This window comes from Nicotiana tabacum, chromosome 20 (assembly GCF_000715075.1).
Source record: "Nicotiana tabacum cultivar K326 chromosome 20, ASM71507v2, whole genome shotgun sequence".
NCBI classification, from domain to species: Eukaryota; Viridiplantae; Streptophyta; class Magnoliopsida; order Solanales; family Solanaceae; genus Nicotiana; species Nicotiana tabacum.
This window is the reverse complement of record NC_134099.1, coordinates 97,802,213-97,873,712: the sequence shown is the minus strand read 5'-3', so window position 1 is coordinate 97,873,712 and position 71,500 is coordinate 97,802,213. Positions and strand designations below refer to the sequence as shown.

General features: G+C 38.4%; 5 protein-coding genes, 1 long non-coding RNA gene and 1 other non-coding gene across 10 annotated transcripts; 3 read left to right on the top strand and 4 right to left on the bottom strand.

The window, feature by feature from the left end:
- The first annotated feature begins 14,736 nt into the window (after window positions 1-14,736).
- Window positions 14,737-15,135, top strand: LOC142174473 (uncharacterized). The gene has a single exon (XM_075240273.1). The coding sequence runs from the start codon at window positions 14,737-14,739 to the stop codon at window positions 15,133-15,135; it is 399 nt and encodes a 132-aa protein (XP_075096374.1).
- A 4,896-nt stretch (window positions 15,136-20,031) lies between these two features.
- LOC107822522 (uncharacterized) lies at window positions 20,032-31,982 on the top strand. Its single transcript, XM_075240777.1, has 12 exons — window positions 20,032-20,623; window positions 20,718-20,892; window positions 26,877-26,960; window positions 27,534-27,775; window positions 28,297-28,516; window positions 28,666-28,830; window positions 29,265-29,396; window positions 29,655-29,768; window positions 30,214-30,261; window positions 30,507-30,585; window positions 30,975-31,031; window positions 31,715-31,982. Exons 1-12 carry the CDS (start codon window positions 20,460-20,462, stop codon window positions 31,768-31,770), a joined length of 1,536 nt encoding a protein of 511 aa, XP_075096878.1. The 5' UTR covers window positions 20,032-20,459; the 3' UTR covers window positions 31,771-31,982.
- Window positions 31,983-32,358: 376 nt separating this feature from the next.
- LOC107822527 (protein WEAK CHLOROPLAST MOVEMENT UNDER BLUE LIGHT 1) lies at window positions 32,359-37,777 on the bottom strand. 4 transcript variants are annotated; one of them, XR_012703621.1, is made up of 5 exons: window positions 37,500-37,777; window positions 37,316-37,397; window positions 35,551-36,380; window positions 32,844-34,771; window positions 32,359-32,760 (listed from the first exon to the last, which is right to left on the bottom strand). XR_012703621.1 is itself a non-coding variant. In XM_016649086.2 (5 exons), the coding sequence occupies exons 3-5, from the start codon at window positions 36,343-36,345 to the stop codon at window positions 32,665-32,667; spliced, it is 2,739 nt and encodes a 912-aa protein (XP_016504572.2). In that variant the 5' UTR covers window positions 36,346-36,380; window positions 37,316-37,397; window positions 37,500-37,693; the 3' UTR covers window positions 32,359-32,664. The 4 variants fall into 4 exon arrangements, 2 of the variants coding, with proteins under 2 accessions (XP_016504572.2, XP_016504571.2); XM_016649086.2 differs by having other exon boundaries at window positions 32,924-34,771; window positions 37,500-37,693; XR_001656346.2 differs by lacking the exon at window positions 37,500-37,777 and having other exon boundaries at window positions 36,496-37,333.
- Window positions 37,778-43,100: 5,323 nt separating this feature from the next.
- On the bottom strand, window positions 43,101-43,880 carry LOC107822524 (uncharacterized). Its single transcript, XM_016649083.2, has 2 exons — window positions 43,488-43,880; window positions 43,101-43,367 (listed from the first exon to the last, which is right to left on the bottom strand). The coding sequence occupies exons 1-2, from the start codon at window positions 43,878-43,880 to the stop codon at window positions 43,101-43,103; spliced, it is 660 nt and encodes a 219-aa protein (XP_016504569.2).
- Window positions 43,881-50,802: 6,922 nt separating this feature from the next.
- On the bottom strand, window positions 50,803-54,037 carry LOC107822525 (UDP-glucuronate:xylan alpha-glucuronosyltransferase 2-like). Its single transcript, XM_016649084.2, has 4 exons — window positions 53,870-54,037; window positions 52,458-53,097; window positions 51,461-51,868; window positions 50,803-51,383 (listed from the first exon to the last, which is right to left on the bottom strand). The coding sequence occupies exons 1-4, from the start codon at window positions 54,035-54,037 to the stop codon at window positions 50,860-50,862; spliced, it is 1,740 nt and encodes a 579-aa protein (XP_016504570.2). The 3' UTR covers window positions 50,803-50,859.
- Window positions 52,204-52,276, top strand: TRNAR-CCU (transfer RNA arginine (anticodon CCU)). Its single transcript has one exon. It is a non-coding gene; the product is annotated as a tRNA-Arg (tRNA).
- Window positions 54,038-63,364: 9,327 nt separating the features above from the next.
- On the bottom strand, window positions 63,365-64,051 carry LOC142174938 (uncharacterized). Its single transcript, XR_012704082.1, has 3 exons — window positions 63,703-64,051; window positions 63,506-63,625; window positions 63,365-63,422 (listed from the first exon to the last, which is right to left on the bottom strand). It is a non-coding gene; the product is annotated as an uncharacterized LOC142174938 (long non-coding RNA).
- Between the last annotated feature and the right edge of the window lie 7,449 nt (window positions 64,052-71,500).

Below are 71,500 nucleotides of genomic sequence, written 5' to 3'. Positions count from 1 at the left end.
GAAACAATCAACAAAATACTGCAACTCATGCTTGGCGCAGTTGTCGATAAGAATGTGTATGTTAGGCAAGGGAAAGTCGTCTTTAGGACTGACCCGGTTAAGATCCCGGTAGTCAACACAAACTCTAACTTTCCCATCCTTTTTTGGCACTGGCACAATGTTGGCTAACCATGTCGGATACTCTACTACCCCGAGAACCTTAGCTTTGACTTGCTTGGTAACCTCTTCTTTGATTTTCAAACTTATGTCGAGTTTGAATTTCCTGAGCTTCTGCTTTACCGGCGGACATGTTGGATCTGTTGGCAGTTTGTGAGCTACAATGGATGTACTGAAACCAGTCATATCATCATACGACCAGGCGAATATGTCTTCATATTCCTTTAGGAATTTCGTGTACTCTTTCTTTTCTGATGGTGACATGTGAACACTGATGCGCGTTTCTTTGACATTCTCTGTATCTCCCAGATTAACGACCTCAGTTTCGTCCAAGTTAGACATAGACCTATTCTCAAAATTCTCAACCTCTCTGACGACCTTTTCTGGTATATCATCCTCTTCTGAATCCATATCCGTTTGTTGCGTTGTCTCGTTGCAAGTCACAATCGTTGGTTCATCGTCAAGGCAAGTAATAGTAATGATGTGTAAAATAAAGTGAATGATAGAAAAAATAATAAGAGAGAAATATATAATAAACTGAAATGCTTCGATTGAATTCATAATTGTTTTGAATATCAGAGCTCTTTTCAAAATTAAAAGACAATGCGGAAATAAAATCAACTAGTAAAAGGTAAAAGCATGATGCATGGTGCTTTTGTTTAGCCTTGCTACCCCGAAGCTTTCCGGGCCCTGGTGGTTCTGATTGACCAATTGCTGAGGCGTTCTCCTCAGTTCACAACTTGTATAGAAGGACCTTCCTCCCCTTCCTCCTTGAAAATAACACAACAGTCCATATCATCATCCTCCAGGAACAGATTCTTCACAGTTGCCAATGTTTCATCTTCCTCCGACCCATATATAGTATCTGCCGTCTAGAAAGTCTGCTCCAGGTGAGGTATCGGATGCTCCAGTGGGTAGTAGGGATCGCTCCATAGTGGCAACCAGTGATTGAACTCCTTCCAAGTGTACTCATACCCCAAACCAAATATAGTACCATGTTTTTTCAGCTTGATGGGTTTGGCGATTCCCTGGAGGTTTTTGCCTAGTCCCTTTCCAGGTTCGTATCCACACCAATTCAGGATACTTTCAATCTTGTTATCCCACCATTTACCTTTGTCTACAGCATTGACTCTTTCAATGTGGTGGTATGTTCCTCCGCCTATTCTCCTTCTGCCTCCAATGATCGTGATGGTCTGGCGACTATATATGGGGTTGCTACCATCGCCATGAATAATCACCTCTTGGTGATTCCACTCGAACTTCACTGCCTGATGTAGGGTCGATGCTACAGCTCCAGCGGCGTGGATCCATAGTCTTCCCAACAGCAAATTGTAGGATGTTGGGACATCTATCACCTAAAAGTCAACGTCGAACCAGGTTGGCCCTATTTGCAAGCATATGATGATCTCTCCGATAGTGGACCTTTGGGACCCATCGAATGCTTTGACATTGATGGCTCCATCTTTGATCTCGTGCAGGCTCTTTCCCAATGTTCTGAGAGTGATCAGCGGACATATGTTGAGGCTGGATCCTTCGTCGATCAGGACTCTAGTGATGAAGTAATCCTCACATTGCACGGTGATGTGCAGGGCCTTGTTGTGACTCAGTCCTTCCGGTAGCAGCTCATTTTCGTGGAAGGTGATTTTGTGGCTTTCCAGTATTTGTCCTACCATATTTGCCATTTCGCCTCCATTTATGTTGCTGGGCACATAATCTTTGCTCAATATCTTTATCAAGGCATTTTTGTGTGCGTCAGAGCTCTATAGAAGAGCTAGGATGGAGATCTGCGTTGGTGTTTTGTTCAACTACTCAACGACCGAATACTCCTTAGCTTGTATTTTCCTCCAAAGATCATCGGGACCAGTTTCAATAGTCCATCCAGAGGCTTGCTTACTGGACTCGTCTAGGTGCTCTGGAGTGTAAACCCTGCCTATTCTGGTCATACCCTGCGCAACAATTGCTTCTCCCGTCTTGGTCTTCCCTTTCCTCCTAGCTTCAACTATGTAATCCCATGGTAAGGCATTTGAGTGGAACGGTGTTATGTCTGACATTGCTACAGGAATGGGTACCCTCGGTGGTAACACGACAACTTCAAAGGGTACAGGTGCTTTTGGAGCCCCAAACTCAACCTCAATTGGCCCGGACACCTTCGCAGAAGAAGGTACTTCAAATTCGAGAGGTATAGACATGTTTACTTCATCACCCCTGGAGGGCTGATTCTGCACAACAATCGGGTTAAATGTGACTGCCGGTTTCTTTGGCTCATCATCCTCAGCAATCAATCCTATCGACCCCTTGGGGTCCCAGTCATCTTCGATATCGATCATGTGAATGTCTCCACCGTTGTGGTCAGGCAGAGGGTTGTTGCGGACATTAGGAGCAGGCTCCTTTGCTACGATAACCTTATTGTCGATCAGAATTTGAATCTTGTCCTTCAACGAGTGGCACTCATCAATGGTATATCCCTTCATGCCAGAGTGGTACGCACAGGTCTTATTAGGGTTGACCCACTAGGAAGGATTTTCTAAAGTTATGTCAGGGATAGGGGAGACGTAACCAGCAACTTTAAGTTTCTCATACAGCTGGTCAATTAGCTCAGCAATGGCTGTATATTGTCTGGGAGGTCTGCGGTCAAAATTTGGTCTGGGTCTAGGGAAATTTTGGCGAGTGGGAGGTGATTGGTAGTGAGAGGGTTGGGCATTATAAGCTTGGTAAACAGGTGCAGGTTGAGAGTATCTGGGTGAAGTGGGTTGATATGCGGGAAGTGGAGATGATTGGTAAACGGGTGGTGGATTTTGGTAAGAGGGTGCGGGTGTTTGGTAATTTGGGATGGGCTGATATGTAAGTGGAGGTGATGGGTAAGTGTGGTATTTTAGTGGTGATTTGGCTCCCTATGCGACCATCACGACACTCACATCCTTCTTCTTGGACGTGCCACAAGACTGTAAAGCCTTGTTGGTGGCCTACAATGCTTCAAGATTAGTAACCATACCATTCTTGATGCCTTCCTCAATTCTTTCTCCCAGCTTGATGATATCGGGGAATTTCTGGCCCTCGATCAGCATCAACCTCTCATAATATTGTGGATCCTGAGCCCGGACGAAGAATTTGTTCATTTGTTCCTCTTCTAAGGCCGGTCTGACCTTAGCAGCCTCTGATCTCCAACGAGTAGCATACTCGCAGAATGTCTCGATAGGCTTCTTCTTCAAATTCTGGATGTAGAATACATCCGGTGCATTCTCTGTATTGAATCAGAACCTATCCATGAAATCTGATGTCATACCTACCTAGCTTGTCCATTTCTTGGGGTCCTGACTGATGTACCAGGATAAAGCATCCCCCTTCAGACTTCTCATGAAGAGTTTCACACGGATTTTCTCATTCCTTCCGACTCCGACCAGCTTATCACAATACATCCTCAAATGAACTCTAGGATCTCCCATGCCATTGAACATTTCGAACTTGGGAGGTTTGTACCCCTCTGGAAGTTCAACATCTGGCTGAATGCAGAGGTCCTCATAATTCAGCCCCTCTATACCTTTGTTTCCTTCCATGCCCTGGACTCGGCTGGTCAACTTCTTGAGTTCTGCTGCCAAGTTTCTGATAAGAGAGTCCTTGTCATCAGACTCAGGTGCACTTGAGATTGGTTTAGTGTAGTGGGGTACGGTATCTACGTAGATGAGAGTGTTGTGGAGGTGGTCGTGTGTGGTGTTCAGTGGTTCAGGAATGAGTAGTGGAGTGTTGTTTGGAGTATGGCATGTGTTGCAGTGTTGAGCATGAGTGGGTTGCATCTGTGGTTGTGGGGTGTTCTGTGGAGGTGCGGGATTTTGAGCATTTGGAAAGTTGACATCAGGAGCGGTGAGAGAGAATGATAAACTTGCCAAGTTCCGAACTTGATCCAGTTCTTCTCGGAACTTCAATAATTTCTGCTCAAGTTGGGAAGCAATTTCCTTAGTAACCGGGATATCCTGAGGAATGTCAATTCTTTCAATTTCCTTTCTGGTGCTTAAATCTCCCATCCTGCCTTTGTTCTTGTTCTGGATAGGACCCAGAGGAGGAGGAGGTGGAGGGCCCTTGGATCTTGTACTATGTGATGATGGTGCCAGAATGCACGAACTAACCTTTGGGGAGGGGAAAAAAATAAAAGAAAAACAAAAAACAAGGTAACAAGTTAGTGCGGGTTATGAGAAGAAAATGTTGCAATATTTAAACACATTGTGCAAGAATATAAATCGCGTCCTAATTTGGGTGCCTCATTGTGCCCGAGGTAGGTCTAGCGACAAATTAATTTGGAGAACTTATAATGCTAAATGCCTCATTTTATTGATAAAAATAAGACGAATCCAAACTACACTAAAATAGCGGAAAGTAAAAATATCACTAATGGCCATTAGCCTTATTACATTAAAAGCGAAAAGAAAGACTCCTAACTACTTGGTCCCAGAAGGGCCTTCTTCAGGTTGAATGTTCTCGTTGATCAAGTCCTCCAGCTCGCGCAGATTTTCCAGTAAAAATGCTATCGCCAGACGTTCTCCTTTGCCTTCCTCAGCATTTTGACAGTCGATGACTCTTTTCCTCACTTTCCCTTTCAATTCCAGCAAGCTGTACTCCAGGTATTCTAGTTTCTCACTAGCCTTGGTGACTCTCTCTTTCCATTCGTTGATTTGGTTGCTCGATGGGAGGTTTCTCCACCAAGTCTGCAAGAGTGAAGGTATGTTTACCATACCGAAATCAGGAACTTTGTCATTCATTTTCTGCAAAACAAAAGGGTTAAGACCTCACCCCCATCGGACTCGACTATTTAATACCAATAATCAGCATAAAAAGCATTTAGTTATCCAAATAAATGTACAAAATATGGTGGCGTCTGTTTGGGTTTCAAGGAAACCCAGTGGACTTCGGACAGGGCTATCTTAATGAGTCATTATGTGGACAACATAATTGACTCGGCTAGGTTTGACCATGATGCATGCACAGTTAAATAGAGTGAGGTTTCTATCGGGGTATTAGACAGGTACCCTTGAGAGGACAACTCAAGAGGGAAAGGCACGGAAATGTCAACTGCACCATTGATCGACTGGTTTTACCGCAAATACGCCTTTGCCAAATTTAAAAGGTGATAATATTGGAAGAGCGCAACCACTCATTATAAGCGTTGCTATGGTATTTGTTTGGCACGAGTGGAATATGATGTTGAAGATGCAGTTTACAAGAATGAAACAAATTGATATGTATTTCCACGTTCATAAGATAAATGATTACAATAATTGCAGTAATTACAATAGTATTGAAATAAAGCAGTAAAGGAAAGCAGTTAAAGGAAAAAAAAGACATGAAGAGCCAAGTCAGTTTCGTAGTGAAAGAATAAAAGACGGTAAATAAAGCAATTAATGAGATGGTAAAGTCACAAGCAACATGCAACGGTAAAAGCCTAAAGAAGTTCCCTAGCAGAGTCGCCATGCTGTCGACGCCCCCTTTTTCTACGGGTCGAAATCGGGTATACGACATTGGGAGGACAACTCTATTCCCTTTCGAGAATTGGTTTAGAAGTTGAAGAGTCGCCACCTAATGATTATAGTGCATTAGGACACTTTTTAGAAGAGTTTGAGTTGGAAAACCAGAGATTAGGGTAAGGGCTAGAAATTATCCCGAGGGGAAGGTGTTAGTCACCCCTCAGGATCCACAAGTGTGGTTCCCGGCCATGCTACAATTGTAACTTTACAAGTAAACAATCAAGGCTCAAATAAGGACTCGCATATAAAATTGCAATTAGGTTGAAAACCTTTGAAGGCAAGTAGAGAGGACATAATTTATGAAAAAGGATTTGAAGAGTTTTACAAGAAGAGATGAAAGTAAATAAAGGGAAGGGGGTCCTAGGTTTATGATTAATATGGATCACTTCAATGCAATATCCAGCAATCACTCCTCAAAAGAGGGGTCGTACGTGATATTAGCGCACCGGTCATCATATCCATATTCTACCCTTCCCACCCCATTAAGGTATTAAAGCGCGGAAAGTTTTGTTACTTATTGCATGTTATTACCCGTCCCAATCCTATCAGTCCCGGAGGCATCTAGGACTACTAATCCTAAAGGGTAGGGAGTAGGCTAACCCTCAGGTTTAAAGGATAAAATGCTAAGCGACATACATAACAAATAGGACCGCACATAAGGGGAACACAAAGGCAAATAAAAAGCTCACAGATCCCTCCACAAGTAAACATGTAATCAACACGTCTCAAACACATTTTGGGTCTAAAAGATAGGATTTTTCAGAAAATAGGCATAGATAACAGCAGTTGAGTTTAGCGACAGATAAAAAAAAATTGTTAAAGCATGGTTTTTGAAAATCAAGTAGTGACAGTAGCTTAACGAGGTGCTGGACAAGTATTCAAAATAGCACGATTCTGGGCAGAGAATGGTAACCTAGTAGTTTGAAAACATAATAGAACAAGAACCAGAAAATCAGTGAGAGTAAATAGATGCACAATTTCAAGATTTTGTTTCCAGATAGAGCGGGAGTTTTTAAAAAAAACAGAGTGAACTTCAGCAAGAATGGGAGCAGCAGAGTTCAAAATTATAAGAGGCTGATTGGTCTTAAACCGGTAAAACATGATTAATCGATTCTTATTAAGCCTAAAGTTTGCCTAGGCGTCGTATGTGTTGCCTAATTACCTTAAAGGGGGTGAACATGCATATCGATTTTTTAGTTGTAAGAGGGATAAATAAACAATTAACCATACTTGTATTATTAAATTAAACATACTGGTGAGGTGTTCCAACAATTGCAACTCAGACAAGCATAAAACCCTATACAACAGGATGTCTAATGCACATAGGAGTTCCTAAACATGATTTCTAAATGCTAATGATTATGAGAATGCAGCAGTAGCCATTATAACAGTTATTTGCCTATTATTAACTGATCATAGTTACAAAATGAATATAACAACAGGCTGAAAGTAAAGAACATAGAATAAGATTTCTAATATGTGAGATGCATGTCCTATACATGATATCTATTGCGTAAGTAGGTAAATAAAGTCCTATAAGCATGTTTTCTACCCATTACTTTAACTAAGCATGCATAACCCCTCCCATATTCACTATTCGACCCCAATCATTCGTTTACAAATTATTACAAACCAAGGATAGCCGAATTACAGTAATAAAGAATAAAAAATAAGAAGTTATTCTATAGGGAGCCATCAGCCAGGCCCAATCTTCCAACCTCACTCCTTTCGAGTTTCACAGCCTTTGCTATGGTCTGGGTGCGACAAAGCTCCCTAAGGCCCCATTGGGTCCCTGGCCAATACCAACACCCAAACATTTACCAAAAAATGTTAAACAAGTGCAGTGTGGAATTACCAGCATTGTGCATCAAAGTTCAGTGAGTACTCAGAGGTACTCAAAGCAATGCTTACACGAAGGGGGTAGAACCTAATCTCTAAGAGTAGTGAGAGTGCGTGATATAGTTGTAAGGAAATTGAGTTAAGAAAAAAAACAGTTTAAAAATGATCCATATAGAATCAGTTCTTGAAAGAAAAACAATAGAAGAGTGTGACAGTTTTGTAAGAAGGTGAGTAGGACAATCTCAGAACTATAATATCACACATAGTTCAGGGAAGCAAACACAAACAGGGGAAAGGGGAAATGGGGACAAGTAGTTCACATGTAAGAGCATAGTTGCACATACGTAGACATTAGAGAAAACATTTCGGAACTTAAACAGTCACAACACATTTCATCCCAAAGTACTCATGGAAGAGGTTCAGGATTATTTAGTATCTAGGAAGGGTCGTGAATACATGCTAATAATGTACCGGGGTTAGGGGGTAAGGAAGAACTAAATTAAACAAGTAAGGGAAGCAGTAGACATGCTGAATTAAGGAAAAGGTAATCACATCAATGAACTAGCAAAGAGGCACGCTAATTGCAATGAAAATAGCAGAACCATAGGTGAAATAAGAGAAAGTGCAATATGCATAAAAATATGTTGTTTTGGAAGCTGTAAATCAAATAGCAGACATACCAGTCAAGAGTGGGATAATAGAGCAGTAGTGTGCAGGGAAGTAGAGCAGTAGTGTGCAGACCAAGAGAGAAGCAATGTATAGAGCAATAAAACAGTAGAGTAACAAGTTACTCAGTCTTGGCTTTTAGCCGACTAGGTAACCAGTAGTCAATAAGAGAAGCGAGCGAGAATGTGTAGGAAAGTAAGAGAGAATAGTGAGTATGCTTGTGTGTGTATGAGAGAGTTCAGAACAGTGTGGTTGTTCGTCTGTTATGCTAAACAAAGGGTAGAGTATTTATAGTTTTGAAAACAAATAAAGAATATGGTAACAAGTACACAATTATAGAAGCAATACCAATTGGAATAAATCACAGGACCAAACTCCTTTTAATTAGGGAGTCATTATTCGAATGGGTACAAGTTATATCAGATAAGGAAAGAATCACTTAGACTACTGAATCTACCATAATAGGAGTAGTAAAGCATGTAACATGTAATAAGGGCCAAATACATAATATTTCAAGTAAGGAAAATATATACTGAATATTTGAAAGTATGTTTATGCGCATAAATATGGTAAAAATATAAATTAACTCTGAAAATTAGTCAAAGAATCACGGATGAGACTAAAATCATAAGGAATTAGTTCTAAGTAAGGAAAGCATTTCACAAAAAAGGAAGTGATTCAAAATCAGTGAAAAACTTCTAAGGAAAACATATACAAAATCAGGGATTCGAAGAGATGCACAGAATCAGCAGAATATTTGGTAAACAATGAATAATTAGACATATTAAACATAATAGGCACGAAAATCAGAGAACCCTAAGCAAGAAATCACAGAAACAGTAGAAGGTTGGAATCCTAACAACAAAATTAAAGCATAGAACTCGGAGAATAACCCATAAGATCACACAATCAAGCAAATAATATAAACACAAATATATAGTACTCAAAATCAGAAGATAAAGTGATTTCGAAAAGGGGTTCAGAAACCCTAGTTTGAAAAAAAGGGAACAAAATGTTTAAAACTTGAGCAATCGTAAAGATCGAGTAGAGAGTAGTGTAAAACATAAAGGTGTGAGTTAAAATCGTTTAAAAAATACAGAGATTTAAGAGGTCTGGGTAGAGATTAGGGTTTCATAAGAAACCAGTAAGAAGTAGGAGAAATCTCGCTGCGAAACTCAGCAATAATGGTGTTCATAGCACCATCGGACCAAAACCCATCGGAGAAAGGCCGAAGACAAATCAGACAAAGCTTTCAGTGACCATCTCGTATGGTGGAGGCTCATGGGGTCTCCAGGATAGAGGGAATCAGCGAGATAAGGTTTCACGGCGGCTGGTGGTCGAAAGAGGTGAGGCTGGAGGTGGCCGGATAGATGGTGAAGGCCATCAGAGAAGAACCAGAAGGTTCTAGAGATAAGGAGCAGAGGAAGAGACCAAGTAGAGAGAGACCGGTCTCGATGAAATGAGGGGTCAGGGGGGTAGTTAGAATTTAATTAAGGAAACGAAATCTGGGTCGTTGATCTCATTTGATCAACGGCTCAGATTAATCGAAGCTGGTCCGAGTTATTCGGAGATTGGGCTGGGCGGATTTGGATTGGGTATTGGGTTAATTAAAAATCTGATGGGTTGGGTTACAATTGGGGCTAAAATTGCAATAATAATAGGTTAGGTATTAAATAGCCAATTTCTCCCTCTTAATTTTATAAAAATAATGGAAATGATTTTAAAAGAAAATTAAAAGTACTAAAACCATTAGCAATACAAAAATACTGGAACTAATTTTGCAATTATAAAAATACCATTAATCGAAACATGGGCTATAATTACAATTATATGCAAATTAGCTTTAAAAAATACCAAATAAATTTGTAAAAATATGCAAAAATCACCTTAATTATATTTTGGTGTAAATATGAGAAATAAATAAATTATTCACCAAAATGATAATTTTGGGAATAATTGTTGGATTTTGCAATGCTAAAATAGACAATAAATAGGTTTTGAAAATCTTTAAAAATTTGGGAAAAATACCAAAATACTTGGGCATGCTTATGTATGCACATATATGTTATTTTGAAAGTATTTTGAGTGTAAAAAATACTTAGGGAAAAATTGAGTATCAACAGTGGATGCTTCAGTTGGAGGTGCATTTTTAAGTAAAACATTCACTAAGTGCAAAATCCTTCTTGATAAGATGTCACAAAATTCGGGGTGGATGACTAGAGGTACAACACTAATACCCATAGTGCATTCAGTTCCTCTTGACCCAAATAATTCACATGCAGAGAACATGGCCACACTCATGACCCAGATGAGCATATTGACAAAGAAGATTGATGAGATGGGTACAAAACAGGTGCACATTATTGATACAACAAATGAGGGACTGTGTACACCTTGTATTAATCAGTCTTATGTGTGTTCATGGAGCGGGGAAGGTGAAAATCAAGGGGCAAGGGAAGATATGAATTATGTCAACAACTATGAGGGTCAGAGGCAAGGAGCACAACAGTGGAGACCGCAACAAAATTAGCAGTACATGCCTAATATGCAGCAGCCTGGGGGTATGCACCCTCAAAACCAATTGGTGCCAGTACCATATCAGAAACCATAGGGCTATCCAAGCAAAATCGGCAACAATTGACATACCAACCACCCCCTCAGCAGCAAGATAACAACATGGTGGAAATCATGGGTATGCTTCAGCAACTCATTGGGACAAATAATAAAGAGCAGGAAAAATTGACAGTGTATGATTTACCCATAAAGAATATTGAAACGTAGTTGGGTCAGCTGTCCATGGCTTTGAACAACCGTCCTCAGGGAACTTTGCCTGTATACACAAACATAAACCCCAAGGACTAAAACCCGAATCAGCTGGTGACAGTAAGTCTCCGAAATGAGAGAGATTTAGATAGAGAGCAGGAAATTGCACAAGCCAACAAAGATACTACACCATCCACTCCAGTTCAATTAGAGGTAGAGGAACCAACAGAACTTACTGAAGTGGTGGTTGAGCAGAGTTAGGAGAAAAAAGGCAAAGAAAATATGAATGAGCAAGTTGCAGAACAGGTGGCACCTCTTGTGCCAGAAAATTCTAACAGAGAGAAGCTAGCAAGCAATGCACAAAGGGTGATACCTGTACCCTTTCCTCAGAGACTGGTCAAACAAAAGAAGGCAGACCAATACAAGAAGTTCATGGAGATGCTGCGTCAAATTCAGTTGAATATTCCTTTGATGGATGCCTTGAGGGAGATGCCCGGTTATGCCAAGATGATGAAAGATCTAATGTCACGGAAGTTTGATTTTCAGGATCTATCCACTGTAACTCTAACACATACCTGCAGCACAGTGGTGGCAAAACCGATGGCTCAAAAGATGTCGGACCCAGGTAGCTTCACTATTCCATACACAATTGGAAGTTATGCCTTTGCAAAGGCGTTGTGTGATTTGGGAGCCAACATAAATCTGATGCCGCTAGCTGTGTACACCAAACTGGGCATTGGCATAGCTAGGCCAACTTTGATGCTGCTACAGCTAGCTGACCGCACAGTGAAGAGGCCCACTGGTATTCTTGATGATGTGTTGGTGTAAGTGGAGAAGTTCGTGTTCCCTACAGACTTTGTTATCCTGGATTGTCAGGTGGATGAGGAGATACCCCTTATTTTAGGGAGACCATTTTTAGCCACTGGGAGAGCACTGATCGACTGTGAGACTGAGGAATTAAAAATGAGATTGAATGATGAAGAAGTCATATTCAATGTTCAGCAATCTATGAGGTGACCCGGTGAATATGCTAATTGCTCTTTAGAGGAGACAGTGGATGTAATTCTGCAAGAAGATGATATGACCCTAACTGTAAAAGATCCATTGGAGGCATATCTGACGAATTTAGAAGAAATGGATGGTGAAGGGTTAGCTGAATGGGTCATGGCACTAGAAGTCCGAGGATTTTGGTCAAGGAAACCTCAGTTCGAGTCCCTTGAGCTAGAAAAAAGGGCCACTCCTCCAGCAAAGCCATCAATAGAGGAACCACCCAAGTTGGAACTGAAGCCACTCCCAGATCACCTCAGGTATGTGTTCTTAGGCCCTGATTCGACCTTGCCTGTTATTATATCATCCAGTTTGTTGGATGTGCAGGTAGAATGGCTCGTACAGGTATTGCAGGAAAACAAGACTGCCATTGGTTGGACCATGGCAGACAAAAAGGGTATCAGTCCAGCCTTCTATATGCATAAGATTCTCTTGGAGAAGGGGCACAGACCTTCCAGGGAACACCAGCGAAGGCTGAACCCAAACATGAAAGAGGTTGTAAAGAAAGAAGTGATCAAATGGTTAGATGCGGGAATCATCTTCCCCATCTCTGATAGTAATTGGGTCAGCCCTGTCCAATGTCTGCCGAAAAAGGGGGGAATGACTGTTGTAAAAAATGAGAACAATGAGTTGATCTCAACTCGTACAGTCACAGGGTGGCGTATTTGCATGGATTACAGGAAATTGAACACAACCACCCGGAAGGACCATTTCCCCTTACCTTTCATTGACCAAACGTTGGACAGGCTGGCTGGGCGATCGCACTTCTGTTTCTTGGATGGATATTCGGGGTACAATCAGATATCAATAGCCCCCGAAGATAGAGAGAAAACATCCTTCACCTGTCCGTATGACATCTTTTCCTTTCGGAGAATGCCTTTTGGGCTTTTCAATGCACCCGCAACTTTTCAACGGTGCATGTTAGCCATCTTCACAGACATGGTGAAGGATATTATGGAGGTCTTTATGGATGATTTCTCCGTGGTGGGAGATTCATTCGAAGACTGTATTCACAACTTAAGGAGAGTGCTTAAAAGATGTGTGGAGACAAACTTAGTGCTAAACTGGGAGAAGTGCCATTTTATGGTACAAGAAGGTATAGTTCTGGGGCATCGAGTGTCCAGTAAAGGAATTGAGATCGACCATGCTAAGGTTGACGTGATTGAAAAGCTACCACCGCCCACGTCAGTCAAGGCGGTGAGAAGCTTTCTTGGACACGCTGGGTTCTACCAGCATTTCATAAAAGATTTTTCCAAAATTGCTAACCCATTATGCAAACTCCTTGAAAAGGATCAGCCCTTTGTGTTTTCTAATGATTGCAGGTTGGAATTTGAGGAACTGAAGAAGAGGTTAATAACTGCACCCATCATTGTTGCACCCAATTGGGAGCAACCATTTGAGCTTATGTGTGATGCCAGCGACTATGCTATATGAGCGGTCTTGGGGCAGCGAAAAGATAAGCTGATGCACCCGATTTACTAGACAAGCAGAACGCTAAGCGGTGCACAGCTCAATTACACAGTGATGGAGAAGGAGATGTTGGCGGTGGTGTTTGCTTTTGACAAGTTCTGATCATATCTTATTGGTTCCAAGGTGATTGTATATACTGACCATGCAGCTCTCAGGTACCTAATTGAGAAAAAGGAGTCTAAGCCACGCCTGATTCGTTGGGTGCTACTGTTGCAAGAATTCGACCTCGAAATTCGTGACCATAAGGGCACAGAAAATCAAGTCGCTGATCACCTATCGCGACTTGAAGGAGTTGAAAAATCAGTCGAGGTCGAAGAGATCCTGGAAACCTTTCCAGACGAGCAGCTGCTTGTAGCCAATCTTGAGGATACGCCATGGTATGCAGATTTTGCAAACTACCTGGCCTGCGGTATTGTTCCTTATGACCTTTCATCTGTCCAAAAGAAAAAAGTTTTATCGTGATTTCCGCATGTATTATTGGGACGAGCCTTATTTATTTAGAATCTATATTGATAATATGATTTGGAGGTGTGTCCCCGAGATATAACAATCTTCTATTTTGCAGGCTTGTCACGCATCAGCATATGGAGGACATTTTGGAGGAGCCAGGACAACTGCGAAAGTGCTAGAGGCCGAGTTCTTTTGGCCAACAATGTTTAGAGATGCACACCTATAGGTGAAGGGCTGCGATGAATGTCAGTGAACCGGGAACATTTCCTGTCGCCATGAGATGCCCATGAACCCTATTCAAGAGGTAGAGGTGTTTGATGTTTGGGGGATTGACTTCATGGGCCCCTTCGTTAGCTCATTTGGCAATAAGTACATACTTGTTGTTGTAGATTACGTGTCTAAATGGTTGGAAGCTGCAGCGTTGACCACTAATGATGCAAGAGTGGTGATAGGTTTTGTGAAAAAGAACATATTCACCCGATTTAGGATACCAAGAGCGATCATCAGTGATGGAGGTACTCACTTCTGTAACAGAGCCTTCGAGAAATTGCTTACAAAGTATGATGTACACCACAAGGTGGCTACCCCTTACCATCCGCAAACCAGTGGGCAGGTTGAAGTGTCCAATAGGGAGATAAAAAGTCTACTAACCAAGACAGTGAATGCCACACGAATTGATTGGGCAAAGAAGCTTGATGACGCACTCTGGGCCTATAGAACTGCGTTCAAAACACCAATAGGTATGTCACCATACAAGTTGGTATTTGGGAAGGCCTGTCACCTGCCTGTGGAGCTAGAACATCGAGCTTGGTGGGCACTGAAATAATTGAACATGGATCCCGAAGCAGCTGGACAAAATCGACTGACAGAGTTGCATGAGCTGGAAGAATTTAGATATCAAGCCTTTGAAAGCATGAGGCTCTACAAGGAAAGAATGAAGAAGATGCATGACAAGCACATTGTGGACAGAAATTTCAAACCCGGTGACAAGGTATTATTGTATAATTCAAGGCTGAGATTGTTTTCAGGTAAGTTAAAGTCCCGATGGTCAGGGCCATTTAGAGCGGTGCAAATGTTTACAAGTGGAGCTGTTGAGATTGAGTCAGAAGATGGGACAAACAAGTTCTCAGTAAATGGGCAAAGGTTGAAACATTACCTTGGAATAACTGAAGAAAAATGGGATACAGTGATGATCAATTTGAAAGAACCCCATTACACGAATGAGGAGTGAAGGCTCAACTACTTGCGTCATGCCGCGACGTTAAATTAGGCGCTGCATGGGAGGCAACCCACGAATGTATTTTAAGTGTAGTATGTAACTTCGTGTTTAGAAGACAAAAAAAAATTGCCAGCCGCTACCAGGACTGCGGGAGACACTGCTGGTCGACAAAATTCACCGCGGCCGCGGTGCGGTCCGCGGCGAGGACCGCGGAAATCACTGAAGGTTTAATATTTCACCGCGGCCGCGGCTCGAACCACGGTGACGATTGCGGGAGACACTGTCTCAGACCGCGACGTCGATCGCGGAAGGCGTACCATGTTTGCTGGTTTTTTTATTTTATTTTTATTTTTTTTCGTTTTGTTCTTTTTCTCCACTCTTCTTTTAATTTTAAAACACAACATAACCCTTCCCTAAATCAAAATAAATGATCCCCTCCCCCCTAAAATCCCTAATTCCCTCTCTCTCTCTAAACCCTAACCCTCCCCTCCATACTCTCTTCTTCTTCTTCCTCCTTCACAACACCCCTCATCTTCTTCCCCCCAAGGTATGATTCCGACCCCCCCTTCTCTTTTCCTTCTATTTTTTGTTGTATTATGCTAGTTAGTGTTGTTCTAATGTAGTGTTAGTGATAGGATTTTGTTTTGTTTAGTTTTTCTTCTTCTTTTTAGTGTAATTTCGTTTTTAGCATATGTTTGGTGAAGGGGCTGTATTTTGACTGTGTGGAATGGTGTTGTTGGTGGGTGATGGTTTGGCAGACAGCCCAAATGGGAAGCACAACCGACGACTCTACACTCTAAGTCTCTTACTTGGGAGGCCAAATGTTGGCTCACTGTCATCACCACTCGGTTGCTACCATCCAGCAATACCATCGATATAAATGGGCCACGGGCCGCTATGGTCTACTGCTTCATGACTCACCAAGGGTTTTATGTCGCCCAAGTCCTCTCTGAAGAAATATTCATCCGATCGCCTGAACTAAGCAAAGGCCACTACTTCCCTTCGCTTGTCACCCGTCTATGCCGCCTTGCTAAGGTTCCTGAGAACTCCCGAGTTGATGGGAAATTACCTATAAAAACCCCTTTCCGGGCGAGAAAAATTGGGCAAGAGGGAAGAGAGCCGGTACGACGCAATGATGACTTGTCTGATGAGTCTGAGGATGATTTTGATGCTACTGAAGCTACTGAGATTACAGCCCCTCCTAGAAGGGACGAGGCAGGATCATCACAACCACGCCGGAGCACTCAGATGGCTACTTTGGAGCAGGAAATGACTGGACTGCGGACCTCCATCGCTGACTTGGGGACCCGTATTTATGTTGTGGCTGACGATAGGTGAAGTCGGAAAAGAAGTTCATGGGATGGTTGAGAGCACTGGGTCGCACCTGCAGCGTGAACCCAGACACAGTTTCGGATCAAGAGTGACCCTTCAGGGAAGTTTCTTTACCTCACTGCTTTTTATATTGTCAAGCCATGGGGGCATGTCTTAATTTTAAGTGTGGGGTGGGGGACTTCGTTGTATGTTGTACTTGTGAATATTATCTATTTGTTGTTCTTGGTTTTGTTTTGTGTTAGTGACTTTAGAAATAAAGTAACAGTTTTATTTTTAGGAAGTTAAAATAGAAGCGACTTGTCCCCACGATGGATCTCTTTCGGCGGGGTTCTTGAGGGACCAAGTCGAGCAAATTTTTTTTTTTTGGAAATATAAAGACTCTTCCTAATGACAGATTCTTTAGACAATTTTCTTGAGGGAAGCTAGTCTATAGAAAACACCAAAAAGATTTTTTTATTTCTTAGGTAGTGTAGTAACTTCCCCTTGTTTTTTCTTTAGGCCACGGTTCTTTTTCAAGGGTTTAGCTTGAACTGGGTATAGGTAGATTTTTTTGTTTTAGGTTAGGATTAATGGGCGAAGAGTTTAAAATTGAAGAAGAAAAACCCTTAGCGTTCTTACTCCTAAACACGATAGATGCTAGAGTGTAGCGCTTAGCTTCAAGGGTTGAATCTTGTTTAAGTGCCTTAAAAATTGTATGTTTGTACCTAACTTGAACACTCAAAAAAGAATGTTTTGATAAACTAATCCGGAGTGAGTCATGTGCCATGTGGGTGTGAGTATCATTGTATTCCATGTTGTACATTTGATGCCTAGAACTTGCCCTATGTGTTTGCAAAGCGAAATAGTAGCTTCATTCGGTTTTAGAAGTGATATAGGCATTTCTTTGTTGAGCCAGACATATAAAGTGAACCCACCTGAATGCATTACATCTTAGTTAACCCCGTTGAGTCTATAAACCTATTTCTTCGGCAACCACAATGTGAACCTTAACCACTTGCTTGAATAGCCTGCTGTTTGAACCAATTTTCCTCCCTCTCACTAAGCACTAGATTGGTATTGAGATTATGTAAAAACAAAAGTGTGGGGTGGTGGTTTGGTTTTTGAAGTGGAACCATGGAAATAGAGAAAATGTGCAGAATTTGAAGCGTAAAAAGAAAAGCACCACGAAAAAAAGTTCATATATTTTGTAGTGATTAATAAGTGGTAGCTTGTACAAATTGCACCTAATGTATGAGGATGTTTAAATAAATGTAGTGGAGTGTTGGCTTATAAAATGATGATTTTTAAGTTCAACGTAATTGTATTAAAAGTGCTTAGGGAGGTTAGTCACTATATCTAAATGTATCTTACCCGTCCCTTAGCCTACATTACAACCAAATAAAGTCCTATTGATCTTAGACTGAGTGGGGCTCGATTAGTCGAGTACTACACTAGGGGCAAGCTTATGGTGCATCTTTGTGACATGCGAATGTTCTTTTTGGAGAGTGAGTGAATTCTGTCTATTTGAGTTCCTAATTGTTATCACTATCATTATATATATGGAACTACTCTCTTGTGTGATGTGAGGGCATGTGATTCACAAAGGAAAGGTGCATCTTGACTATTGTGTAGAGTGGTTTGAGTAAGTGCAAATGTTACAGGGTACGAAAAACTTGATTCTTGAGGTAAAAGCTGCTCACTACTAGGTGTAACTCTTGTGAAATGTTCATGGCGTGAGTCGTTGAGGGAAAAGCATAGGGAATGAATTTTTATGGAGTGTGGTGAATTGCTCGAGGACTAGCAATAATTTAAGTGTGGGGTGTGAGATAATAGGCTATATAGTTGTTATTTACACCATAATTGCCCATGCTTTGTTGTTATTTTATAATGTAAGTTGCCAATAAAATGCTTTAATTAATGCTATTTGGTTTCGCAGGGAATATAAGATGTGAGGAAGCAACATGAAGTGTTTAGAGGCAATAACGTGAAGAAAAACACCCACTCAAGAAATACCCAAACACAAAAGAGCAAAAAGAGAAGGAACGCGGAGATAAAAAGGCCCAAAATACTCACCGCGGTTGCCACCGCGGTCCACGCCGGGGTTGGAGTCAGTGTTCTCCACGGTCAGCGCCGCGGACGACGCCGCGGCCGCGACGGCATGTTCACAGTCCAGAAATTTAAGGGGCCAAAGTGTCAATTCGGGAAAGCTTTTGTAAAACCCTTATAAGATGTAGGAAACTCGCCCAAGAAAAAGGGGGGCTTATTTTGGAGATTACTTTTGCAAGAAGAACAAGTGTGAGAGATCACCCAAAACATCATAGTTCTTATTCTCTTCTATTTTTCTTGCAATTTTCCATTATGAATATTTTCGTAGTTTATTCTTACGTTGTCATGAGTAGTTAAATACTTTAATCTAAGGTTTTGGTGAAACCCGTTGGGGATGACTTGGTTGTGATAGTAATATAGTTTGAATTGGTTGTTAATCTCTATTTGTTCATCTACGTTTTAATTGTGGTTAGTTGAAAGGGGCCTCAATTATCCGTTCCTATTTATTATGTATCTTCTTGAGAGAGAGTGCATATTTAGGTAGTTGCTTGAATAACATCACTCCCGGAGTATAGACGAGAGTCATAACCGAGGGTTTAGAGGTTGGATTAGAGATAACGATACCTCGGGTGCAATCTAAAAGAACGGTAATGTGAATCTAGCTAGCGTAGCTTGAGAGAGTGCGTCTAGTAAATTATCATAATTGCTTGAGAGAGATTTATGATAACTGGAGAGTTCTTGATTGATAGAGACAACTAAGGCATTGCTATAAGAAACATACAACCAAGGAAATCACCAATGGGGGAAACCATTGCCTTAGACCTTATTCCAACTGTTTACACATCAAGCATAGTTAATTTTCAGCTGTTAATTATTTTTAGTTTTTTAGTTGTTAGAAATATCACCAATTGTGAATTACAAAGTTTGGGGAAATTGATTCTGTGAATTTAGTAAATCCGACAAAAGTAATTGATAGGTTAATTCCTGTGGTTCGAATCTGGGCAGAATTACTCAGATTATATTTACTACGTCCGTGTGTGTCCTTGTATAAGGCATAATTTGGCGTTATCAGATAGGTTTTCAATAATAAATGAATTAAGATAATACATAACAATAGAATAAAAGATGAGCACAAATACTCAGGGGCATATCTATGTATTAAAGCATGGGGCACGTGAACTCAAGCTCAAAGTGTTCTACACTGATTATTATCTTGCTGTTATTTTTTTTGTGGCTTCTATACTATTGTTTTTCTTTTTCAGCATAAGTGTGATAACCTTTTTATTTTTATAAGGTAACGGTAAGGTCTGTATATACATTACCTTGCGGATCTCACTTGTGAAATTAGACCGAGTTTGTAGTTGTTGATGAACCCATTATTAGATCAAAATAAATGATATTGTGATAGGTGAAAGAGGTCCTCAAAATGCTTCCGAGGTTTGTTGTTCCTTGTCACATTCTTTTCACTTATAAAGTACAAGTTGATATTATTTCCGTCAATATCACTCCATTCCCAGCAAATTCCCATCACACACAGCTTACAGCTAATTCATATGCATATTGTCAGTTGACAGCCCACCAAAAACTGTAAAAATTTCCATCTCATCTCTCTAACACAGAACTACTTCTCCCGACAGTGTCTTAACTTTTATGCAGCAGAGTGCTGACACTGACAACAAACACCCACTTCTTTATTACTCTCTTCAATTTGCCTCGTACTTCCCCCCTTCACTTACTCTCAAGATTCTTTCTTCTTCTTTCCTTTTGCTTCTCTACCAATGTTACAGAAAGAGACAAATATAGTCTTTTCTTAACTTGAATTTACTCTCACTATAAACCACCTACTCTATATCTTGAATCCTTCTTTTGTTGTTGTAGAGCCTCCAAGAATTGATACAAAACACACCCTTTACATTTTTTTTTGCTTTCTTTCTAATATTTTCTTTCAATTTGAGATCTGGGAACTTTATTTTGGATCAATGGAGGGTGCTGACAAGAATAAGCCTGATCAGGTGTTCAATTCTTTGGAGCCAGAATTCTCTGTTTCATCACCAGTGACTCGTCAAAAATCAGCTGCTGCTAAACAGATCATTGAGAATCATTACAAGAACTATCTTCAAGGCTTACAAGATCGCTTAGAAAGGTTCTTGTTTTTTTCTTTACTTACCTGCATTTACACAATATTGTAGTGTAGTGTATTTGTGTTGACATGGGGTTTGTTGTGTTTTTTTTTTCAGGCGAAGAACGTTGCAGAGGAAGGCGCAAGAAGCACAGATACCGGATGATGAGCAAGAGAAGATGCTGAGGAATTTGGAGAGGAGGGAAACTGAGTACATGAGATTGCAGAGGCATAAAGTTGGTATTGATGACTTTGAACTGTTGACTGTCATTGGTAAAGGCGCATTTGGTGAGGTACATTGTCTTTCTTACAACTCTATTTCACAAAATTATTTTCTTATAATTCATGTTTTCATGATGTAAATTTACTTAAAAAGATGGCTGGATGGTAATTGTAGTAGATGCATAATAGAGCAGAATAGATATAGAGGATTCATACAGCCACCCTGGAAATTGGGGCGTATACAGCCGACCTTAATTAGTTGGAAATTGGGGCATAGCTCATTGGTTCATTGATTTAGTAATTTACTGCTGATTAGATGCATGGATCAAAAAATCAAATGAACCTGTTCGATCGGAGTAACTTAAAGTATGTCTTTGTTTTTCCTATTAAGTGATTATTCAGGCTAAAGTTTGTGCTGTTGCAAGTAATTAAACATCAAAAACAAAAATCATCTAGGCTGAGCAACTTATGATAGCCGAAACATGTTACTTTGCCGTAGTCGCGAGCAAAGAGGTGCATAAATTAGTCATATAGACAAATATAGAAGATCTTAATTTGCATATCGTCCCAAGCTTATCATCTCTACTAAGAAAGTTTAATTGATTAAACAAGATGAAAGATTAAGAAAGATCAGTTTACTGGTAAGCTGAGCATCTCTGGAGAAATATCTGCATATCATATTTCTCGTTATGTTATTTTAAGACTTTTGCTGATTCGCTCTGACATGGCAGTGGAGAAGCACACACGCATCTCCTGCTCGTACTGGTTGTTTCCACTGTTGCGGAAGTCAAATGTATATAGTGTGAATGAGTCACAACTACTATACCAAAAATTATGACAGCCACCAAATAATAAATAAGACAATAAAGCAACAATAAAAGGAACACCAGAATTTACGAGGTTCGGCCAATTTAGCCTACTTCCTCGGACACAACCAATATTTTATTCCACTCCAAAATACAAGTGAAATAATACTAAAGAGAGAAAATACAAATGCCTTAAGAAGATAAGAAGGCAAATGAGATGTGTATTTAAATCCTAAACATTAGGTCTTCTTTTATGGGGAAAATAATCCATTCAAAATTGTCACCCAACAATGTGGGACTTTTGACAATTTCAACAAATCTCCACCTTTGGCAAAATTCCACATCTTCAATTTTCTCTCAATAACAAATTTTGATTGTGTCTCCATCTTCAATCTTTAGTGTTCAACAATGTTGATCAAATCCAAACAATGTTGAAACTTGATCGCAGTCACCACTTTTGTCAGCATATCAGCAGGATTCTCCGTAGTATGAATTTTCTTCACCGTGACTCCACCTTCTTCTATGATTTCTCGTACGAAATGATACCGAACATCAATGTGCTTCGTCCTTGCATGATAAACTTGGTTCTTCGCTAATTGAATAGCACTTTGACTATCACAAAAAATTGTGATACTTTTTTGTCCAATACCAAGCTCTTTTAGCAATCCCTGAAGCCAAATTGCCTCCTTCACAACCTGTGTAATAGCCATGTACTCTGCCTCTGTTGTAGACAAAGCAACTGTTGACTGCAAAGTAGACTTCCAACTAACTGGTGCCCTTGCAAAAGTAAACACATAACCAGTAGTTGATCTTCGTTTGTCCAGATCACCCGCAAAATCTGAGTCACAATATCCAACTACAGATTGATTGCCTTCCTGCTCAAAAACTAACCCAACATCTACAATATTATGAATATACCGTAAAATCCACTTCACAGCATGCCAATGCTCCTTTCCTGGATTATGCATATATCTGCTAATAACTCCAACAACTTGTGAAATGTCAGGTCTCTTACAGACCATTGCATACATCAAGCTACCAACAACATTTGCGTATGGTACCTTTGACATACACTCTCGTTCAACTTCATCTTTTGGCGACATAGTAGTACTTAGCTTAAAATGGGGAGCAAGTGGAGTACTAACCGGCTTAGTCTTTTCATCTATGCCAAAACGTTGTAGTACTCTTTTCAAATATTCTTTATGAGATAAACATAGTTTCTTTGAACGTCTATCTCTTATTATCTCCATGCCAAGAATTTTCTTTGCCTCACCCAGATCCTTCATCTCGAACTCCTTCTTCAGTTGAATCTTCAACTTATCAATTTCTTCCGAATTCTTGGAAGCTATCAACATATCATCAACATATATGAGAAAATATATAAAGGAACCATCTTTAAGCTTGCGCAAATACACACAATGATCGTACTTGCTTCTCTTGTACCCGTGCCGCAACATAAACTTGTTAAATCGTTTGTACCATTGTCTAGAAGATTGTTTCAATCCGTACAATGATTTTTCAAGTTTGCACACCATATTTTCCTTTCCAGCAACTTTGAATCCTTTTGGCTGAGTCATGTAGATTTCCTCCTCCAAGTTTCCATGTAAAAACGCAGTTTTTACATCCATCTGAACTAGTTCCAAATCCAACTGTGCTACCAAAGCCAACATAATTCTAATGAAGGAATGTTTTACAACTGGAGAAAACACTTCATTGTAATCAATTCCCTCCTTTTGAGCATATTCTTTGGCCACCAATCTTGCTTTGTAGGGAACATCTTTTTGGTTAGGAAATCCTTCTTTCTTTGCAAATACCCATTTGCACCCAATTGCTTTCTTTCCCTTCGAGAGATTGACCAATCTCCATGTATGATTCTGATGAAGGGATTGTATTTCATCATTCATGGCAATCCTCCACTTATCTTCTTTTGAACTTTGGACTGCGTCTTTATAAGTGGTAGGAACATCATCAACTACAATTGAGGCGGCACAAGCAACCGTCTCTATAAGACGAACATGTTTTGTTATTATCCTTTTTGGCCTGCTGGTTGCTATTGATTCAAGTTGTTGTTGAGGTTCCTGAGTTAGAATCTCCCTTTCTACTGGCTCTTCTTCCAGAGGATAATCTTCATTTGTTTCCTCTTCTGCTTCTTGTGTAGGAAAAATAAATTTTCCCTCAAACTCCACTTGCTTAGAAGCACCCTCATTTTGTTTGGTATCTTCTGTTACCTTATTTACCATAACAGATTCACCAAAGGTAACATTCCTGCTGAATATTACTTTCTTTGTCATAGGACACCATAAGCGATATCCTTTGACTCCAGAAGTAATCCCCATGAAAATAGCCTTCTTTGCCCTTGGATCCAATTTTGACTCTATCACATAATAATATGCAGTTGAGCCAAATACGTGCAAAGAGTTATAATCTACAGTAGGCTTTCCATACTATTTTTCAAATGGTGTCTTGCCATCAATAGCAGCAGATGGTAAGCGATTAATGAGGTGGCATGTATATGTAATTGCTTCAGCCCAAAATTCTTTGTCCAAGCCAGTATTGGACACCATACACCATACCTTCTCCAGCAAGGTCCGGTTCATACGTTCTGCCACTCCATTCTGTTGTGGTGTACGTCTGACAGTGAAGTGTCGGACGATGCCATCATTTTCACAGACCTTATTGAAATGATCATTTTTGTATTCACCTCCATTGTCTGTGCGAATACACTTGATCCTCCTGCCTGTTTGATTCTCCACCATCGTCTTCCATTTGAGAAAAATTCCCAACACTTCATCTTTGCTCTTCATTATATATACCCACACTCTTCGGGAAAAATCATCAACAAAGGTTACAAAATAGTGCTTCCCACCCAATGAAGGTGTTTTGGAAGGACCCCAAACATCAGAGTGTACATAATCCAAAATGCCTTTAGTATTATGGATCATTGTACCAAATTTAACCCTTGTCTGTTTCCCTTTGATACAATGCTCGCAAAACTCCAAGTTGCAAGCCTTTACTCCTTTTAACAATCCTTGATCTGATAGAGTTTTCAAGGATTTTCCTCCAGCATGTCCCAAGCGCATATGCCATAGCCTGGTTGCTTCTGCCTCTTTGTCGTTACTGATGTCACGATCACTGTCCCAATAAATGTACTGCCACGATAGCGGTACATATTATTGTTCTTCAGATTAGCCTTCATTACCACTAGTGCACCGGAGCATACTCTGCAATGATTTTGAACCCTTTTGATTCTAGGGCTCCCACAGAGATGAGATTCTTCTTCAAATCCGGTACATATCGAACATCTGTTAATGTTGTGATCATTCCATCATGGTTCCTTAATCGTATTGAACCAATGCTATATGAGGTAAGATGACTGTTATCCGTTGTGTGGATGACTCCATATTCTTGTTCTTGAAAATTCACGGTTGGGACACATATGATAGCTACAAGTCGAGTCCATCAGCCATATGTCTGATGATGTTGATGACTTTGTTGTAACTAATGAGAAGTCTGAATCATCACAATCAGCTACATTTGAATCCATAATGGTCTTTCCATTGTTATGTTTGGCCTTATTCTTCAACTTCGGATAGTCTTTCTTCCAGTGCCCCTTTTCTCGACAAAAGGCACATTCATCTTTGCTGGGTCTAGATTTTGACTTGAATCTTCCCTTCGTTGTCCTTGTTTGATTTTGAGGACGACCCCTCACAACCAGTTCTTCTCCTTCTCCGCCCTTCTGTTTTTCTCCCTTTTTTTGTTCATAGCTGTACAAAGCCGATCAAACTTATCTGAGAGAAATTTCGTCATTTTCATGGAGTAGCGTAGTTTCAAGGTGCTTGTACTCATCAGGAAGTGACCCCAACAACATCAAGGCCAAGTCACCATCATCAAAAGTTGCATCCATATTTTGCAAATCTGTGACCAACTTATTGAAACTGGTGATATGTTCGTTCATCGTGGTACCAGGAACATAGGTGAGCGAAACAGCTTCTTAATGTACAATTTATTTTGACTGTTTTTCTTCAAAAATTTATCTTCCAGTGCTTTCCATAATTTACTTGCAGAAGTTTCCTTTGTGTATGGATATTTCTACTCTCTAGCAAGGTAGGATCGAATGGTACCGCAAGCAACACGATTGATAATTCTCCAATCTTCTTCTCCAATAACATCTGGTCTCTTTTCTTCAATAACAAAATCTAACCCTTGTTGAAAAAGGACATCTAGAACCTCGCCTTGCCATATCCTAAAATGTCCTGACCCGTCAAACATTTCTACCGCAAATTTCGCATTTGACACAATTCTTGTCATAAGCGAAGATGCCAATGATGACGTATTGTTGGCACTTGATGTAGATTCTTCTTGTTTATTGTCTCTCATCTTTGACACAAATATTATTTAATAGCTGAAAACACAAATCAAGATTATTTTCTTTATGGTATGGAAGATAAGACTAAGCTGCAACCACAGAGCAACTCAGACAGAACCTTGACTCAGTTACCAAGATAAATCTTTTCTGATGTGGAAGATCAGACTATGCTGCAACCACAGAACATACTTAGACAGTACCTTGACTCTGATACCAATTGTTGCGGAAGCCAAATATATATAGTGTGAATGAGTCACAACTACTATACCAAAAATTATGACAGTCACCAAATAATAAATAAGACAATAAAGCAACAATAAAAGGAACACCAAAATTTACGAGGTTCGGCCAATTTAGCCTGCTTCCTCGGACACAACCAATATTTTATTCCACTCCAAAATACAAGTGAAATAATACTAAAGAGAGAAGATACAAATGTCTTAAGAAGATAAGAAGGCAAATGAGAGGTGTGTTCAAATCCTAAACATTAGGCCTTCTTTTATAGGGAAAATAATCCATTCAAAATTGTCACTCACCGATGTGGGACTTTTGATAATTTCAACATCCACAATGTTTTCTGATGATATCAAATCGGATATCTGCTCGGAGACCTGATAGCTTTTCTATCTGATCTTTCAAACTGCATCAACTCCCTTGTAATGTTTGTCAAGGTGGAGGAACCATTAACTTGGCATAAGCTATATGCCATACATACGAGATCCGTGCTTATCCTGAAAGAAACGTCTTCAAACTCTACTTTCAGTTAGAACTCTATTGCCTTAGCATATTAAGACATAAAATTACGCAATGCTGACATGTGGACACAGATAAAACACATTTCACATGAAATGATTTTCTTACATGATTTGATTACTTAATGCAGGTTAGACTGTGTCGATCCAAAAGTACTGGTGAAGTATTTGCCATGAAGAAATTGAAGAAATCAGAGATGCTTAGCCGTGGGCAGGTGAGACATTGATGATATAACGAAATACTGCTTTTTACGGAAAATTTATATAAGACTGTTTGCAGAATCTGGTTGAAGAATTTTCTAATCAGCATGTTTCTTGTATGGCAGTATTGAACATATTAGTTAGTTAGAAGAGCACAGTTAGGGTACATAAGGATATAATCTTCTAATATATCCGTTTGAAAGCATCACTAAATATCATAATGTAGAATCTGTTCTTATAAATTGCTCACATGAGTAGGTTTCTAACTTATTGCAAAAGAATTTTTAATACTGAACTAATCAATAGCAGAAACGAAATTAAATTAACAACATTTAACCACATATTGAGAAACATAGAGAGTGAGGTGCCCAAATGGCATAAGTCTTCTCCTTCTCATACCATTTTAGTGTAAGTGAACTAAAGAGTACAATATTAAGCTGCAGATTTAGGTTTATGAATATTGTGTGCGCAATTGCAATTACCGATATTCTACACTAATCTGTTTACAAATTCTATGGTTAATTCCATGTCTACAATTATAATATTCAAGTATGCTGATATAAATAAACTTCATGTGGTTATTTTAGGTTGAGCATGTCAGATCTGAGAGGAATTTGCTAGTAGAGGTTGATAGTCGGTGCATAGTGAAACTATTCTATTCTTTCCAAGATTCAGATTTCTTGTACCTTATCATGGAATACTTACCTGGTGGTGACATTATGACCTTACTGATGAGAGAAGATATTCTTTCTGAAGATGTCGCACGGTTCTATATGGCAGAAAGTATTTTAGCAATTCATTCTATTCATCAGCACAATTATGTGCACAGGTATCTGAACAATGCATCAATTGGCTTTTTCTGCAGTCTTGCATGTTACATTTCGATTCACCATATTATATAAAAGTATCCGCAAATACATGCATCTATATTAGCTTTAGTAAGTGAGAGAACGAACTTGTCTGTTTCCATGCTTTCTTTTGGTAAAGAATTTTCTTTCCATATGGAGTACCGAGTATCATTGAAGTGAAAACTTCTCTTAAAGAAGTTGCTATCCATTCAGAAAACATTTATCTGTTTAGCAAAAGTTCCTCTCGAGGCCTTTGCCCTCCCCACTCTCTCTCTCTCTCTCTCTCTCTCTCTCTCTCTCTCTCTCTCTCTCTCTCTCTCTCTCTCATCAGGCTCAGAGATCTTTGAGCATAAGTTCATTATGCGAGGTTCAATTTAACATTTTGATGTGGATATTGGTGATACAATTTATGCAATTATCTGTTCTAGTAAATATGCAAACATTAGCAGGCTTACTTTATGATACCAGTGTGCAGCTGATTCAGGATTTATTTTGCTTTCAGGGATATTAAGCCTGATAACCTTATACTGGACAAAAATGGACATCTTAAGCTTTCTGATTTCGGTTTATGTAAACCACTGGAAAACAAATACTCATCACTGCTGGAAGATGAAGATCTGACAAATCAGGAGTCCATAAGTGTGACTGCTGTTAGTGATAGTGCTCCCTGGTTAATGCAAAAAGACCAATTACAACAATGGAAACGCAACCGCCGTGCCTTGGTATCCTCATTTTAGTACTACATTTTTCCATTATTGTATCTGCATATGAATTACCTGTACTTCAAATGCTTCTATTTGGTTTCTTCGTCGATTGGTTTAGCCATGGTAATCATTGAATATAATCAACAATAAGTGAAACTCTTTTGTAGGCATATTCTACTGTGGGAACTCTGGATTATATGGCACCTGAGGTTTTGTTGAAAAAAGGATATGGAATGGAATGCGATTGGTGGTCATTGGGGGCAATCTTGTATGAGATGCTTGTAGGTTATCCTCCCTTCTGTTCAGAAGATCCAAGAATGACATGTCGCAAGGTACTTCAATATTCTTTTATATTTTATGGCGAAAATAAGATGATTCCTTTGACACACAGGGACTCTAGAATGATCTACAACTTTGGTCTAGACAAACTTTTGTAAACAAAAATTCCGAAAAAGGTCATGATTCGGAAATGATGATTTCTCAATTCTTTGGACATTTTTAAATAAAGAATTCTATGGACTTATGTTGCTCGGCCTCTCCGAAAATATTGCCGAGTGTGTTTCGGATCCTCCAAAAGTAGTGCATTTTTGGAGGATCCGACACGGGTGCAGCAGTATTTTGGAGAGTCCGCAACAACATAACTTTGAACATTTTTTTGGACAAGAGGAATGAGTTTCAAACTTGTGTCAGACATCCTATTAGCTTAAACAAGGCTAATAGGTTGAAATATGAAATATGATGTGTCATATTTCTTTTTATGTATCAGATTATCAATTGGAGAGCATGCTTGAAATTCCCGGATGAACCAAAAGTGCCAGATGAGGCTAAGGATCTGATCTGTCGTTTGCTGTGTGATGTTGAATCAAGATTGGGGACCAGAGGAGTGGAAGAAATAAAGGTAAATGCCACTAAAGGAATGCATTAGGTCCAATTGACTGTGCAGACACTCTCTTCAAACAAATAAAAACGAGATATGTTCCTTGCTCTCTTTGAATCATATTTGCTTTTTCACTAATTGGAATACATTTTTCCTCCTCTATCATTGACGAGATTAGATCTGTCTTTTCAAAGATTTAGTACAAATTAGCATGCTCAGTGGTCATGCTGCCTCCATGCATATGGTTTTCATCTTCTTACCTTGCGCATACGTTTTCAGGCTCATCCTTGGTTCACAGGAACTAAGTGGGATGCGCTTTACGAAATGGAAGCTGCCTACAAGCCCATTGTTACTGGAGAACTAGACACTCAGAATTTTGAGAAGTTTCCCGAAGTGAGTATTTTTGCTTATAGAATGCTTATTGCATTAATTTGACTTTCTAGGTAGGATTTAGTAGTTGTAGATTAACGCTCATGACAATGATGAGGTCAGTTAGAAGTCATCCTTTTACCTCATGATCCATGATCCATATATGCAATTCAACTAATTCAGCCATCACTTATGCACTTACTTGCATGGTTGAATCTCAGGTATTTCCAATTACTATCAACAGACATCTCCCTTTCAGCTTCTTATGAAGTCATTCTTTTGCATTTTCACTTCCATTAGTCGTTTGTTCTCAACGTTGACCCATGTAAATTCTCAAATTCCGGAGATCTCAGAATTTCAATGTCTTTATTAAAGTGATACGCTCCTTTTATTTCAAAGCAGGTTTATATGAGATTTTCCTTAAACAACATTCTTTTTCCCTATACATATGCTCACTTTTCACTTATAGGTAGAAGATGCACAATCAACAGCACCAAGAGTGGGACCCTGGCGAAAGGTAATGATTACTTTCACAATGCATTACTTCACTCCCTCCCCTCAAACAAAAGAAAACACTATAGAAAAGAAAACTGAAAGCTAGAATGTAAGCATGAGCATAATACTGATTATCCAAATATTTTGGAAACTTTATGCTTGTCCAAGTGAGATCATATCAGTTACCTGTTGCAGTGATTCTTGAGAAGGGGTTAGTCATTAGTCATACCAAGAAATGATTCCTAACTTGTCATTTCCAACGTGCAGATGCTGACATCAAAAGACGCCAATTTTATTGGGTATACTTTCAAGAAATCAGACATTCTTAAATCAGCTGGAACATCAGGTGCCAACTTTCAGAATACCGTTGCCTTGAATTAAATTCCTCAATTTTTAGCTGTGACATATTAGTTAGAAACATGTGAGGTTCCTTATGAAACTACTTTATGCGTGAAAGGCAATAAGGTAACTACTTGAATAAGCAAACCATCACCAATCCTCTTCACCCCCATGCCCGAATAATAGACATGAAATATATTGTGCTATCAGCATCAGATTTGTCTCACTTGTCACAAAAGATCTCAAAGTAGTCAGACTGTTCCCATGCTTAGCCATCTACATCAGTGACGTTATTTTAACTAAACTGCCTTTTGTCACCAATGTAAGGCTTTTCATGAGTAATACTGTCTCTATACAACTGATCTACCTCTAATTTCAAACATCTTCATCTTGTAGGGATAGACGCGAGCTCAAATGGATTGAAGCCTCCTCCATCTTTAGTTTCATTATTTGGTACGGTGACTTTACATGATTTAACATACACTTGTTGCAGTTTGAACTATGATATGATAGCTGCTGAACCTAATTTTCTACCCGATCAGATGATCTTGAATTAGATAGTTTGGATTTAAAAACAAACAAGAGGTTAAAGACTGTGATTGTGTGGTATATCTCTAAGGAACAGGTAGAAGAGCATTGTAAGTTCCTCTAGTTTGCTGCTCAATGGGTTCTATAAGTGGGGATCACCATGGCTAGTTAATGTCTTCTGCATAGAATTCCTCAGTAACTTTTGCTAATATCTCATATAGACTACATTTTCATGACAAAATGGTACAAGCAATGGTATGGTAGTTTGATGTAATCTCTTGAGGCACCCCTTTGAACTGCTATTACAGTCTTGATTTCTACAAATGCTACATGAAGCTTTTTGACTTGGTTAAGTGATGTTTATATCACCACTGCACACTTCATAAGGGTGGCGTTATGTTGGCGGATGGAAGATGATGCTATAGATTTATCCCAAAACTCCTCTGAGTTATAACCCCCCCCTTTTGTTCTAAATATTCTCTTTTACTCCTATTTCTATAAAAGTTGCTTAGCCTCCTATGACATCCATAAAGAGATTACATGTTATCTTGGAGTTCTATACAACCAGCTAAAAGTTGATGATCTTTCCTGTTCTGTATACGTGACAGGTCGTGTAGACTTGCAAGATGCAACAAAGGAGGAAGACCAAAAGAGGAACAACTGACTTTGGTGTCCCGTTTGTAAAGGACAACAGCACGAATTTCTTTTGTACAAAAAGGAGAGAATAAACAGTCAGCATTAATTTCTCTACAGTTTTTGAGTTTCACTTTTGCTCCATCTGGCCTTCACCATGTAATGGTAAATGTATAGGCAAACTTATACATGGCTCAATTTAATCAAAAAAACATTTATGGGAAATATCAATTTTACTTCAAATATTTTGGTTAATGTGATGTTGGATTCTTGAATTTACTTCTGGAGTTATAACTTTTTGGAAGATAGCTGCAAATCCGGAGATGGTTCTAGGTACATGGAAACTTAAAACTGTATTGTAGAGTGGTTTGGGGTATCAACATCTTCCAGTTAATAAATAGTGAGATTTTCTGCAAATTCAGATGTGGTAAAATTTGTCTGTCAGCCATCATAGATCAATGTCTAAATTAATTAAAATAACCAATCGATTTTTGTGTGGTAATATTAGTTACTGAAGGTCCCAAAGTCGATCAAACTCACTATTGAGATATTGTTCCTATTATTGACATGCCGCAATGTCATCATGTAAAGGCCATTCAGTGAAGCAGAGCAACCTATATAATAACTCAAATATATATTCATTTCTGGATGTATAATAATTGGAGGACCTGTAATAGAGATTATGGTCAATTGGGGCAATTATGGTCAATTGGGAAAATATTAGGCATAGCATATGGTTTCAACACAAAGATTAAAAGCCAGGGGATCTTGGGATGATTTTTCAAACCACAGAAGTTAGGTACAGTGTAAATACATCAAATTACAAAGGTATTGCTATCCCTGAGAAATGGACAACATAACTGCACATTTGAACCAATATCTTCAGGAGGCCAAACTTTTGAGTTGCTGCTAGCTTTTTGCAGAACTAGCTGGAGTACACATTTGAAGCCGCCAACAACTTTAATAGGCAAAGGCTCATTGAGATAGCCAAACCTATGACAAACTTATTGCCCTCTATAATCTGCGATTCAGAAAGTGAGAATTAATTCAGTACTGTACATAAAACACCTCAGCATATGCAATAAATATTCTACAAATATTTACCCTTCTCAAACCAAGAAAAATGGAGCAGCGATAGTAAACAATGACAAGATGTTGTGAAACAGCAGAGATCATCATCTTGCCTTGGCCTGTGCTTTCTTTCTGCCCAGAAACATAAAGATGCGTGGGAAGAAGGACTTCTTCTTTTTCTTTGGGATCCTCACTTCTGGAGATGAATCAGTTTCAGTGTTGGTTGTTTTAACGTATTCTTTTGGACTTGAGCTTTGATGAAGTACAGCATCCTCTTGTGCACGTTCAGAAGCTTTTGATTCTTTACTCTCCCCAACACTCATTCTTGGGCTCCTTGTTTTGTTTACTGGTAGAACAGATACACCAGCTTTCCGTCTTTGCTCATGCTCCGCTCTCCATTTCCTCAGCTCTTGCTCTGCTGCCAATTTTCCTTCCTTGGCTTTCTCGGCCTTCTGCTGCGCGATTTCCAGTGCTTCCTTTCTTTCAGTCATCTCACAATTAACCTCCTCGAGCCTGTTTAGACTACTCAACTCTGATTCCTTGGCTACTTCTATTTGGGAGATAGCAGCAGTCACCCTCATGTTAGCTTGTTCCTCTGCCTCGTGGGCCTGCTTGCTGAGTTCATAATACTCTTGCAGAGAAACTGTTACTTCATCTTTGGTGCTTCGGGTTGAGTCATTCTCTTGTAGAGCAGTGATAGCTGCTAGTGCCAACTTCTCTGAAGCTTTTGCAGCCTCTATCTCTTTTTTAGCTGCAAGCAATCTACTTTCCATAGTACTAGCTGCTGCCTTTGCTTGCTCTGCCTCTTCCTTCGCCTTCCTCAGCTCTTCACGAGCCATTTGAGCAAGTGACTTTGCGCGATCGGTCTCTTCTGCTGCCTCTTGCAGTTGATTGGGCAGCTCCACCATCTTTTCTCTTGCTTCTTTTTCCTTCGTCCGCAAAAGGGTAATCTCTGACTTTGTCCTGTTCAACTCAGCTTCAAGAGATGCAACAACAACTGCTGCCATTCCTTCTCTCTGTTGTACAGCAGCTAGTTCTGATTTTTCCTTTTCCAGTTCAGCCTTCAATGAAGCAGCTGCTACTTTCAGGCATTCTATTTCAGCTGTTGCTTTTTCAATGTTAAGCTTCACTTCTTCAAGTTCCCTCTTAGCCGATGCCACTGCTGCTTGTATCTCAGAATGTGTTCTTTTCTCGGGCTCTAATAGCTCTACTTTCAAGTTCCCTTCTTCATCAGCCTCCTCTTTCAACTTTGATTCCATGTAAGCTGCCAACTCAGCGTTGAGATCTTGTAGCAAACCTGAAGCAGTATCTAATTTTGCTTTAAGATCCTTTGCAGACAGAATTTGTTGGTTTAACCTCTCAAGCTCCTCTTCTGCCTGCTTCAGTTCTTTCTCCCAGTTTAATGTATCTTGCTCTCTTGCCATAGCTGCACCAATTCTGTGTTCCTCTGCCTCCAGATGTCCAGCGTGTGCAGCCTCCAAAGATTCCTTCGCGTTGATGAGCTCAATAGTCAAATCCTCCACTGTCTTGTCAACTTCTTTTGATGCTGAAACGGCTTCTTCTGCTTTTTTGATGGCAACATCTTTTTCAGACACCAATAAAGCATAATCTTTACGGAGAACTTCTAATTCAGAATTCACATTTTTGAGCTCAGAAACTGCAGCTTCATGCCTGGCTCTGGCAACTTCAAGCTGTGCTTTGGCAGCAATACTAGCGCCATCAACTATCCCTCGCTCCAACTCTTCTACCCTGAGCTTGGCAAGTTCTGAGTCCTGTTTTGCTTGTTGCTCTTCTGTTTGTGCTCTCTCTAGATTGAGCTTTAACTCTTCTATGAGTCTCTTAGTGCTATCTAGTTCTTTCAGAACAAGCAGTTTTGCATCTTCTGCATCCTGCGCCTGTTTCTTATACAACGGGATCTCCTCCTGCACTTTTGCTAGCTCTTGCTCAACAAGATTCCGTCTCTGCACAAACAAAGAACAAAAAAGCGAACTTTAAAAGTCAAGAGTAAAATAACACAAAACTGGGAGAATCCTACAGAAATTACAACCACTTAACACCTGAGGAAGTAGTGTAAATATGGCCACCAAGTTGCATGTAAACATAAAGTAGATACAAGTGCATATACAGGAGGGGAGGCACAAGTCAACCTATGGGTTCGACCGAACCCAATAGCTTTTGTTCAAACAATGTATTTGGTGATTTGAATTCATGAAATATGTATAAATATGTTGGAAAACTAATCCAAAGTTGCAGTAGGAAACCTTAGTTATTTAGGATTTGATTTATTTAATTCATGTCTAAATAGGATTTGCAGTTAGAATAAATATAGGAATAGGCTTTCCTGTTTCTAGTTGAAATAGGTTTCATACTATTATAAATAGGGGTACTGATAGCTTATTTTATGTGTGGAGGAAATAAAGAATTGTAGAGAGCTTTCAGAGATTCATAATAAAAATATTTTTCCTTCAAAATATTAAATCTAGAACCCAATCATGAACACTTGAAGTCGTGGTCCCAAAATCTAAAACCCATAAGGTTGAAATCCTTGTTCCGCCTCTGTGCATATATAAGCTAAGGAGACACTACTTGTGTCGCACAATCACGAGGACTTACCAGAAAGAATGATACATCAAACAGAATCATAATATAAAGTTGTCTAGAAGACACCCATCTAATGCAAGCAATTTGGCTATCTAAATCAAGAATCAAATAGTATAATCTGAAGGATTGGAGAGATTACCTCCATTGTCTGTTGTCGATGAGCCTTCCAGTCGACAATCCCTCCAAACTTTGAAACTGCCTGTTTCACAGATTCGATTGGTGCTGCTGTGTCGATTTGAACCTTGTTTATGTCAAAGTTTTCAGGATGCTTAGAATGGGCAGTGGGTCCCGGGATCTTAATTTTGAGAGTGGAAGCCTTGGCTAGGGGCTGACCGATGTTATCGGATGGCTGTACATGATTGTTATTTTCAGGTTTTGTCACTTGGAGAGGAGAACTAGAAGGTGAGTCATCAGCAGTTTGGGTACTACTAGGAGAATTATCTTGAAAATGAAGCAGTGAAGTGTTACTTGCTTCTGCTCCTGAATGATTGGATTGAATATGTTCAGAAGATTCTTTTATTTTTTCCTCATTTATGGCCAATGTATCTGAATTCCTAGTTAACAATGATGAAGCATCTCTCTCATCTTTTGGTTCATCACAAGTATTGTTTAGTTGATCGTGAACACTACCATTAGAACCAGTTGGTTTTGCATTTGATAATGATGGACTGGGTTCATCAGATTTAATAGGAGAGGCTGAAATAAAAGTTTCTGTTGGATGATTCTCACTCTTTTCTGAAGACAAGCTGTGAGAAGCCTCTCCTACATGCTCCGAACCATCCGCAACTTGCTCCTGAGTCTCGGATTTTGCATTTTCATTCGCATGTTGGCTGGTTTGAGTTGCACTATAAGATTGATCGTCGTTTGGAGAGGAAACTTCAGGTTTAAGAGAGGATTCTGGAGCATTTTGCTTGACATCTTTCGCGTCTTCCATTTCCGAATAAGAGCTAAGGATAAACAAGTGGAGACCTTGAAATTGACAAATTAATCATAGAAAAAGTTAGGAGATATACAACCCTTCTAACTGATAAATGACCTTGGGCCTAACTCAACCCTAAAAGTTAAATCTTGAGGTGATGATTACCTAAGGTCATATAAGGAGACGGATGACCTCTCCACCCACCAATGTGGGACTCAAAACCCTCCCTTACGCTCAGGCTTGCAAACTGGAGCATGGACAATATAAATGGGGGTCCATCATCAGTAACTATAAATTGGGGGTGGGTTTGGCTCTAGTACCTTGATAAATGGACTTTAGGCCTTACGCAACCCCAAATGTCAGCTCGTGTGGAGAGGATTGCCCAATAATGGGCTCCTCCACCCAGCGACGTGGGACCCAACACTAACAAACACCAGGTGAACTATAGAACTTGAAAATAGAAAAGACACAATCAATCAAGCTGATCAAGCTCCCTACAACAACTATATATATGCCAGAAGTAACCAATGATCATCAGATTGAACCAAAAACGAGCAAGCTTATAGAGTTAAACCATGCTTAAAACAAGATTAGTCAATTCTCAAAAAGCTCACCGTTTATTAGCCTTAATAAAACTTGCACTTTTATGGGATTAATCGCAAACTTTCACAGGTTAAGTTACAAGTTTCATATAAAACGGGGACCTCAGATACATCAATTAGTTTATGCCCACAAAATGAATTTACCAAATTCTGGATTTTAACCCCCCCCCCCCCCCTTAACCTCACCCAAAAAGAAGAAAAAAGAGAACCAACTTCGAACTCTTGTAATCCAGATGTTGATAATATGCGAGTTGGAATCAAACCTCCAAAGCTTAAACATAATCATGTTTTGATTACGGATTAATAATTTTTTTTTACATATTGCAATATAATTAACATGAAAAAATGTTGGAAAAAACGAACAGAAAGAAGAAAATTCATACCAGAATCTTTCTTTGTGTGTGGATATATTCTCCAAAAAGGGAAATAAAAAGTACTACTATTAAATATATGGTCCAAAATCCACTGCAAACAAAAAGAAAAGACAATTTTGATCAAAAGATGTCCATAAATGGAAAAAGAAGCAATGATGATGAGAGGATGGGGCAACACAGGGGTGGAGCCTACCTATATAAAATACAAAATTTGAGATAAATTTGTATGAATGAATCAAAAAGATTTTGTGTGTGGGTTGAATAAAGGAATATGAAAAAGAAGAAGAAAAAGCGAGTTTATCAGCTCGCCTTTGTCTTCCTCCTCTCTCTTTTGGCTGTTTTTTCAGTTTTCACCCTCTCTTTTTATCTCTATATGTTGTTCAATATAAATAAACAATAACTAAAACAACCGTAGTTTGATTATAGTCCCTCTTTCAAAGTTGTTTGGTAAGAACGACTTCCACTGGTCCGACCGTGGTAAACCGTTGATGACAGTTATAAGTACAAGGCTGAATTTTTTAATTGAAAACATATGGCATTTTCTATGACCAAAATGAACCCCAATTTTGACTATCGAGGGTATGGTAGAAGAAAAATGAGTGGTCAAGAGGTCATAATTCGAACCGGTATACGACTATTTTGAATGACAATAATTTTATGGTTATTGCTAAAGTATCTTAATTATTTGACATTTCGTACCGGTAAAATTTTCGGTCCCATTTACTTACATTTTTATTAGGGAAAATGCATAAGTACCCCCTAACCTATACTCGGATTCTCAACTACACACTTTTTCTTTGCGGGAATCCTATTACCCCCTAAACTTATTTTAAATGGAATTATTTGCACCTAAAACTAGACAACCAAACTCTTGCCAAGTGGTGAGCTACACGCGTCCCCACAAGTATTTTTAGTACTTCTTTTATTCTTCTTCTTATGAATAAAACTTTTTGAGAGGTTAATTTGTGTGTGAAAAAAAAAATGGAAGAAAAAAGGTTAGACAAAGTCGCCGGTAAATGAATATCTGCCGGAATTAGAGAAAAAACTAAAAAAAAATAGTAAAAGAAAAAAGACAAAGAAAAAGGAAAAGGAAAAGGAAAAAAAATAAGAAAAAATGGTAAAAAGAATAAAAATAAACTGAAAATCATTTTTTTGCTTCTCACTCTCCTTTGGGAGAGTGAAATACACACACTCTGCCACGTCAACGTCAAGGGTGCAAATAATTCCATTTAAAATAAGTTTAGGGGAGTAATAGGATTCCCCCAAAGAAAAAGTGTGTAGTTGGAAATCCGGGTATAGTTTAGGGGGTACTTATGCATTTTCCCACTTTTATTATTTCCTCCGTTTTACTACATATATATGTGTATAATGTATCAAAATACCATGTAATTTGAATATAGTAATTTAAACATTTCATATGAGATTAGCGGAATTAATGAGTTCCGTACTCAATATAAAAAGTGGCATTCTTTTTAAACAGATTAAAAGACAAATAAAACACATAAATTGAGATAGAGAGGATATCAGTTTTTTTTTATAATTAAAATCCACTAGGCTGAGCGCCTAGGGCTATTTTTTTTATATATCTAAACAAGGAAAGAAAACAAAGTCACATGTTGTCTTACTAGAAGTAAGACGATATAATTTGTCAACTACATAGCTCATATTATCAATATTTGGGATTGTAGGCCCAATACTGATATTAACAATTAAGTTAAGACTGAAACTTAAGACATGTATCACAACTAGCCAATTACAAATATAGACACTTTCTGCGTTGTTGCATATTTGGTTGCCATTCTGGCCCGTCACCTTGTGTTTCTCCCCAGTTGTATAGCATAGCTCCCTAGCTTTTTCGTAATCATATAAGTTGCATTCATCAGTTTTGACATCTTGCACCCTCCAGCTGTGTATGATTGCTAGTAACACTACCCAGTTCCACACTTCTGTACTGCGTATGCATTTTGACATTTCAGCTGTGCTTCTTGAATGAGTATGTGAACTTCTTCTTCTCCTGTGTGTCTTGTATATTCTTATAGCTATAGGTATTGATTTCCTTCGTTTACACTTGGAAATAATTCCCACCGCTTCAGTTGAAAACTGTTGCCTTTTCCTTGAGATACATATTTCCTGCTCTTTGTTTACATTTTCCAAATGGTCTTGTGTCTTCTTTCAGTATCTGATGGTTCTTCTGTTGTTCTTCATTTGCCTGGCTCCCTGTATGTGGGGATATCCTCAACGATTGTTTCAAGCTGTTCCTCTTAGAGATCTGTCCTTCAACTCTATACCTGATGTATACCTGAGTGTTTGTGAAATTTTTGGTATCACCAAAATTTGTTTCCTGCTGCTCTTCTTTGTCTGAAAAAGGTTGGATCACTGATGGTGTTAATGAGGTGTTAAGCTTCACTTTTTTATTCTTTCCAACTAATTCAGCTTTCAATAGTGTTGCTTGCCAAAGTTGCTTGTCCATCACTGAAAAACTGGACAGCCTACTATCATATCCTGCTCTTATGCTTGTGCCTATCCTTGGTTTCTTTCCAGTGGAATGATTGCTTAGCACTAATACCACCAACTGGAATTCCACCAAAAAAATAGGGCATAAGCACAGTAACATTTCCTGCAAAAAAGAAAACAATGTTAGAAATAAAGGACCTCACCATACTCTCCTCCAAAAGGATTCGAATATGGTGAACAGATGGCACAACTCCTACCCTCACCCTCTCCTCCTCTTCCATATCTACCTCCTTACTACCTTCACCCTTATGTATGGACATTGTAGTTTATCACTGTTCACTAATCTCCTGGCATGTGAATCCAGATCCTGAAATCCAAAGCATTCTAATGGACCATGATCTAGTGCATAATTTGCAATGTAGTCTGCTAGGCTGTTCCCTTCTTTAAGTATGTGAGCTACTGTTGTATTACACCTTGTCATCATCTGCTTGATCTCCTCAACAATCTCACTGATATTCCATGGTATTTTCCATACTCCTTCTATTATATTTTTCAGCATCATTGAATCAGTGTTCAACTCAATTAACACATAGCCATTCCCAACACAGTACTTCAGTGCTTCAAGGATTGCTCTTGCTTCTGCAACAGAATTAGATCCCTCCTGAATCTCCTTACCACAAGCATACACTACATTCCCTTCCTCATTTCTCAAAACAAAGCCTACTGAACTCCTACCAGGGTTACCCCTCGAAGCCCCATCAATGTTCACCTTAATCCAACCTTGACTGGGTAACTCCCACAACACCTTTGTATAGTTCAACTTGGGTGTATATTGTTCTAACACCCTAATCAGTTCTGGTCATTTGTGAGGAAGATTTTGGATCCTTGGTTTCCTGAGCTTGACTAGATAATGCATAGTAGTAGATATTTGATAGATAACCCTGTTAACTGTGACAGCATCACCATATTTGTAGTTATTCCTCCTCTTCCACAACTCCCATATTATGACTGAAGGTAGTGCTTGCATAATAGGCTTCATTCTCTGAACAACATCAACAATCCAACATTTTGTAATGCCTTGATGCAAAGTGATACCCTCGACTACGATTCCTGCATGTCCAAGGAAGTATTTCCATACAGTATTGGCAGCAGGTGAGGTAAAAAACAGATGTTGCAGTGTTTCTTCCTTAGGTTCTATACAACACCAACACTTAGAGGCCATTTGATAACCCCACCTTCTATAGCAGTCATCTAAAGGAAGCTTGTTCCTCCAAACCTTCCACATGAAGAATGAAATCTTGAAAGAAACTCCTCTCGCCCATGTATTCCTGTAAGCATTTCTAGGCTCATGTCTCCTCCTCAAATACTCCCAGGCAGACTTGACACTAAACTCCCCCCTTGTCTCAAGCATCCAAACAGGTTTGTCAATCATATCATTCCTAGATGGAGGTTGAATGTTCTCCAATATATGAGTAGCAAGGTCTTCTGGAAGAATCCCTCTTATTCTTGCTTCATTCCACTGTCCCTCAATGACCACATCATATATGTTCTGCACTTCTTTATCTCCCACAAAATCTAGAAGTGTAACAAAATATAGTGCACCCAGCCCCGTCCAGTTTTCATACCAAAATAGGGATGATCCCATCTTGAGTTGCCATAAAATCTGATGCTCTATGATATCCCTACACTCTAGTATTTTTCTCCACACATGGGATCCACCCCTCCAATTAACTATGATAGGATTGAGTTTTTTGCAGTATTTCTGGCATATGAAGGAGCTCCACAGGGTTGGTTTTATTCTGAAATTCCACCAAAGCTTACAGAACAAAGCAGTAGCCATATCATGTAGTGATCTGAAGCCCACACCTCCCTCTTCACATGGCAAGCATAAGTTGTTCCAAGATGCCCAGTGTCTATTTGATGTGCCCACTGAATCACTCCAAAAGAACTGAGCAAAGATCTTGTGAAGTCTGTTGATCACATAAGCTGGAGGATTGACTGCTGAAAGTAAATAAATTGGCATGCTCTATAGAACATGAGAAATAAGCACTGCCCTTCCTCCAATGGATAGTAACTTCCCCTTCCAACTCTGCAACTTGTCCATTACCTTTGTTATAAGACCCTTATAGTAATCCATTTTCCTTCTAAGATAGAATATTGGACATCCAAGGTAAGTAAATGGAAACTCCTGCTTTGGAATACCTGTAATCCTCTGAACCTTATCAATCACTTGTGTACTGGTAGATGATGCATATAGACTGTGGATTTACTCTTGTTTATCAATTTCCCAGACACAGCTTCATATGGTGACAAGATTTGCATTATGAGTTGTAAAGATGTGACATCTGATGATGAGAAGATAATTGTATCATCAGCATATGCTAGATGATTTATCTTGGGACTTCATTTGGGCAGCCCAATCCATAGAAATACAGGTTATTGTGTAAAGAGTTCAGCCCTCGAGATAATGCTTCTACAGCCAGAATAAAAAGTGCAGGTGACAGTGGGTCACCTTGCTTCACACCTTTAGTTGATCTAAAGAAACCATGAGGCTGTCCAATTAACAGGATAGAGTACCAGTTATTGGAAACAATCCCAAACGCCAGCCCTATAAATCTTTCTCCAAATACCATCTTCCTCAATACCTTTGACAAGAACAACCAGGACAATCGATCGTATGCTTTTGCCATATCCAATTTGATCACTACATTTGGACCTGCCTTGGTTCTTAGTCTAATATATGTAACTATTTCATGCTTTAATAACACATTCTCCGCTATGCTCCTCCTTTTCACAAAGCCTTCCTGTTCATCAGATATTAGACTAGGCAGCAAGCTTACCAACCTTTCATAAACAACTCTTGAAAAAATTTTGTTTACGAAATTACTAAGACTAATAGGTCGCATATCTGAAAAGGTCACAACTTCTTTCTTTTTTGGAAGAAGAACCAGATTTGTATGAGTTACAAATCTTGGAAATTCATGTCCATTGAAAAAATCTTGCACCATATCTACTATATCATCACCTATTATGTCCCAGCATGAGTGAAAAAATGTACTATTAAAACCATCCAGACCTCCAGCACTTTCTCCATTGAGCCCATCTATTGCCATTTTGACTCTTCCTTGGTTGGCTGTTGCACTAATTCAATGTTTTTACCACTGTCTACCATTGTAGGGATATGTTGCAAAATGTCAAATGAGCTAGGGACTGATTCTTCATGGAATTGTGCTTGATAGAACCTTACTGCTTCCTCTACCATGTCTGCCTCCTCTTCCAACCAGATTCCTGCTTCATTCTATATTCTTTTCAATTGGAGTCTCTTCCTTCTACCATTTACTTATGCGTGAAAAAACCTTGTGTTCCGGTTTCCATCTTGGAACCAAACTATACCAAATTTTTGCTTCCAAAACTCCTCCTCAAGAGCCAAATATCTAATAAGTTCAGCTTGGACTTTCAACAAATTTTCCCTATTTTGAGTTGTTGGATGCCTCTCGAACTCAGCTTCATGCACCATTACCACTTCCTCTAAACTTGCTATTTTCTGAAATATATCCCCATAGGTTGCCCTACTCCATGTTGATAACGCTTTCTTTAGTTTCTTCAACTTGTGAATAAACAGAATAAAAGGATCACCAGCAAAATCAACCCTTTAGTTGTCCTTTACAACAACCTTGAAGGTGGGATGCTTTGTCCAAAAATTGAGAAATCTGAATGCCTTTTTTACTGGTGCTGCATCTTCTCTACACTTCAATAACATAGGGTTATGATCAGACCCTATTTTAGATAAGTGAGTGATTTCAAGAGCAGGAAATATCTGTTGAAATTCTGTATTAGCCAAGCACCTATCCAATCTTTTGAAAATACAATCATCTCCAGCCTGTCCATTCCACCAAGTATATATGCTGCCTTTGAAGCCTAGATCAGTGAGATTACATGTGTTAACACAATGCCTAAGATCATTAACCTCATTCAGTGATACATGCAATCCACCAAACCTCTCTTCCTCATCCCAAATAACATTGAAATCACCCCACAAGCCAAGGAAGTGACATATCTCTGGCCAAATAGTACATGATATCCCATAATTCTCTACGCTCAATGAGATTACATTTAGCATATTACTATGACTGATAGTTGGGTGTTCATATTGGTGATCTTCATTGTTATCTGCTGTTCCATGTTAATCAGAACCTCTACTCCATGATCTTCATCTACAAACACCATATTTTGTTTGATATGTTACCAAAAGCTTGTAATATTCCAATTTTTCTTCTGTACCATTCCAACTTTCTTGCCTTCTGTTTTGGTTCCATAATCCCTATGAAATGAAAGTGATGTTGTCTATTCATATTGATCAGTCTTTCAAATTCTTTCTTTGTCTTGACTGATCTCACATTTCATATGATCGAATTCATGATTGATTTTGAGATTTAGATAGGGCCCTTCTTGTTTGGACCCCAGGAACTACACCTTGAAACTCTTTTGGGTTCTTCTTCTTTCCTCTCCCTGCTGATTTTCCTCTTTCCAGATGCCTAGGAGATAGATCACCCATCCTTGCCACATTCTTAAAATTTTATGTTGTTGATTCTTCATCAAAGTCTCTCCCTGCCTCTTCCATGTTGTCCTCCTCTCTAAGATCGTCACCTTGTGCTGCAAGTTGTTGTTGTATATTCATAGGGATCAATGGAGTAGCTGCTTTCTCTTTAATTAGCTGCTTTTTATTTGCATCATCCTGTTTGTCTTTGACTCCCTCTGCACTTCTTCTCTGTTTAGGATCTGTAGGCCTCTCAATTATTTCTTCATTGCTAGCCTTTGGTAGTTGAGGATCACTGGATTTTACTCCCTTCTCTGTACCACCAGTAGGTTTTGTAGGGCCTAGGTTTGGATCAGCTGGAGGCAAATCCTTGCTAGGATTAGAACTCAATAGCTGCTTATTTCCATCTTCTTTTGAGACCCTCTGCACTTCTGTAATTTGTGTTGAAGTTTGGCAAAATGCCAAAGTCCCACATTGGTTGGGAGTTAAGTTTGGGGGGGATTTTTCCCCTATAAAAGAAGGCCTAATGTTTAGGATTGATACACACCTCTCATTTGCCTTCTCATCTGTTTAAGGCATTTGTATCTTCTCTCTTTAGTATTATTTCACTTGTATTTTTGGAGTGGAATAAAATATTGGTTGTGTCCGAGGAGTAGGCAAAATTAGCCGAACCTCATAAATTCTGGTGTTCCCTTTATTATTGCTTTATTGTCTTATTTATTATTTGGTGGCTGTCATAATTTTTGGTATAGTAGTTGTGACTTATTCACACTCTATACATTTGGCTTCCGCAACAATTGGTATCAGAGCCAAGGTACTGTCTAAGTATGCTCTGTGGTTGCAGCATAGTCTGATCTTCCACATCAGAAAAGATTTATCTTGGTAACTGAGTCAAGGTTCTGTCTGAGTATGCTCTGTGGTTGCAGCTTAGTCTGATCTTCCACACCAGAAAGGAAATAATCTTGATTTGTGTCGTCAGCTATTAAATAATATTTGTGTCAAAGATGGGAGACAATAAACAAGAAGAATCTACATCAAGTGTCAACAATACGTCATCATTGGCATCTTCACTTATGACAAGAATTGTGTCAAATGCGAAATTTGCGGTCGAAATATTTGACGGGTCCGGACATTTTGGGATGTGGCAAGGCGAGGTTCTAGATGTCCTTTTTCAACAAGGGCTAGATCTGGCCATTGAAGAAAAGAAACCAGATGTTATTGGAGAAGAAGATTGGAGAATTATCAACCGTGTTGCTTGCGGTACCATTCGATCCTACCTTGCTAGAGAGCAGAAATATCCATACACAAAGGAAACTTCTGCAAGTAAATTATGGAAAGCACTGGAGGGTAAATTTTTGAAGAAAAACAGTCAAAATAAATTGTACATGAAGAAGAGACTGTTTCACTTCACCTATGTTCCTGGTACCACGATGAATGAACATATCACCAGTTTCAATAAGTTGGTTACAGATTTGCAAAATATGGATACAACTTATGATGATGGTGACTTGGCCTTGATGTTGTTGGCGTCACTTCCTGATGAGTACGAGCACCTTGAAACTACTCTACTCCATGGAAATGACGAAGTTTCTCTCAGAGAAGTTTGTTCGGCTTTGTACAGCTATGAACAAAGAAAGCGAGAAAAACAGAAGGGCGGAGAAGGAGAAGCACTATTTGTGAGGGGTCGTCCTCAAAATCAAACGAGGACAAAGAAGGGAAGATCCAAGTCAAGATCCAGACCCAGCAAAGATGAATATGCCTTTTGTCGAGAAAAAGGGCACTGGAAGAAAGACTGTCCGAAGTTGAAGAATAAGGCCAAACATAACAATGGAAAGGCCATTATGGATTCAAATGTAGCTGATTGTGATGATTCAGACTTCTCATTAGTTACAACAGAGTCATCAACATCTTCAGACATATGGTTGATGGACTCGGCTTGTAGCTATCATATGTGTCCCAACAGGGACTGGTTCGTGGAATTTCAAGAAGGAGAATATGGAGTCGTCCACACAGCGGATAACAGCCCTCTTACCTCATATGGCATTGGTTCAATACGATTAAGGAACCATGATGGAATGATCAGAACATTGATAGATGTTCGATATGTACCGGATTTGAAGAAGAATCCCATCTCTGTGGGAGCCCTAGAATCAAAAGGGTTCAAAATCATTGCAGAAAATGGAGTGATGAGAGTATGCTCCGGTGCACTAGTGGTAATGAAGGCTAATCGGAAGAATAATAATATGTATCGCTATCGTGGCAGTACAGTTATTGGGACAGCGACAGTGACATCCAGTGACGACAAAGAGGCAGAAGCAACCAAGCTATGGCACATGCGCTTGGGACATGCTGGAGGAAAATCCTTGAAAACTCTATCAGATCAAGGATTGTTAAAAGGAGTAAAGGCTTGCAACTTGGAGTTTTGTGAGCATTGTGTCAAAGGGAAACAGACAAGGGTTAAATTTGGTACAGCGATCCATAATACTAAAGGCATTTTGGATTATGTACACTCTGATGTTTGGGGTCCTTCCAAAACACCTTCATTGGGTGGGAAGCACTATTTTGTAACCTTTGTTGATGATTTTTCTCGAAGAGTGTGGGTGTATACAATGAAAAACAAAGATGAAGTGCTGGGAATTTTTCTCAAATGGAAGACGATGGTGGAAAATCAAACAGGCAGGAGGATCAAGTGTATTCGCACAGACAATGGAGGTGAATACAAAAATGATCATTTCAATAAGGTCTGTGAAAATGATGGCATCGTCCGACACTTCACTGTTAGACATACACCACAACAGAATGGAGTGGCAGAACGTATGAACCGGACCTTGCTGGAGAAGGTACGGTGTATGTTGTCCAATGCTGGCTTGGGCAAAGAATTTTGGGCTGAGGCAATTACATATGCATGCCACCTCATTAATCGTCTACCATCTGCTGCTATTGATGGCAAAACACCATTTGAAAAATGGTACGGAAAACCTGCTGTAGATTATAACTCTTTGCACGTGTTTGGCTCAACTGCATATTATCATGTGACGGAGTCAAAATTGGATCCAAGGGCAAAGAAGGCTATTTTTATGGGAATTACTTCTGGAGTCAAAGGATATCTCTTATGGTGTCCTATGACAAAGAAAGTAATATTCAGCAGAGATGTTACCTTTGATGAATTTGCTATGGTAAATAAGGTAACAGAAGATACCAAACAAAATGAAGGTGCTTCTAAGCAGGTGGAGTTTGAGGGAAAATTTATTTTTCCTACACAAGAAGCAGAGGAGGAAACAAATGAAGATTACCCTCTGGAAGGAGAGCCAGTAGAGGAGATTCCAACTCAGGAATCTCAACAACAACTTGAATCAATAGCAACCAGCAGGCCAAAAAGAACAATAACGAAACCTGTTCGTCTCATAGAGACGGTTGCTTGTGCAACCTCAATTGTAGCTGATGATGTTCCTACTACTTATAAAGACGCTGTTCAAAGTTCAGAAGAAGATAAGTGGAGGATTGCCATGAATGATGAGATACAGTCCCTTCATCAGAATCATACATGGAGATTGGCCAATCTCCCGAAGGGAAAGAAAGCAATTGGGTGCAAATGGGTATTTGCAAAGAAGGAAGGATTTCCTAACCAAGTAGATGTTCGCTACAAAGCAAGATTGGTGGCCAAAGGATATGCTCAAAAGGAGGGAATTGATTACAATGAAGTGTTTTCTCCAGTTGTAAAACATTCCTCCATTAGAATTATGTTGGCTTTGGTAGCACAATTGGATTTGGAACTAGTTCAGATGGATGTAAAAACTGCGTTTTTACATGGAAACTTGGAGGAGAAAATCTACATGACTCAGCCAGAAGGATTCAAAGTTGATGGAAAAGAAAATATGGTGTGCAAACTTGAAAAATCGTTGTACGGATTGAAACAATCTTCTAGACAATGGTACAAGCAATTTGACGAGTTTATGTTGCGGCAAGGGTACAAGAGAAGCAAATACGATCATTGTGTGTATTTGCACAAGCTTAAAGATGGTTCCTTTGTATATCTTCTCCTATATGTTGATGATATGTTGATAGCTTCCAAGAATTCGGAAGAAATTGATAAGTTGAAGATTCAACTGAAGAAGGAGTTCGAGATGAAGGATTTGGGTGAGGCAAAGAAAATTCTTGGCATGGAGATAATTAGAGATAGACGTTCAAAGAAACTCTGTTTATCTCAAAAGGAATATTTGAAGAGAGTACTTCAACGTTTTGGCATAGATGACAAGACTAAGCCAGTTAGTACTCCACTTGCTTCCCATTTTAAGCTAAGTACTACTATGTCGCCAATGGATGAAGCTGAACGAGAGTATATGTCAAAGGTACCATACGCAAATGCTGTTGGTAGCTTGATGTATGCAATGGTTTGCATAAGGCCTGACATTTCACAAGCTGTTGGAGTTATTAGCAGATATATGCACAATCCAGGGAAGGAGCATTGGCAAGCTGTGAAGTGGATTATACGGTATATTCATAATACTGTAGATGTCGGGTTAGTTTTTGAGCAGGAAGACAATCAGTTTGTAGTTGGATATTGTGACTCAGATTTTGCGGGTGATATGGACAAACGAAGATCAACTACTGGTTATGTGTTTACTTTTGCAAAGGCACCAGTTAGTTGGAAGTCTACTTTGCAGTCAACAATTGTTTTGTCTACAACAGAGGCAGAGTACATGGCTATTACAGATGCTGTGAAAGAGGCAATTTGGCTTCAAGGATTGCTAAAGGAGCTTGGTGTTGAACAAAAAGGTATCACAATTTTTTGTGATAGTCAAAGTGCTATTCAATTAGCGAAGAACCAAGTTTATCATGCAAGGACGAAGCACATTGATGTTCGGTATCATTTCGTACGAGAAATCATAGAAGAAGGTGGAGTCACGGTGAAGAAAATTCATACTACAGAGAATCCTGCTGATATGCTGACAAAGGTGGTGACTGCGGTCAAGTTTCAACATTGTTTGGATTTGATCAACATTGTTGAACACTGAAGATTGAAGATGAAGACACAACCAAAATTTGTTATTGAGAGAGAATTGAAAATGTGGAATTTTGCCAAGGTGGAGATTTGTTGAAGTTTGGCAAAATGCCAAAGTCCCACATTGGTTGGGAGTTAAGTTTGGGGGGATTTTTCCCCTATAAAAGAAGGCCTAATGTTTAGGATTGATACACACCTCTCATTTGCCTTCTCATCTGTTTAAGGCATTTGTATCTTCTCTCTTTAGTATTATTTCACTTGTATTTTTGGAGTGGAACAAAATATTGGTTGTGTCCGAGGAGTAGGCAAAATTAGCCGAACCTCGTAAATTCTGGTGTTCCCTTTATTATTGCTTTATTGTCTTATTTATTATTTGGTGGCTGTCATAATTTTTGGTATAGTAATTGTGACTTATTCACACTCTATACATTTGGCTTCCGCAACAATTTGTACACTTTCTTTCACAGTGTTACTGCTTTCTACCCTTGTTTCCTGCCCTTTGTTTTTGTTATTTACACTTTGCTCTTCTTGATCATTCTCTTCATCTGCTGATTCCTCCTCCCCATTAGCACCATCTGGTACTTCTCCTTCTTCTGAGTCCACTTCAGTTTGTTGATGCCACAGTTTCTTCCCATCTAGTTGTAGTCCTTCATCTCCCTCAACTATCCCATCTATTCCAGTAAATTTCATTGACTGTGAGTGAACATCCTGATATGACTGATTTGTTGCAGTATTATTAACAAATGTTCTACCAACCCATTGAGCAGTAGTCTCTTTAGGAACACCTTGATCAATTGTAACTCTATCTCCTTTCCCAGCCTCTTTCGAATTTGGAGTGTTACCAACTTTAGAAGATGCAATCCCAAAATCAGTAGGTCTAAAAGCTGGAGCAGCTGGATTTAATCTCCCAGCTTCATTAGAGTTTTGAACAGGACTATTTTGACTTGCATTCACCTCTACTATTGCCAACTGATTGTTCTCATTATTCCCATCATCAATTACCTCCAATAATGGAAATTTGTTGGCTGTTTGAACCCTTTGATCTGTAGATTTTTCAACAGTAACCATCTCTCTTCCAACTGGTACTAATTCTTTTCCAGTAATTTCAGCTCCGGTAACTTGTATTTCCAGTAATGTTATTTTTTCGGACAGATCTTAATTCACCATTGAAAGAAAAAAATGTAAATTGAAAAGAGATTGGTTTTTGAACTTAAGATTCAATCTCTGCGTTGTTAAGCGAGTAATCATTTACATATACCAATACATAATAGTAACATTTACATACTTTGCGTGAGTAATTCTTCAAAATAAAGAAAGAAATGACAAGAATGATGGCATTATGCAGGTGTCTTTACAAGATGTGTTTCTCATGCTCCAAAACAAGAGAATAGTCATTCCTCTATGCACATATAAATAAAATTGTGTGAATATATAAGGCAGGTTCATAGATTTCTCTAAGCAAAACACTTGAAGTAGTATAAAAGTATGAAGGTTAAGGAAGAATTAAGAGAACAAAAACAACAAAAGGAAAAGAATTGTTTGAAGAAGGCAATTAGTTAATCAAACAAGCCGTCTTGGATCAGTAACATTTATCTTCCAATGTTCATTTTTGAACCCCAATTTTTCAGCCTTGTTCCTCATCCATTCCAAGCGTATTATGTCCAACCTTGACAACCCACAATATTTCTGTAATTTCTCATCCATGGTATCATGAAATTTCCACCATCTCCAATGTGCGTCATCGTTCGCGTACTCATGATATTCAAGAACATTCCAATTACAATCATAGTCCCTATAACACATCCATGGCTTTAATCCTAGATAATGTATAGTATAAAGAATTGGAGGATCTGCTCCATACCAATGGTCCTTACGACTAATCCCATTTTTTTTTGTCCAAAAATCTTTCAAGAAATTTATCCTTCTTGGTAACCTATGCCACCATACAAACACTTCATTAAGGAAGCCTTGATCACCTCCATTATATGAGATAACATCTTTAGTACGTTGCATGAACATATCGAACGTGCAATTTGATGGCTCGATCACCATTAGTCCGGAATTGAAAATGGACCTGCTGTTACCTGCAGTCGCAAATTCAAGATTTAGAGTCAATAAGTTCTACATCAACTGTGTCTAGTCCAAATCTGTCAGTGGCTACCTGTAGCTGACAACTGGGGCAAATAGAAAAGAAAATCGATGTTACGAAGGACGATTATATCAGAGTCGACAAAAATGATCTTGTCATAGTCTGTGAGTTGCCATAGCCTGAACTTGCTATAGTTGTATTCATTATATGTCTTGTTCTTAGCTCTAGGGTTTCGGATTCTATCGATGAATCGGAGTTTCCAACCGGCTTTGACGAGGGCCTCACGTTTAGGCTCGGAGATACTGAGGTCCAAAAGGAGAAGAAGATCATGTTTGGTTCCTGTTCTGAGAAGACTTTGAGCTAGAGCAAGTGCACCACAAACATAATCTTCAGAGGAATGAAGAACTGTGGCGTAGGCTTCTCGTTTTGCTGTCTTTGTGATGCTTTTAATGTGAGAAACATCGTAGACTTCGTTCATTTCTGAAACCACATTATGTCAATATTTTAGTACGTACATAGATGATTAACATCTAGATTTTCAGAACGAGATTAAATTCTATGTACATTGTAAAAAATAATATATACATAATTGGATAATTGATAAAGTAATTAAAGTTAAGTTTTTATAATAAGTATTACTTGTTGACAATGTTAGCTTCCCCCTACCCCAGTGACCATGCCAAAGGAAATATTCAATTACCTCACTTAAAGACTTTTTTTTATAAATTATCTATCTTCTAAGATTTCAAATTATGTTAGCTCTACTGGACTGTGTAATCGTACTTTATAATTTACTTAGATAAACTTTTCAACTAGCGCCTGTAGCTCAGTGGATAGAGCGTCTGTTTCCTAAGCAGAAGGTCGTAGGTTCGACCCCTACCTGGCGCGTCTAGATTCTAATTTTGCCTTACTGGTTTCTCTTTTTATTATTATATATCTGAAAAGCCTGTGTCATCCTATTTGTTGTTTTTAATTTTTTTTTTCTTTCCTTTTGTTTTAAATCCTAAATCATTACAAAAGCAAGGAAAAAAAAGTGGACAAAAGCAGAATTAGCAGCAACAAATGTTACCTTTTCCCCAGAAAGGCAAAGCTAAATTGCAAGAACCAATTGGCAAAGAAACCTTTTGTTCCAACTTAACAACATCCAGTTGATAATACCACCAATCTCCTTCTTGTTTCATTAAATCATCACATCTAAACAACTCCACCATAGGCCTACATTTGCTCAAAAACACCACTTTTATCTTCCCATTCAAACCCTTTTTTCCTCTCTTCACTACCAAATTTGCCACCACAAGGTGCACTTGCACCCTAAACACATCTCTTCCCCACCCTTCTTCTGGATACTTGCATGGCAATTTTGCAACAATCATGTCCATCCTACCGTAGTTATCGAAAACTGGCATTGATATTTTAGGACATTTGGGTACAATTATCTCTTCTTCTTCATCTATCCATGGTGGAAACAAATCTTTCCATTCAAACAAGTCTGAAACCTTCTCGAATTCTACTGGTATTATAATATCTCCGTGTTTGCTCCAGTCGCTAATATTCTCGTCCTCCATATTCACCATCCCAATTTTCGAATTCGTACCTTTTCCCATCGTGTCCAAGAAACTAGACAATTGATCATGCTTTATCATTTTTCTTATTGTATCGTTAACCACTGGTTGTTTCAACTCTTCTTTCATCTTTATCTCACCTCCGGCCTTTTTCAAAAACAAGAAAATGTTGATTATTATAAACCAAGTGGATGAAACTATTATATATAAATCATTACTCATTTTACCTTTTTATTTTGGTCCACAATAAATGTCTATTTACATAATCAAAAAGGAATTAATTTTATTTTTTAAAAATTTATTCTTATTTACATATTTCAATGTGTCAATTAGGTAACAATTAATTAAGGTTAATATAGTGAATATATATTTTTTTTCTTTCTAGGAATTCATATTTTCTTATTGGGTGTGTCAAAGGTAAAATAATCATTTATTGTGAACCTGAAAAAACGAAAGTTAGTAACCTGAAAAAACGAAAAAGTTAAATACAACTTGATATTATGAGATGTATAATTATTGAAAAATATTTTTCACATTACTAGTGTACGTAACTTAACTAAACACAATACTAAATAATTTTTCAGGCTTGGTTAAAACGTAATCCAACTAAATGGACAAATCCGGACCTCTCTCCCTTTGTTGAATATGGAAAGCTCCCCTTGCTTTTAGTGACGGAGACACTTTCTACAAGGAATGTCATTCAACACCATTTTTTTCAAATAATTCAAAAGTAAAAATGTATATAACTTTTTTAAATAAAAATTTATCGACAATATAAAGTAAATATTAATTAGAGACAAAAAGTAAGCCTTAGAACCTCTACGTACAACACTAAATTCAAATTCGCAAACACAAGCTAATTAAGTTGCGATAATAGACTGACACTACTTGCAAAAAATTTGAGTATGCTACTGCTTACCTTACATTCACGCGACGAGCATACAACAATGGATTCTGCATTTTCGTGATAAACAGAAGTTGATGGACGGAGAAGAAGGCCGGCGTAAGCAATCAAGAAGCAAGCCAAGAAAACCAAGTTGATTTTGATGATCAACGCCTTTGATAGAGGAGCCTTCATGTTCATCATTTTAATTTTCAATAAATAATTAAATCCAAGTGTGGAAAGCAACCACCAAATTAACCAGACTGTTAATGAAGTTTTATAATATTAAAAAAATTAGGTTGTTAATCAGGTGATTAATTAAGAAAAAAGACAAGGGAAGAAGTAAAAAAGAAAATCTCCAAAAATGTGTATTTCTTTGTTATAAAACTTTCATTTCTTCCACACAGAAGGGTGTGACAAATGATTGATCTTTAATTGTTTGCAATGCATTTTTAGAAGGCCATTTTCTTATTAGTTATTTATAGAAATAAGGATAGTTTCTAGAAAGAATGTGCACCAATCCCTTAAAATCCAAGATTTGAAGGTGAAAATAATCCCCGTGCCTTAGTTTGTATTTATTGCCGGATCAAGCATAGCTTTATTTTGAGATCTTACCATAAAGTTTTAGTTGCTGGAACAAAATTTAATTATATAAAAAGTAAATATAATGGGACAGATTGTTTAAAGAAAATGTGCAATCCCCCATTTTGCAATCAATGAAAGAGAGAAGTTATTGTTTAATTATTGGCCTGTCAATGTCCATAGTCCATACTGTATACAAATTAAAAGAAATGAGGTTTTCAACCGTTAATAAATCGCATAACTGCAGCAATACTTGAACTTTGAACATTTTCTGTATCTTTTTTGATGAAAAAAGCATCTTTTTTGTTCTTTTTAATGTCATATATAAAACAATTGATTTTGGTTAATTAATAAAAAACTTTTATAGACTTTAGGTTGGATAATCACTACATATATAGTCTCCATTGTCAAACAAAATTGCCATCTCTCATTCTTCGCACGACCAAACTGGAGATGGTACGGTACGTATCAGTGGACACTGGTGCGCTCTATGCTCATCCTTCAATAATATAGGGTGTAAATATGTTGTGAACAGGCCCAATTCTAATGATAAATTTGGGCTGGATGCTTTGAATGATGAAGCCGATGTAGAAGTGGGCCAGGGGATAAAGTTAGAAGAAGCAGTCGCATTCCGGAGAAATTCAGAATTACAAGTGGTCATTCAAAAATAGCCACAGTTTCAAAAGTACTTATGGTGGAACTCCAGTATAATATACTGGAGTTCTAGTATAATATACCGATCCAGCATAATATATTGGAACTTTCTGCGTGTTGGAGTTCCAGCATAATATGCTGGAAGTTCATACACAGGTGCACCGATCTCCAGTATATTATGCTGGAACTTTTCGTATTGCAGCGACTTTGCAAACGCTCGCTATTTTTGAATGACCAATCCGAAAACTGGCTAGCCCGTGCTATTTTTACAGCAGGGGAATTTTCACATATATCCATTTTTGGGGTGGACATTGAAGTTATACTCGTATTGCACAAAAAATGAAAAAATTTACCCACTGGGATATGAAATTCTCCTATCTCTTCGATTCGACTTCAGAATCAGATCTGAAGTTCATCTATCTTTCCAATACAACTCCAGAAAATCAGATCTTAAGTAGTTCTATCAGTTGAATTTTAAATTACAGAATAGTTTACAAAAGACATGCTTGAATTTAAAAGGCAAAAGTTATCTCATTTATATAAGATACATATATGAAACTGTCAACGAAACTAACTACAACATATGCGTACAACACTATTTACAATAATATCCTTGTCACCCTCCCTCAATCTGAAGTGGAGGAACGAACATGAAGATTGGCAATAAACTTCTTGAATTTTGTAGCAGAGAAACCTTTAGTAAAGACATCTGCAAGCTGTTGCGAGGTGGATACATGAGAAACAATAAGATCACCTTGACTAATCTTCTCACGAATAAAATGATAGTCCAAAGCGACATGTTTCGATCTGGAGTGATATACTGGATTATTCGCCAGATGTATGACACTAATATCACATTTTGCAAGAATAGGAGTACGCAGATAAATGACCAAGTCACGTAAGATAAATTGTATCCATATAGCTTCAGCAGTTGCAACAACTAGTGCACGATATTCAGCTTCTGTGTTGGAACGGGAAATAGTCGGTTGTTTCTTTGTAGGCTAAGAGATCAAGTTATCCCAAAAAAGATGCAAAATCCAGATGTTGATCGACGAGTTGCTGCACAACCTGCCTAGTCCAAATCTGAAAATATTATTAGAGAGACAGAGGACTGTTGGCAGAGCTATAGGCCATGAGGAAGGGTTCCTTTAAGATAACGAAAAATTCGGTTAACAGCTTGAAGATGAACTAGCCGAGGTTGATGGAGAAATTGTGAACCCATGTTCATAGCAAATTGTATATCCGACCGCATAAATGATAAATATTAAAGGCTTCCTACCATTTGGAGATATAGAGAATGATCATCAAGAAGTGGTGTAGTATCAGAATGCCATTCAAGTTTGTTGTAAAGATGAGTTTGAACAGGTTTGACTTCTGCCAAACCAAACTTATGCAAAAGGTCCTGTATATACTTCCTTTGCGACAAAAGAACTCCATTACTATTGTGAACTATCTCTACGTCGAGAAAATAACAAAGGGAACCAAGATCTTTCATTGTATATTCAGATTTCATGGATATTATAAATTCAGAACCAAACATCTTTGATGATCCACAAATAGCAATGTCATCAACATAAATGAGCAGAATCAAAATAGCACTCTCTCTGCGAAAGATGAACATGCTATGATCTGAGATTGACTGTGCAAAACCAAGGTCCAAAAGATAAGTGCAAGTCGAGCAAAACCACGCCCTAGGTGATTGTTTCAACCCATAAAGTGCACGTCTTAGCTTGCAAACATGGTGTGGATAATCTGGATGTTCAAAACCTCTGGGTTGCTGCATATAAAGATCCTCATTTAACTCACCAAGAAAAAAGGCGTTAGAGACATCCAGTTGAGGCATACGTCACTACTAGAAATCCGGGGAAAAACGACCGCAAAAAGCGACCAGAGTTGGTCGCTATTGGGCTAAAAAGCGACCACAGAGGCCTGGTAGCTATATTGATGGTCTCTTTTATTTAGGGACCAAAGTTGGTCGCTAATTAGCGACCAACTTTGGTCTCTAAACTAAATGGACCAATTTTTCCGGATATTGACTATAGAGACCAACTTTGGTCGCTTTATTAATTTAATAATATAAATTTGGCGACCAAAGTTGGTCTCTAAATATAAAATACGTTATTTATTTATTTATTATTAATCATTAAAAAGCGACCAACTTTGGTCTTTAATCCAAATATTATATTTTAAAATCTGGAAACTAGAGACCAATGTGTTGAAGTTTGGCAAAATGCCAAAGTCCCACATTGGTTGGGAGTTAAGTTTGGGGGGGATTTTTCCCCTATAAAAGAAGGCCTAATGTTTAGGATTGAAACACACCTCTCATTTGCCTTCTCATCTGTTTAAGGCATTTGTATCTTCTCTCTTTAGTATTATTTCACTTGTATTTTTGGAGTGAAATAAAATATTGGTTGTGTCCGAGGAGTAGGCAAAATTAGCCGAACCTCGTAAATTCTGGTGTTCCCTTTATTGTTGCTTTATTGTCTTATTTATTATTTGGTGGCTGTCATAATTTTTGGTATAGTAGTTGTGACTTATTCACACTCTATACATTTGGCTTCCGCAACAATTGGTATCAGAGCCAAGGTACTGTCTAAGTATGCTCTGTGGTTGCAGCATAGTCTGATCTTCCACATCAGAAAAGATTTATCTTGGTAACTGAGTCAAGGTTTTGTCTGAGTATGCTCTGTAGTTGCAGCTTAGTCTGATCTTCTACATCAGAAAGGAAATAATCTTGATTTGTGTCGTCAGCTATTAAATAATATTTGTGTCAAATATGGGGGACAATAAACAAGAAGAATCTACATCAAGTGTCAACAATACGTCATCATTGGCATCTTCGCTTATGACAAGAATTGTGTCAAATGCGAAATTTGCGGTAGAAATTTTTGACGGGTCCGGACATTTTGGGATGTGGCAAGGCGAGGTTCTAGATGTCCTTTTTCAACAAGGGCTAGATCTGGCCATTGAAGAAAAGAAACCAGATGTTATTGGAGAAGAAGATTGGAGAATTATCAACCGTGTTGCTTGCGGTACCATTCGATCCTACCTTGCTAGAGAGCAGAAATATCCATACACAAAGGAAACTTCTGCAAGTAAATTATGGAAAGCACTGGAGGATAAATTTTTGAAGAAAAACAGTCAAAATAAATTGTACATGAAGAAGAGACTGTTTCACTTCACCTATGTTCCTGGTACCACGATGAATGAACATATCACCAGTTTCAATAAGTTGGTCACAGATTTGCAAAATATGGATACAACTTATGATGATGGTGACTTGGCCTTAATGTTGTTGGCGTCACTTCCTGATGAGTACGAGCACCTTGAAACTACTCTACTCCATGGAAATGACGAAATTTCTCTCAGAGAAGTTTATTCAGCTTTGTACAGCTATGAACAAAGAAAGCGAGAAAAACAGAAGGGCGGAGAAGGAGAAGCACTGTTTGTGAGGGGTCGTCCTCAAAATCAAACGAGGACAAAAAAGGGAAGATCCAAGTCAAGATCCAGACCCAGTAAAGATGAATGTGCCTTTTGTCGAGAAAAAGGGCACTGGAAGAAAGACTGTCCGAAGTTGAAGAATAAGGCCAAACATAACAATGGAAAGGCTATTATGGATTCAAATGTAGCTGATTGTGATGATTCAGACTTCTCATTAGTTACAACAGAGTCATCAACATCATCAGACATATGGTTGATGGACTCGGTTTGTAGCTATCATATGTGTCCCAACAGGGACTGGTTCATGGAATTTCAAGAAGGAGAATATGGAGTCATCCACACAGCGGATAACAGCCCTCTTACCTCATATGGCATTGGTTCAATACGATTAAGGAACCATGATGGAATGATCAGAACATTGATAGATGTTCGATATGTACCGGATTTGAAGAAGAATCTCATCTCTGTGGGAGCCCTAGAATCAAAAGGGTTCAAAATCATTGCAGAAAATGGAGTGATGAGAGTATGCTCCGGTGCACTAGTGGTAATGAAGGCTAATCGGAAGAATAATAATATGTACCGCTATCGTGGCAGTACAGTTATTGGGACAGCGACAGTAACATCCAGTGACGACAAAGAGGCAGAAGCAACCAAGCTATGGCACATGCGCTTGGGACATGCTGGAGGAAAATCCTTGAAAACTCTATCAGATCAAGGATTGTTAAAAGGAGTAAAGGCTTGCAACTTGGAGTTTTGTGAGCATTGTGTTAAAGGGAAACAGACAAGGGTTAAATTTGGTACAGCGATCCATAATACTAAAGGCATTTTGGATTATGTACACTCTGATGTTTGGGGTCCTTCCAAAACACCTTCATTGGGTGGGAAGCACTATTTTGTAACCTTTGTTGATGATTTTTCTCGAAGAGTGTGGGTGTATACAATGAAAAACAAAGATGAAGTGCTAGGAATTTTTCTCAAATGGAAGACGATGGTGGAAAATCAAACAGGCAGGAGGATCAAGTGTATTCGCACAGACAATGGAGGTGAATACAAAAATGATCATTTCAATAAGGTCTGTGAAAATGATGGCATCGTCCGACACTTCACTGTTAGACATACACCACAACAGAATGGAGTGGCAGAACGTATGAACCGGACCTTGCTGGAGAAGGTACGGTGTATGTTGTCCAATGCTGGCTTGGGCAAAGAATTTTGGGCTGAGGCAATTACATATGCATGCCACCTCATTAATCGTCTACCATCTGCTGCTATTGATGGCAAGACACCATTTGAAAAATGGTATGGAAAACCTGTTGTAGATTATAACTCTTTGCACGTGTTTGGCTCAACTGCATATTATCATGTGACGGAGTCAAAATTGGATCCAAGGGCAAAGAAGGCTATTTTTATGGGAATTACTTCTGGAGTCAAAGGATATCGCTTATGGTGTCCTATGACAAAGAAAGTAATATTCAGCAGAGATGTTACCTTTGATGAATCTGCTATGGTAAATAAGGTAACAGAAGACACCAAACAAAATAAAGGTGCTTCTAAGCAGGTGGAGATTGAGGGAAAATTTATTTTTCCTACACAAGAAGCAGAGGAGGAAACAAATGAAGATTACCCTCTGGAAGGAGAGCCAGTAGAGGAGATTCCAACTCAGGAACCTCAAGAACAACTTGAATCAATAGCAACCAGCAGGCTAAAAAGAACAATAACGAAACCTGTTCGTCTCATTGAGACGGTTGCTTGTGCAACCTCAATTGTAGCTGATGATGTTCCTACCACTTATAAAGACGCTGTCCAAAGTTCAGAAGAAGATAAGTGGAGGATTGCCATGAATGATGAAATACAGTCCCTTCATCAGAATCATACATGGAGATTGGCCAATCTCCCGAAGGGAAAGAAAGCAATTGGGTGCAAATGGGTATTTGCAAAGAAGGAAGGATTTCCTAACCAAGTAGATGTTCGCTACAAAGCAAGATTGGTGGCCAAAGGATATGCTCAAAAGGAGGGAATTGATTACAATGAAGTATTTTCTCCAGTTGTAAAACATTCCTCCATTAGAATTATGTTGGCTTTGGTAGCACAATTGGATTTGGAACTAGTTCAGATGGATGTAAAAACTGCGTTTTTACATAGAAACTTGGAAGAGGAAATCTACATGACTCAGCCAGAAGGATTCAAAGTTGCTGGAAAAGAAAATGTGGTGTGCAAACTTGAAAAATCGTTGTACGGATTGAAACAATCTTCTAGACAATGGTACAAGCGATTTGACGAGTTTATGTTGCGGCAAGGGTACAAGAGAAGCAAATACGATCATTGTGTGTATTTGCACAAGCTTAAAGATGATTCCTTTGTATATCTTCTCCTATATGTTGATGATATGTTGATAGCTTCCAAGAATTCGGAAGAAATTGATAAGTTGAAAATTCAACTGAAGAAGGAGTTCGAGATGAAGGATTTGGGTGAGGCAAAGAAAATTCTTGGCATGGAGATAATAAGAAATAGACGTTCAAAGAAACTCTGTTTATCTCAAAAGGAATATTTGAAGAGAGTACTTCAACGTTTTGGCATAGATGACAAGACTAAGCCAGTTAGTACTCCACTTGCTTCCCATTTTAAGCTAAGTACTACTATGTCGCCAATGGATGAAGCTGAACGAGAGTATATGTCAAAGGTACCATACGCAAATGTTGTTGGTAGCTTGATGTATGCAATGGTTTGCACAAGGCCTGACATTTCACAAGCTGTTGGAGTTATTAGCAGATATATGCACAATCCAGGGAAGGAGCATTGGCAAGTTGTGAAGTGGATTCTACGGTATATTCATAATACTGTAGATGTCGGGTTAGTTTTTGAGCAGGAAGACAATCAGTCTGTAGTTGGATATTGTGACTCAGATTTTGCGGGTGATATGGACAAACGAAGATCAACTACTGGTTATGTGTTTACTTTTGCAAAGGCACCAGTTAGTTGGAAGTCTACTTTGCAGTCAACAGTTGCTTTGTCTACAACAGAGGCAGAATACATGGCTATTACAGATGCTGTGAAAGAGGCAATTTGGCTTCAAGGATTGCTAAAGGAGCTTGGTGTTGAACAAAAAGGTATCACAATTTTTTGTGATAGTCAAAGTGCTATTCAATTAGCGAAGAACCAAGTTTATCATGCAAGGACGAAGCACATTGATGTTCGGTATCATTTCGTACGCGAAATCATAGAAGAAGGTGGAGTCACGGTGAAGAAAATTCATACTACAGAGAATCCTGCTGATATGCTGACAAAGGTGGTGACTGCGGTCAAGTTTCAACATTGTTTGGATTTGATCAACATTGTTGAACACTGAAGATTGAAGATGAAGACACAACCAAAATTTGTTATTGAGAGAGAATTGAAAATGTGGAATTTTGCCAAGGTGGAGATTTGTTGAAGTTTGGCAAAATGCCAAAGTCCCACATTGGTTGGGAGTTAAGTTTGGGGGGATTTTTCCCCTATAAAAGAAGGCCTAATGTTTAGGATTGAAACACACCTCTCATTTGCCTTCTCATCTGTTTAAGGCATTTGTATCTTCTCTCTTTAGTATTATTTCACTTGTATTTTTGGAGTGAAATAAAATATTGGTTGTGTCCGAGGAGTAGGCAAAATTAGCCGAACCTCGTAAATTCTGGTGTTCCCTTTATTGTTGCTTTATTGTCTTATTTATTATTTGGTGGCTGTCATAATTTTTGGTATAGTAGTTGTGACTTATTCACACTCTATACATTTGGCTTCCGCAACACAATGTTGGTCGCTTTTTTATTCAATTATTTATTTATTTTATTAAACTAGCGACCAACTTTGGTCCTAAATACATGAATTTAATTTATTTTTTAAATATTAGCGGCCAACTTTGGTCGCTATATCACCAGAAATTTTATTTTTTTAATGAAATAGCGACCAAGTTTGGTCGTTTTTTGTAGAAATCTGGGTATATAGCGACCAACGTTGGTCGCTATTCTCCAGAAAATTATTTTTTTAACATGAAAAGCGACCAAATAGAGACCAACTTTGGTCGCTTTTCTGTGTATTATTTTGGCAGAAACTGCCTGTTTTGGCAGCTACACCACCTGCCAGTCATACCAAAACCCTAACAAGCAACAACAACAACAACAATTCAAACAACAATACCAAACAACAACCCAACAACAACAATAACAACACAAAAACAACATTAAAAGCTACATTAAAACCAAGAAAGTGTAAATTTCAATAGAACTACCAAACTAAGTTAACTCTTATTACAACCCAATGGAAAACAAATTGTATTTGTCTAGTTCAAATTGTCTAAAATTCATTCATTGTTTGGTACATCATTATCATCACCGTCTGATGAAGTTTCATCATCATCACGGTATTGAGAAGGGTCTACTTGTCGATGACGGGAAGAATGATCACCGGAAGGACGGGAGGAACGACCACTTGGAGGACGGGACGAACGAGCACGGGGACGGGCAGCCTCTAGCGATGATGGCCGAGATCGCGGAATCGAAAAAGATCCAGCTAGGAGATTTTTGATCTGCTCTTGCATGCTCTGGCACTGGGCGACCACGCCAATATACTGAGCATCTCTAAGCTTTTCTCTTTCCTTAGACGCTTCTAGCTCGGATGTGAGCTTTGTCACAGTCTCCCGCATAGCGGAGAGGCTCTCCCCATCAAGTTGCTCGGCTTGCGAGGAAGTCCCTATTCCTTGCATTCCACACCTATAGCGATGGAATGTCTTAGTAGGAAGGCCGTATACCTTCCCCCATTTTGGACCGCCTGCAGCCCGCGTCCATAGTCTTTCAACATCCTCAGCCGAAAGTTGGAATGACGTGACCGACTCATTAGGTGGATGGCTGCGTATGAATTCCTCAGCTTCAACTCTGAAGCGATCCTATAAGAAAAAGTAAATTGAATTAGTATTTCGAAATTTACATACAAGTAAATGAAAATACTTAATGAAAAGTGAAAACTTACATGTACAGTCGAGGCACGTCCCTCGACCCACCTTTCTTGATCCGTCTCTTTCTTCTTCTTCACAATATGAGTCTCCCTGAATAGCTCATCTTGGTTCATCGGACGGCCCAACTTCTTTTCCTGAAAACTCATAAATTTTAATTAATAAATAGAATAGATATACTTTGAAAATTAAAATAAATTAAGCAATTACGTACCATTCTTCTTTTTATTGTCCCCTGACTGACCGCACCTCCAGTGTGCAATGATCCTCCCTTCTCAGATGCACGAGCTTTCTTTCCCTTTTCGCTCTTCTGTAAGAACTCTGCAGTAAGCCATTGCCTTTGCAAATCATCCCAAAACTCCTGAAGCAACCAGCCAGGCTTCTGGTTCAGCTGTCTAGCTATGGAGAAAGAATGCGACAATCGCTTGCGAGCTTTGAGATTAAAATTTGCAGCCACGTCCGCGCTATACTGGTGTTCCCATACACACTTGCTCTGTATTTCAAAAGTTAAATATTATATGGAAATATCATAAATATAAATAATTATACTGCTTAAAAGAACATTTATACCTTAAATTCATTGAAAATTGCCTCCTTCAGTGAGAGTGGGAATTCACGCCAAGACGCATAAGGGGCATCATAAAGCTTTCTGGTTGCTTTGGAGATTATCCTCGTAGTAATATTACTCGGGAGGAACCCGCAATTTAATAAATAAAACAAATTAATATCTTAGTAAAAACTGTACAAAAAAATAAACATAAAAATAACAAATAACTCTTACCCATCACCCTCAGGGACTATGATGATCCTGCCATACTGATCATAATGCACCTCCTCGTCAGTAGCAGTAGCAGCATCATCGTCCGAAACATATGTATCAGAGGCATGTGTGGAATGAGTAGGGGGTCAGAGCTACTATCCCGCAAGCGAAGGCCTCCAATAGGTGGAGTCGCTGATGACGATAGATGTGATCCCTGTGACTACGACATAGCTGCACGGATCGCAAGTGGCTGTGATACTGACTGTTGTGACCCGAGTGGCTGTGACCCGACTGGCTGTGACACTGATGACTGTGATCCATGTGGCTGTGACATGGATCAATGCGATCCATGTGATGCTGCTTGATGACTGTGATCCATGTGGCTGTGACATGGATCGATGCGATCCATGTGATGCTGCTGGGCGGGATCCACGTGGTAGTGAGGCAGGTGGACTATATGTCGGACGCACAGTCCGATGGCCCTGTGAAGAAACACCCGGGTTCTGCATGAAGGTGTAGGGCTGGTGATGCTGTGGCAACTCAGTATAGCCATGGGGTAGAGGCTGTGGCATAGTGATAGGCAAATCAGAAAATGGTGGAGAAGATTGATGAGTAGTATCTTCTACCCTCCTCTTTTGCTTCCTAGCCTTTTCTCGACCCCGAGAACCACTACCTTTATTGTTACCTCGACCCTTGCCTGTCATCTGCATAATATAATACATATTTAGATTGAAACATATAAGGAAGCTATCTATAAACGAGAGTTATCGAAGAAACCAACTTTTTAAAGCTCATCAACGTATTCTTCCTCGGCAGAGAATTCTTCTTCCTCGTTAGAGAATTCTTTTTCCTCACTAGTTTGAGCTTCATCAGTTGATTCTTCTTCCTCGTTTTCTATAATTCTTACTTCATTTATATCAATTTCTTCCAATATGTGTTCAGGATGTTCCAAATCATTTTCTAAAAGTTCGTCCACTATTTGGTGAACACTGGAGATATCGTTTTGATATGCAACATCCAACACATTCTCGACTTCGACCCTACCTACAGGCTTAGTTTTGATTACAACCCACCAATCAGACTTATTCCGCCGAAATGGATAAGGAGCATAATACACTTGCCTAACATTATGTGCAATTATGAAAGGATCATAGCGATCATACTCCCTCGTATGATTAACCTCAATTATGTTATATTGATTGTGTACTCTCGTACCTCTTGTTGGATTTGGGTCAAACCACTTGCATCTAAAGAGAATAATTTTCTTAAATGGCCTACCTGAATATTCTAGTTCTATTATTTCTTTGAGCACACCATAATAATCAATATCTCCAACTTGGTTGCCATCACCACCTTGAACCCACACCCCACTGTTGTTGCTTTTTTTATTTTTAGAGCAACCCTCTATATGAAACTTATAACCATTCACAACGTACTTGGAATATGTTGTGACCTCAACCCCAGGTCCCCAAGATATATCTTTCAAAAATTGATTTACACCATTATTTGGATCATTTACCTACATATTGTTAACAAAATTCATAAGTTAGCATAACTTCCAAACATTGTTTACCTACATAGTGTTAGAATATTTTAAGGATATACTTACAAATTATTTGAACCACCTATGAAATGCCGTATATACAACATCTTGGCCAAATTGACCCACGAAGTGACTGTGACACATCAAATATTTTTAGTAGTTGCATTGAGATGTAATCACAGTAAATTTTATATTTTGATAACTATTAAATCAATACTTACTTGAGAAATGGTACTACTTCGGGACAATTTAGCAACACATGAAGTGTAGCTGACTTGAACTCCATATCACTCAAATTTCTCTTTCTACCATCCTTAGAACATCGGCCTGGTTGATTGAATATGGACATAGGCGGATATAATGGATCATTCGTAAGGTCGACCGTGTGCCTGTTGGGCCTATTCCTAGCATATGGCACGTTGCTCTCAAAATAATAAGAACAAAAATGAGCAGTTTCCTTTGCAAGATAATCTTCGCATATAGATCCTTCAATTCTATTCCTCTGCTTATAACAAATTGTTTGCATTTGCCAATTGTCCTACATAATTTTAGGTTAGCCAAGAACATTCAAATAAAACAGAAAATTATATATGGACTATAATATTACCTCTCAAAGGGATACATCCATCTGCATTGAACCGGCCCTCCAAGTCGTGCCTCGTGTACAAGGTGGATTGGAAGGTGTTCCATCACATCAAAAAACCCACATGGAAATATCTTTTCCATCTTACCCAAAGTTACACGAATGTTCTGATCCATCCGGCGTAGGTTTTCTTCCCTTAATGTGGAAGAACACAAGTCTTTGAAAAACAAACTAATCTTAGTGATGGGTTTCCAGATTCTTTCAGGCAAACCAAAAAACGCAATAAGCACTAAGGTCTCCATGAAAACATGACAGTCATGACTTTTCAAATGACTCAACTTCCCTACCTCCATATCAACTTTTTTCTCAAAATTTGACGCATAACCCTCAGGCATCTTCAATTTCGTTACCCAATCACAAATCTGCCGTCTTTCCTCCAAAGTGAATGTGTAACTTTCTTTGGGCTTGAATAACTTACCATTGTTTGCTGTCTGCAAGTGTAATTCAGGCCGCCTGCAATATTCTTGTAAGTCCATTCTAGCCTTCGGGTTATCCTTTGTCTTACCTTTAACATCCATCACTGTGTTGAATAAATTGTCAAAATAATTCTTCTCAATATGCATGACATCAAGGTTGTGGCGGAAAAGATTATCCTTCCAATAAGGCAACTCCCAAAATATACTCTGTTTGGTCCAATTATGAGTAACACCGTATCCGGGGAATCTATGCGGTGGAACTTCAGTAACTTTACTGAAGTTCTGGACCCTCTCCCAAATTTCATCACCTGAAAGTATCGGAGGTGGATAATCATATTCCAGTTTATTCTTTTTGAAAGCAGTTTTCATCCTTCTAAACTCATGACCCTCAGGCAAGAATTGACGATGACAATCAAACCATGATTGCTTTCGGCCATGTTTCAAAGTGAATGCTTTACTATTTTCAATCCAGTAAGGACAAGCTAGCTTCCCAGCAGTCATCCACCCAGACAACATTCCATATGCAGGAAAATCATTAATTGTCCACATTAAATTAGCACGCAAATTGAAATTCTGCTTGGTTGATATGTCATATGTTTCAACACCATCGTACCACAATTGTTTTAGCTCATCAATCAAAGGTTGCAAATATACATCTATCAAACTTTTCGGATTACGTGGACCGGGGATAATACAATTTAAGAATATATATGGACTAGTCATGCACAACTTGGGTGGTAGATTATAAGGTGTAAGAAAGACAGGACAACATGAATACGGCGCAGATACAGAAAAAGGCGTGAATCCATCCGCACACAGACCTAACCGAATGTTCCTTGGTTCACTAGCAAAACATGGATATGTCCTATCAAAGTACTTCCAAGCTTCTCCATCTGAAGGATGGCATATAACACCATGTAGTCTTCTATTTTCAAAGTGCCATCTCATATGAGGAGCAGAACTCATCGACGCATATAACCTCTTTAGCCTAGGTATAAGAGGTAAATAATGCATCGCCTTGATAGCGACCATCTTCCCGCTGGAAAGCCTCTTGAAACGAGACTTTCCGCAAAATTTACAACTGTTTAAATTTGCATCATCTTTATAATATAACATGCAACCATCTTCACAACAATCAATTCTCATTGACGAAAGTCCTAACTTAGAAACTAATCTCTTTGCCTTATAGAAATCACCAGGTAATTCGATTTCCTCGTCAACTAGTTCACGCATAAGGTCAATGAAAGAATCCATGGCTACTTGAGAAATATTCCAATCAGATTTGATACTTAGTAATCTAACTGCAACAGACAACTCAGAGTGCGGACGTCCTTCACGTAGTGGATGACTAGCTTCCTCTAACTGTTCATAAAAATGTCTTGCTTCATCATTAGGAGTTTGTTCAATATTTTCGTTGGGCTCACCCCCAAAGTGCATTCCAAAAGCATTCGCAACCATATCATGAATTCTGGAATCACTATTTCTATTCTCCCTCGACCTTCTACTTTCACCAACAACCATGTTATGAAATATCCCATGACTACCATCCATCTCTCCATGATTAGTCCACACAAAGTAATTCGCTATAAACCCTACCATAAAAAGATGAACCTTAACTTCCTCTAGTTTTCCAAACTTCATAGAGTCGCACTTAACACAAGGGCACCTAATTACTCCTTCTTTTATGTATGGCGGAAGTGACATTGCATGTCTAATAAAGTCCTCAACCCCTTCTACAAAATCCTCCCGCAATCCCCGCCGATTAGGATAATTCCTATTGTACATCCAAGAACGATGTTCCATCTATTTAAATAAAGCAAGAATAAATTAAATTAGTTAATTCATAGCCTAATCTTTTTTTAGTTAACTAAAAGTCCAATTCATATCCTATTATTGTTGCTTCATAAAATAAAATTTAACCACATATATAAATTAGTCTACCTAAATAGTTAATTTATTTGAACCCTAAAAGTATTAATAAGAACCCTAAAAATTGCAAATAATATATAACATGGAGAAATTGAACCCTAACAAGGAGAAATTGAACCCTAACATGGAGAAATGAAACCCTAACATGGAATTAACTTTGAACTAAACATAGTTGAACAAATACTATATAACTTTGAACCCTAATATATTGGAATTGAACCCCTAAAATCACTGTTTTTCGGAAAAATAAAAGAAAGGAGAGAGAAACTAACCTTGGGAGTGGAGGTCGCTGGAATTTGCTGCTGCCGTCAGGGGTCGCCGGTGGCGGGGGCGTCGCTGCTGCTGGAAGTCGGAGGGAGGAAGGGGTTTTGAGTATTAGAGGAGAAAGATTTTAATTTGGGGAATAATTTTGAAAGAATGGACCTGAAACCCGTTTTGGCTCCTGTTAAAAAAAATAGCGACCAAACTTGGTCGCTATTTTGGTAGCCAAATTATTTTTGACCGTTTGACCAAAATAGCGACCAACGTTGGTTGCTATATTTGAAAATAAATAAATAAAATAATTGTTTTCCTCTTTAAAATAATTATTTTCCTCTTTTATATATATATATTTATATCCTACAAAAGCGACCAACTTTGGTCGCCTTTTGGTCAAACGGTCAAAAATGGCGACCAACGTTGGTCGCTATTTTGGTCAAACAGTCTATACTTAGTGCATAGTATAGCGTAAGTATGTATATTATATATATATAAGCTATATTCGATACGGTATTACCTAATACACTTATACTTAGTGCATAGTATAGCGTAAGTACATATATTATATATATATAAGCTGTATTCGATACAATATTACCTAATATATATATATATATATATATATATATATATATATATATATATATATATATATATATATATATATATATATATATATATATATATATATATATATATATATATATATATATATATATATATATATATATATATATATATATATATATATTCGATACAGTATTACCTAATACACTTATACTTAGTGCATAGTATAGCGTAAGTACATATATTATATATATATAAGCTGTATTCGATACAGTATTACCTAATACACTTATACTTAGTGCATAGTATAGCGTAAGTACATATATTATATATATATATAAGTTGTATTCGATACAGTATTACCTAATACACTTATACTTAGTGCATAGTATAGCGTAAGTACATATATTATATATATAAGCTGTATTCGATACAATATTACCTAATACACTTATACTTAGTGCATAGTATAGCGTAAATACATATATTATATATATATAAGCTGTATTCGATATAGTATTACCTAATACACTTATACTTAGTGCATAGTATAGCGTAAGTACATATATTATATATATAAGCTGTATTCGATACAGTATTACCTAATACACTTATACTTAGTGCATAGTATAGCGTAAATACATATATTATATATATATAAGCTGTATTCGATATAGTATTACCTAATACACTTATACTTAGTGCATAGTATAGCGTAAGTACATATATTATATATATAAGCTGTATTCGATACAGTATTACCTAATACACTTATACTTAGTGCATAGTATAGCGTAAGTACATATATTATATATATAAGCTGTATTCGATACAGTATTACCTAATACACTTATACTTAGTGCATAGTATAGCGTAAATACATATATTATATATATATATATATATATAAGCTGTATTCGATATAGTATTACCTAATACACTTATACTTAGTGCATAGTATAGCGTAAGTACATATATTATATATATAAGCTGTATTCGATACAGTATTACCTAATACACTTATACTTAGTGCATAGTATAGCGTAAGTACATATATTATATATATAAGCTGTATTCGATACAGTATTACCTAATACACTTATACTTAGTGCATAGTATATAGCGTAAGTACATATATTATATAGATATATAAGCTGTATTCAATATAGTATTACCTAATACACTTATACTTAGTGCATAGTATAGCGTAAGTACATATATTATATATATAAGCTGTATTCGATACAGTATTACCTAATACACTTATACTTAGTGCATAGTATAGCGTAAGTACATATATTATATATATAAGCTGTATTCGATACAGTATTACCTAATACACTTATACTTAGTGCATAGTATATAGCGTAAGTACATATATTATATATATATATATAAGCTATATTCGATACAGTATTATCTAATACACTTATACTTAGTGCATAGTATATAGCGTATATTATATATATATAGACACACACGCTCGCTTCGTAGTACTATTCATCCCTTGTATTACAAAAGTGTTAACGACTTACATTTATATTATTTACATAGTAAATACAAAAGTGATTTCTAATTTTGACCATATAGAGACCAACTTTGGTCGCTAACTGTAAATGAATTTAATTTAGCGACCAAAGTTGGTCACTAACAGTACATGAATTTTATTTGGCGACCAAATTTGATCACTAAATTTTAATCAGATTTATTTATATTTTATATAATATTTAAATTAATAATAAAAATTATTAAACGTTAGAACTGGGTCCCACATTGGCGACTAACGTTGGTCTCTATTTCATTAAGCGACCAACGTTGGTCGCTAGCGTTTGAATTATATTTATTTATATTTTAAATTTTTTTTTTAAATAAATATATATTTATTAAAATATTATA

Bases quoted from the DNA above. Each gene is read 5' to 3' on its own strand.
- LOC107822524 (XM_016649083.2), bottom strand. From the start codon at position 43,880: ATGCTAAATGTAATCTCATTGAGCGTAGAGAATTATGGGATATCATGT. The intron at 43,368-43,487 runs GTAAAAAAGGCA...TTTATTCACAAG, and splicing joins GTAGAGAAGATGCAGCACCA to TTGAAGAAACTAAAGAAAGC.
- LOC107822527 (XM_016649085.2), bottom strand. From the start codon at position 36,586: ATGCTCCAGTTTGCAAGCCTGAGCGTAAGGGAGGGTTTTGAGTCCCAC. The intron at 36,381-36,495 runs GTAATCATCACC...GTCAATTTCAAG, and splicing joins GTCTCCTTATATGACCTTAG to GTCTCCACTTGTTTATCCTT. The intron at 34,772-35,550 runs GTAATCTCTCCA...TTGTTTGTGCAG, and splicing joins ATCGACAACAGACAATGGAG to AGACGGAATCTTGTTGAGCA.
- LOC107822522 (XM_075240777.1), top strand. From the start codon at position 20,460: ATGGAGGGTGCTGACAAGAATAAGCCTGATCAGGTGTTCAATTCTTTG. The intron at 27,776-28,296 runs GTATCTGAACAA...TTTTGCTTTCAG, and splicing joins CAGCACAATTATGTGCACAG to GGATATTAAGCCTGATAACC. The intron at 28,517-28,665 runs GTATCCTCATTT...ACTCTTTTGTAG, and splicing joins AACGCAACCGCCGTGCCTTG to GCATATTCTACTGTGGGAAC.
- LOC142174473 (XM_075240273.1), top strand. From the start codon at position 14,737: ATGGATCCCGAAGCAGCTGGACAAAATCGACTGACAGAGTTGCATGAG.
- LOC107822525 (XM_016649084.2), bottom strand. From the start codon at position 54,037: ATGATGAACATGAAGGCTCCTCTATCAAAGGCGTTGATCATCAAAATC. The intron at 51,869-52,457 runs GTAACATTTGTT...ATGTGGTTTCAG, and splicing joins TTTGCCTTTCTGGGGAAAAG to AAATGAACGAAGTCTACGAT. The intron at 51,384-51,460 runs GTAGCCACTGAC...TTGCGACTGCAG, and splicing joins GCCCCAGTTGTCAGCTACAG to GTAACAGCAGGTCCATTTTC.